The sequence below is a fragment of the Nicotiana sylvestris genome, chromosome 8 (assembly GCF_000393655.2).
Source record: "Nicotiana sylvestris chromosome 8, ASM39365v2, whole genome shotgun sequence".
NCBI classification, from domain to species: domain Eukaryota; kingdom Viridiplantae; phylum Streptophyta; class Magnoliopsida; order Solanales; family Solanaceae; genus Nicotiana; species Nicotiana sylvestris.
Genome location: NC_091064.1, coordinates 132,443,960 through 132,516,048, shown reverse-complemented (window position 1 = coordinate 132,516,048; position 72,089 = coordinate 132,443,960). Strand labels below are relative to the sequence as shown.

Genomic DNA, 72,089 nt, shown 5'->3' with positions numbered 1-72,089 from the left:
CTACGAGGCGCCCTAACGATCATAAAATCGAGCCCTCTGATTTTACCGTACACAAGTAGTATTTGCTTTTTAAAAGCACCATCTATATTTAGTTTATAGCAACCAGATTGAGGTTTAATCCAACTGATTGTTAGGTTGATTTTCCTATCCCAATTGGATTCTTTATCCTTTAGTAAAATATATTGGATAGATTGGTTAAGGATCTTATTAAGGGATAGTGGAATGGTAGTATTATTTATATTGTTATTGTTCCTTGTAAGCCAGATGTTCCAAATTACAAAAGGGAATAAAGTACCCCAAGCCAGATTTTTGCTTGGAATTTGAGGATTTTCCAATGTAAGAGATAGGAGCCAATTTTGGCATTTTGGTTGGAAGTTACTAGTATTAATGCCTAGTTTTTGCCATAGAGTATGGACTTGAGGGCAGGCGAGGAAGATGTGCATAAGAGATTCTGGTTCCTTACGACAAATTGTGCATTGCTCATCTATCTTCAAGCCTATTTATGATAAATAGTTTCTACATGGAAATCTATTGAAGTTACAAAGCCACATAAAATATTTAGGTTTATTTTAGGAGGATTTTTACCTTCAACTAGTATATAGCAAGAATTAGTCGTGAAGATCCCATTCGCATTGCTATCCCAGGATATGGAATCCTTATTCTTGTCACTAGGGAAGAAGGTTGAGAGAATTTTGCTAGTTATCTCATCCGGGATAACAAAGATAATTTTTTCAAGTTCCACCTTTTTTCGAATCTAACATCATATATCCTAAGAGAGTCTTCCTCTTTGGTTAGGGGACCAATGACATAGATTCTTAGGATGTTTGAGTTGGGGATCCATCTATTTTCCCACATATTAAGAGATGAGGAGTTGTGGATGGACTAGGTCATATCTTTTTGGCATATTTTTCATCCCTTAATGATATTTTTCCAAATGAACGAGCCCTTTTCACTTGGCTTATGAGAGTACTTTTGAAGGAGGGTAATTTCCCATAAATTAGTGGGGTTGTTAGCTAATCTCCAGGCTAGACTGGCTAACAAGGTTAGGTTCTTAGATCGATCTTTTCTTAACCCTAATCCTCCTTCACCTTTGGTTCTAGTAACCAAATCCCAATTGACAAGGTGAAGCTTCCTTTTTTGATCAGTTGTACCCCAAAGAAAATTTCTTTGAATTTGGTAAATTCTCTTAAGATTTTTAGGGGGAAGCAATGTGTATTGCATGTAATATGCTGAAAGACTAGAGATAGTTGATGTTATTAAAGTACTTCTACTAGCCAAGTTTAGTTTTTCATATTTCCACCCGGAAAGTTTACTTCTCATAGTGTCGATGATTGATTGGTAATCTTTGTGATTGGGGTTATTATTTATAATAGGGAAACCCAGGTATTTGCCCAAAGAATTGTATACTTTTATCCCAAGGGAATAGGAAATGTTTGTGCCAGTTATTTTGGTACAATTTTTTGAGAAAATTATTTTGGATTTAGCATAGTTTATAGTTTGCCTGGATAGGTCGCAGAAGTGCTTAAGGGCAGATTGAATGGATGATGTTGTTTTATTGTTGGTTTTGCCAATTAAAAACAAGTCATCTGTGAAGAAAAATGAGATAGAGGAGGACTATCTTTGCCCATCATAACAGGATCTCATGTCCTAATGTATTTGCGTAATTTGATAACATTTTCATGCATAGTATAAATATATAGGGGACATTGGGTCACCCTGCCTGATTCCCCTACATGGTTGGAAAAACTTGATTTTTATTCCATTGACTAGAACAGATGTGGATGTTGTAGTTCTATAGGACATAATTAGTTTGGACATTTTTGGGGAGATTTTGAAGTATAAAAGGGTCATGTATACGAAGGACCATTCTAACTTATCGAATGCCTTTTCGAGGTCAATTTTGACTAGCATTTTGCCAGTATTTCCTTTTGTTTTTTGAGTAAGTTCTTGGATAATAATGGCATTGTCACTGGCACTTCTATTTTTAATGAAGCTAGATTGAGTAGGGCTTGTAAGTATAGCAAGAATAGGCTTTAGCCTGTTTGCAATGATTTTTATGATAATCTTATAGATAGTATTGCAGAGACTAATTGGACGAAAATTATTGAGGTTGTTTGCATTTGGGAATTTTGGAATTAGGCAGAGATGGGTAGTATTGATCTATGGAGGGATGGCATATTCACTAAAGAAATTGTGACAGAAAGCCCTAATAGAGTTTCCTATAATTTTCTAGTATTTTTGATTAAAAAAACGGGTGTAACTCATCAGGACCTGGAGATTTAAAAGTCTTAAAGGAAAAAATAGTTGTATTAATTTCACAATAAAGTAAGGTGTTGTCTAATGCGGTAAGGTCAACATTATGGAAACTAGTTGAACTATGTAACATATGTGTCCAATTTTTTTATGTATGGCTAGTAGTAAATAGAAAGGTAAAGTGTTCAAGGGTATGATTAAGGTTATATTGGTAATTATCTAGCCATGCACCTTCACTGTTCCTAAACAAACTAATGTGGTTTTGTCTCTTCATGTTAGAGGCACTAATTTGGAAAAACCTAGCATTAGCATCTCCCTCGTTTAGCCAACTAAGTCCGGACCTTAATTTCCAATAGTATTCTTCGAGTTTAAGTATGTTATTGTAGTCTCTGAGGAGATTCTCTTCTAACTCTTGAAGAAAGAAACTATAGTTATAATGAGGGGATTTTTGGATACCGTTTAATCTAGCTAGGAGGATTTTTTATCCCTAATTATATTGCCAAAGTGTTCTTTAGCCCAAATTTTAATTTAGTCAGTAAAGGTTTTGGTTTCCTCCATTAAGTCTTTATTACTCCTTTGATTCGCAACAATGTTACAAAAATTTGGATGAGTGAACCAAATATTCTCAAGACAAATTTTTGTTTTCACAGTGATGATTGAGATTACTCAATTTTACTAGAATTGGTTTATGGTCCGAGTGGGTTTTTGGAAGGTGAGTGATAGTTGCATTTTGAAATAATTTTAAACAATCGCCGTTTTCTAAAATGAGATCTAATCTTTCCATAATTAACTCTTTTTTTCCTATGGTTTGACCACGTAAATTTACTACCATTGAAATCAAGTTCTATTAGATTAAAATAGTCTATATTTTCCCACAGTTTTGAAGCTCTAGATGTTTTCAAGGGCCTTCCACCTATTTTTCATTATTACTAATAATGTCATTTAAGTCTCCCCCTAACATCCAAGGTCCATTATAATTATTTGAAAAAGTTTTAAGGTTGTCCCACATAATGTCTCTAAGATGGACTTTTGTACTAGCATATATTGCTGAAAAAGCCATTTAAAATTAAAATGGTGTACCTCTAAAAGATCATGGATTTCCTTACAATTTTTTGTGAAGTGTTCCACTGTCACCACATTGTGATTATAGAGAATGGACATGCCTCCTGATTGGCCATCCGCAGGAACCACTATGAACTCATAAAAGTTGAATTTATTTAGAAGGGGGGGCATGCAACAATATCCTAGTCTCAAGAAGGGCTACCATGCAGGGTTTATGAGTATCAATTAATTCTCTAAAATTACAATGAAAGTCATTATTATTGGCATCTCTAACGTTTCAAAATATTGTAGTAGTGGCTCTATTCATTTATGATGCTTGTTGTTGGTTGGCAGTGGACTCCCTCTCCACTTAGTTGTGGCTCCTCCTTCTTGATGGGATCTTGTGGTGGTCGAACATGCATTGAGAACTTGTACATGGAGCCGGGGAAGCTAAATATGTATCGTTTGCTCCATAATTCTGGGAATAGTAATAATTTTACCTCGTTTAGGCTTGAAAATTCCACACTCGGTTGAGTACCTTATGGAAGGGGTTCTTCTTATTCCTCTACAGGATGTTGTGGTGGATCTTGTCCTGGCACATTAACTTGAATGTTGGGTTCCAGATTTACTAGGGCCATGTTTGGTAGATTGCTCGATTCCTTGACTTCATGGTGGCTCCAAGGCATGAAGATAGGGTTGATTGTCATGCTTTCCTCCGATGGGAAGACTTGTAGATTCATTGGAAGATTGATGAACATGTTGGGGGTGTGTGGTAGATTCCACTTTTCCTGTATGGCCTGGATTAGTGTATGATTCATGTGCGAAGCTAGAGGGTGTAGGATATTATTGATCCATGCTTGATTGGTATAGTTGTTCATTGCTATATGCATTCCTTCCGATATTAGTGGGGCTAGGTAGTGAGTATTCTGGATTATGATTACCATCTCTTGGCTATTGATTTAGATATTGAAGGTTATTGCATGTTCTAGAATACCTGTTTCTAGCCAAGAGGTCGGCTGGTTTAGAGGTTGAGGGGGAGATGTAAAGAATAGTGGTTGATTTTGTAAGTGTAGTGGCATGGGTGGAAGGTTGGCCATCGGGGGAATTCTATATTGGTTTGGGATGTGGACTAGCCGAAACCTTCTCCTGGTTATGAGTGGAAGCCTTGGCATCCTCTTCTTGTGGGTTATTTATTTAGTTAGTGTTGGTAATAGGATTGGTAGCTTTCCTAGGAATCTTGGTATCTGTGGATTTCTCTATCTCCATGGGAGATAATTGACTTGGCATATGGGAATATATAAAAATTTTGGTGTATTTTGTTGTTGTCGGGTGCTCAGAATAATCCGTCATTTGGCTACCTCCTTTGCATACATGTCCATGTGTAATATCGACGAGGTAGGGTTAATGGCTTGGGTAGTGGTAGTATCCATTTTATGATTAGTTATTTCCTTTAATTTAGTGGTAGCCAAGTAATTACCTATTCTATTTTTAGTGGAAGGTTCATCTAATGATTGGGGTGTTGGTTCCAAGATATCATTTGCCTTGACACATGTGGGAGTTTGTCTTTTCTGTTTTGCATGCATTGGGTGTTAGGGATTATGGCCAGATTTCTTGCTAAACCATTTTTGAAAACTATGGGCTTTTCATCCTTACTTTGTAGAACCTCAAAAGCATTACTGTATTTTTGGCCAACATGTGAGGAGTGAATATTAGTATTAGAGTTTTTGTCTGCATATTGTCTGACCTTTGAGTCAGTAGCTGGTGCATTGGAGAGATTGTTTCCCATATGTTTGAATTTAGGAAAATTAAACTTTTGGGAATTGGAAGACATACATGTGTCGGTATCATTGTGTTTTGGACGTGTACATGGATTGGTTACATTAGCATATAGGATTGACTTAACTCCAGTATTCTTCTTTTTCTTGTTGAAGACGACAGTCACCCAATCACTTTGAGTGTCTTGTTTTGGGATATCTACTGGACTTCTTTACTGCTCACTCGAATTGTGAGGCAGTAAAGAGACTAAACATTTCGATTGCCTATGGCCTAATTTACCAGAATTGGTGCATAGAAAGTTTTCAACCTCATAATGTATATGTTGTTTATAGCTTCCAATATAAACAAAAGGCTTGACCGACTTTTCCATTGATACTTCACAACATAGTCTAGAATATCTAACTCTTAGGGTAGAGGAAGTGCAAGCATTAATCCTAAATAATCTGCCAATTGTATTTCCTTTTTTTTGTAAAATGGTAGAGTCATAAAATTCAATAGGGAGTTGGGGAAGACAAACCCAAACTGCTGACTTTAGTTGTTTTGCCTCAGTGGCTACAAATTGTGGCTCCCATTTTTGTACTAATAGGTAGTAACCATTAATAAACCAAGGGCCATTACTTAATGCTCTGGACATATTTTCCTCCTTGTTGAACTTTACTATGAAATAATCAGCCCCTAGATCCATAAGGGTGAAGTTTTCAGTTGGTTTCCACAATTGATATAGTTTTCTCTTTAGGTATTGGTGTATGATACATTTTTCCATTAGTTTAATAATAAGAGAATACCTCCATGATTGATAAATTCTATGGAGGTCGTCTACTATTAGTGGGACTTGTAGGTTATCATTAAGATATTGGATTTCTTGGGAGCAAATATTTTTGCTAGGCAAATCTTGAAGTAGGCAGTCTAGTTGCATAGGGGTGTCTTGAGTAGGACTGGGGTCTAGAGGCAGTTGACAAACGTGGATATTGATAGAGTTCAAAAGGAGAATCTCTTTATATGATGAGTTGGGGTGTGGTGGGGTATTTTGGCTAGTGTAGTCGTGGAAGAACTATTTTCTTCATCAGCATGTTGATATTCCTTACATGGTGTTGATGTAGGAGGATTAATACCTTCATTTTCATGAAGGATATCCGGAGGCTTAGGAGGGATTTGGGAGGATTGATGGGTGGAGGGTGGGAAATTGTCCATTGTTACTATAGGAATGTCGAAGAAGAGAGTAGTGAGAAGGTAGCATACAGATTCCTTCAAAGATTTTTTTTCTTGACTATCATAACCAATGAATATGTCATCCCTGACCTCCAAAAAAAAAAACCAAAATTCATTTTTCGTTTCTTATTTGCTTTTAAATTAATTGCTGCCTATGATGCATGTAAATATCTATATTATATTAAAAGCACGAAGCCCCTTAGCGAAATGTCATTCGCCTTTATTATCCTTTAGAAATAGATTTCACATTAGAAAAAATCGTAATTAAAGTATTTCCTAATATTTAGGAATAATTATTTAATTATTTTCCTAATATGTAGGAGTGCTCATTTAATTATTTCCTTATTTGAGCTAAGTATAAAATATGATATTTAGGACTTTATGCATAATTCTTTTCCTTTTTAACGATGCAAGATAATTATAATTCCTTATATATTGAATTTTCATAATGTTAGGACTTTAAAGCAGCTTCTGCAATTTTATTTATGAAATTCTTTTGCAAATTGATTATGCACTTCACAATTGTTTATTTAAACTTCACGATTGGCTACTTGCATAAATCACGTTTGTTCTGCGGCAAATTTTAGGACTTTAAGTCTTCCTTATTTGCTTCTTTATATTTTTATTTAAATAAAATACGACTTTTTTATTAGCTATTTGCATGGTTTAGTTGCAAATTGATTGTTTATATTATTTATGCATTCTTGAGTAGAACGGAAGAGTTTACCCTAATATGTATTTAGTATTTTAAATCAATTAAAATTTGTGCATTAAATTCTTTCTTATTTGAAATATAAAAATTTCTAATACCTCATATAAATTTTTTTCATTATTTGTATTATGTAGATAATAATTTTGCAAAAAATAAGAAAACCCAAAAAAGCAAAGTCCACAAAACTAAATGTTACTTAAGTCAATAGTTATATGTCGATGCTCCTTTGATATTAAAAAATATTTAGGTTCTCAAATTATATGTTTTTTCCTTTGTAAATATATATTATGTTTAAACCTTTTTAAAATATTACTATTATTAATGCTAACATTTGAAAATTTGTTGCAATATACTTAACCAAAAATACAAAAGTGAATCTGCATATTTTGAAAGGAAAAAAAAAACACTTTTTGGAACTTTGATAGGTGAAGGAAAAATTTAATAGTAAGAAAAAAAGATAGTATAAAAAGATAATTTTGGATAAAGGCCAAAATTTAGTTGAGAGATAGGCAACATATTCAAATACTACAAATTAAAGTTAGAGTCCTTTTATGAATGCCTATAATAGTTCTTTGTAGATCCAGCTAAACATGATAAACATTAATTATTTTTAAGAACTTACATTTTTTTAGTTTTTATCTTATAACTCAATTATATTATTTATTAATATTTATCTAATTTTTTAAACTTTATTCTCATTAATATAGACATACGCGCAAAGCGCGTACCCTAAAGCTAGTTACTTTTATAATCACATTCTTGCCAAATTGTTCAGTTTGTTGAATATATTTTTAACACTAATAGCGTAAAATATTAATGTTGTTACATAAAAGATAAATATAAGCTTTGTCCTTAATAAGTGAGTTTACTAACCTTAAAAATAAGTTAAGCAAATTACTAGTTTACAAAAGTTAAAATAAATTAATAGTATACAAAATCCTTTAACTGTCATTTATACAGGAATATGTTGGGGTTTATTTGTGTCACCACAATTTGTGCCCCTAGGGTTGGAATTATTACTATAATATACTAATAAATATTATATATCTAGAACCCAGCCTAGAAGTGCTGGAACAGTAGAATGTTGGTGTAGGAAAAGATGGTATAATTAAAGCTGATTCCTGGGTAACCCTCTCTATTATGTTGACACTTTGGATGAGCTCTTCAATTATTGAAGTCTATTGTTCTCTTTGCAAAAATGACAGGTACATCGAAAAAAAGATTCTCATGCCTTCTTGAGTAAATTACATTTTCTATTATGCTTATATCATTCTAAGCTATTTTACTTGATTCCCCTGTAGCGATAACATTCCTTCTAAATGTTATTCCTTCTCGTCTCTTATTTATCTTTTCCCCTTTAGAGATAATACACCAGAGTTTTTCTAGGGCTGGATTCTTGAAGGGACATATTTAATATATCAAATCAAAGATAAAACATAATTCGACAAGTTACAGATTGCGATTAATCAAATGTCTTATTATCGAGAAGAAAGTTTTTCCTTACATTTGGAATTATATCAAGATAGTGCTTCATTAGCATTGTATACAGTTAAAATCGGGCTTTCACTGGAACGTGGCAAGCAAGGTTCGACCCTATGTTTTGTCGGACCACAGTGTAAAGATAGATTGCCGAGCTCGTGACCCAAGGATCGATCAAGATCAAGGTCGGCCAAGATCGAAACTAGGCAGGATAGAGATCGAGCAAGATCGGGGGAAACTCACCGAGCCAAATAACGGAAAGCCGAAATATCCACAATCGAACGAGAATCACGGCGAAATCTCGGCACGTATCAGGGAGAGGCCGATTAATTAGCTAATCATGGGTTCTTACTATATTTAGAATTGTATCAAGGATATGACTCTCCTACTATATAAAGGGAGCTGATCATTTGTAAAGGGCATCATATTCACGCTACATAAAGCAATATACTATCTTTCTCTTAAACCTTCATTATCTTGTTAGTCTGTTCTTGTATCAACTAGATCTTCACTTGATTCAAGGGTGATCGAATTCGAGGGTCAAAGCTATTTGATTCGTTTTGTTTGCATTTACTCTTATACAGTCAATTTCAATATCAATTTATGTTTTTCTCGGTTTGTGCCAAGTAAAATCATGTGTCCTTAAAATCACATATAAATTCAATTGTTATCCGTTTTAGGGTAAACAGTTTGGCGCCCACTATGGAGCTAAGCATAATAGTGATTACCTGATACAAACTTTCGTAACACACACTATTTTACACTTTCTCGTTGAAGTATTGTTTATTACAAGATTAAAAAATATCGAACTCTCAGTCATCACCTCAACACGTTGACAATAGTCTCGGCCACCACGGTGAAAATCGCACCAGGAAACATTGTACCCCCTGTTGGCGTCGATGGAATTCCTGCTGTAGATCCAATGGACGTCAGCTCACATGTAGCCATCAATGGAAATTTGGTCGTCGATCCCAAAATCAGCGTCCGCGGAGGTGTCCGATTAGCTACTCAATGCGCACATGGCGGTGAGGATGGCGGGATCAGCCTACGGGTAATCTGCGAAATGTTGCAGGCTCAGCAGATTTCACACCTCCTTTTTACACCCGAGAGATTATGAGGGAGTTTTTTCAATAAAAGTGATTATTCGATATGGGATTATTTTATTTGATTTTTTAGAGTCGCCACTTGGAATAATTTATTTTGGTGTCCCAAGTCACCGGTTTATTTTTAAATCCCAAATCGAAGAAATTTTCGACATTATTTAAAAGTCTGCAAACCAGAAATTCTAGATAAGGAATTCTATTAACCCGGGAGAAGGTGTTAAGCATTCCTGGGTTCCGTGGTTCTAGCACGGTCGCTTAAACTATTAATAATTGGCCTATTATCTTATTTAGTATACGTTTTAAACCTATTGTGCATTTTTTTAAAAACTTTATAACCACTTTTAATTATTTTTATGGAATTATTCTGGAACAAGTTACGATTATTGTACACTTGTTTGTTTGATACACATTGTGAATCATGTCACGGGAACCGTACCCACGATCTACAACATGTTTAATTTATTAAAGTTATTAGAAGTTGTGGTTGGGTCACACAAATGTACCCCCGAATTTGGAAATTAGGTATCACAACTACGTCACGGGAACCGTACCCGTAGCTATGATGATTTTATTATAAACGCGTCTAAAGCAAACTACGAATGTTCAAAATATTTTCTACACTAAGTTATAATATTAATGTGAGGGCCATAGATTAGGTGATTCAATTGTGAATGGCATGTCTCGATTTATTTTAAAAGATTTATACTCAATTAAGGAAAACTAAGGATGTTCATTTTTTACAACTAATTCGAAGTTCCATATCAAGCTACTAATTATAAGTATGTATGGAAATATGAGGCAAGTCTTTAATTATTTGAAAAAAGAGAACTCGGCCAAGAGCAGGCCCAATGCATTATCTAAAACATCTTTTAAGAGAAAATATGGTTGATGGGAATAGGGCTCGAAAATGAGCCCATAAATGAGCATAGAGGTGCAGGCTGCCATACCGGTTTTGCTTGGGCCAAAAATCAAGCCCAGCTTTTCTTGAATAAGTTTCCGGCATTAAAGGTTCATTTCTTATTATATTAGAGCAGAAAAAAAAACTTAATGTGAAAAACTTTGCTGAAGGCAGCTGGACTCAACATTAAGCCCAAAAGTGAAAGGGAAACAGAATAGGTACCCGCTGAACATGATTTTAACAAACTGCCTCATCTGGGCCAGCATCAGGCCCAATTACTTTAACAAGAAAACCTGCAGCGTTTGGGCCTTAATGAGGCCTGATTTTCTTTATACATACAACAAGAAAGAACTACATAATGCTGAGACTACATAAAAGGGCCTTTGACATTAAGGCCCACTTGAGGCTCAATATCCTCTATGTCACATATACACAAAACAATACAGAATTTCTGGACAAAGATCAAAGGCTGATAAAACTAAATCATAAGTTTAACCTATTAGCATGCCATTAACAATGAAAGATTAAACTCTAAACTTATTCATGAAACAACTTAAACATACAATTTCTTTAAACACTGTTGAAATGCTAAAATACTTCAACTAAGCATACCCAATATCAAACATGGCCTACTTTGGCCATACACAGTACTTATCTAGCGTTCCCAAAAAATGACCTTATGAGCTAATGTATCTACTTAGCATTTCAAAGTTATCAAAACATCATAGGGAACAACTGAACTATTTGAGCATCCATACTTACAAATATCTCAACTAAGTTATAGCATAGAGCACTAATTTCAGCATGTTTACACAGAGTTAAAAACAAACTATAAAACTAAATACATAGAATACATCATAAACAAAAAGGAAATATCTTGAAGTTTCATTTCAAAATAAAAGTTTATAACTTCATCTTTTGTCACCCAAAGTTCATGAAGTACCTGGATGCAACAAAGAACAGAATACAGTGAGAACTTCAGCAAGAAATGAGTAATAGCCAACGAAAGCAGTGCACAACCTTAGCTTAAACCAGACTTGAACCAGAAAACCAGAAATTGCAGCAAGAATTTTTAAGTCTTTTCTAAAATCAGAAGAACAATAGAACTAAACACCAATGGAATAGTAGCTGAACCTTTTAATGTTTTTTAGGGTTCTGTAAATCTAATGTGTGTGAATGAGTGCATCTTTTCTTTTCTTTTGTCACGACCCAAACCGATGGGCCGCGACGGGTGCCTGAGTCCTATCTGTCAAACACCCCTAAGAATGCATCTAAGATATGAACCTGTATAACATCTGTTGCATTACGAAAATAACATACGTTAAGGAAACATGCCATCAAGGCATATGTATGTATACGTGCAGAATACAGTGGGCAAGCCGGCAAGGCTGTTATAGATAATTATACATCCAAAACTGAAAGCCGACAATTGCACATACAATCCAACTAGACATACTATCTACAGACCTCTAACAGAAACATAATTGTACAAAGACGGGACTGAGCCACGATATATATATATATATATATTAGATAATTATACATCCAAAATTGAAAGCCGATAAGGCCACATACAACCCAACTATACATACTATCTACAGACCTCTAACAGAAACATAATTGTACCAAGACAAGACTGAGTCACGTCATATATATATATATATATATATATATACAAATGTATCGTACCAACATCAAAAGCAGCTCCGGATCAAATAGAGCACGCCAACTCTCGCTGATCAGGGATCCTAAAAAGGGGGACCATCAGCTTGCCTACTTGCACCTGCAGGCATGAAACACAGGCCCCGTGAAATAGGGCATTAGTACGAAAAATATACTAAGTATGTAAGGTATGAAAATAAGTACGTAAAAGACATAGATGAAACATGGAATATAGAAATACCTTTAAATCTGAATACCTCTGTAAATTTTGAAACGTTTATAATATCATGCGCATGCATATAAATAGCATGCCATGCAAAAATATATGGGTGTGCATAATATCATCAAGCCACTGAGGGCATCCCATCATATCGTCTCGACCACTCATCAACATATACCACCTGATCAGGTGGTGGTGCGTATATAATGTCATAACATCTTCCCATATCCCATATACATATACATACATATATACGCGTATATAACGCCGTTTGAATCATATTTCAGCCACTGTGGACAACATCATCATCATCATATACCAGCTGATCATGTGGTGGTGCGTATATAATGTCGTAACCTTTTCCCATATCCCATATACATATATTTACATATATACGCGTATATAACGTCATCTGGTCATGGGTCAATGCACATGTATAAATGAGTGAAATGCATGAAAAATACATAATAATCTCGATATTTCTTCCAGATAAACTTTTTCAACTGCGTATTATTCTGAGACCCATGAACAGAATATAACAAAAATTCTCATGGAGAATCAAGAATATAAACACCCATACTATTTCTACAAATAGAGTAACTTATAGAAAACTATGTATTTGCTCGTTTTTTCAGTATAATTTGGACCATGCCAAAAGAAAGAAGGGAGGGTCTTAACATACCTGGAGTAGGGAAAACTCCGTATAATATTTCGTTGGAAAACTTTCATTGATTGAACAAAATTTGCCTCTGCTCCTTAGAAATTCATGGATGAAATTGCTTCTGGTTAAAAATTTTGGAATGAATACCGTTTTTGTCTTGAAATTCTGAAAGAGTAACGCTTCTGGTTCTTTGAAATTTTGGAAGGAATATGTTTTTGATTTTGAAAAGAATATGTTTTGGTTGGGAATTTTGGAGAGGAGTACGTTGTTTGTTCCTAGGAATTTTGATTCATATACTGGATTTGTTACAGACAACTAGATAGCTATCATTTCTTACTTAGGCCTAGTTTGCCGCCGAGTGCGGAACCATACTATTGTTAATTTTTACTAAAAGTACTAAAATAAGTGTAAAAAAAAAAGTTACCAAAGTATATATAACGCCACTAATAGTGGCGCTATACAGTAACGTTAACTGTACCGTTACTGTATAGCGCCATTAATAGTGGCGCTATATGTCTTATACCTGAAGACATAGCGCCATTAATAGTGGCGCTATACCCCTTAATACAAATCCCCCATCTTCTTCTTCTTCGTTCTATCTCCGTCTTTCATCTCCCTCTTTTCACTTCTGGTCCCCCCCCCCACACCACCGATCTGCCCCAATTGTTTTAAAAAAAAAAAAAAATTTTGGGTCCCCCGTCACATAAAAGTTTAATATTTGAGGTCCCACTGTCGAGTAGAGCTTCGTGTTTTAGTGGATTCATTCTTCCGGAGTCAAAATTTCGATCTATCTACATTTCAAAAATTCTAAATCGAGGTATTTCGATTTATTTTAAGTTGAAACTTTTATAACAATGCATATTACTTGATTTGTATGTGTTCTATTTCGGTTTGTGTTTATTTTTTCCGAAACTAGCATGTTAAATTTTATCCGGATTTAATTTTAGTGTTGTATAAAAATATGTAAATTAGTCTAAAAATGTGTTTGTTAATATCCTCATGTATATTTATGTGTTTTTATGCCGTTTAGTTTAGATTATTTTTTAGCGTAGTAAAATGTATACTTTATTAGCGTAGTAAAACGTAGACCTTTTTAGCGTAGTAAAACGTAGACCCCTTTAGCGTAGTAAAATGTAGAGCCTTGTAGCGTAGTATTGTGTAGTAATTGTTTAATTATATTATATTCTAGCACGAAACCCATATATATCTAATTATGGTGCCACTGGGCCACAAAAAATCTAGCACGAAACCCATAATTATATATATATATATATATTTTACAATTTAGTTATTAAATAAATATGAATAAAAATTATTAAAAAAACATAAAATTATTAATGATAGTTGGTACCACTAAGTTTTAGAAAATCTAGCACGAAATTCATAATTATAAAAATTATATATATATATATATATATATATATATATATATATATATATATATATATAATTGTTACAATTAAGTTATTAAAAATATGAATTTAAATTATTAAAAAAACATAAGATTATTAATGATAGTTTTGTACCACTGGGCACGAAACCCATAAGTTTATATATAATTTTATACAATTAAGTTGTTAAAAAATATGAATTTAAATTATAAAAAACACACATAAATTTTAATGATAGTTATTAAAAATTATGAATTTTCAGTTGACGACATGGATGCACCTATACATCCCGGCCCTCGAACGTCGGAGCTACTACCCCTACAGCCCCAGCATAGATCCGAGCATATATGGGGGGAGAGTTGCTTACGCAGACTTTTCGGGGGAGGAGAGTGGATTTATTGTGGGAGTTTTTGACTCCTCCCCGCGTTCTACATCCCCGTGTGGTCCATCACCTGGAGGAAATGGGATTATATAGGATCATTAGCATTGGCCAGATACAGCTCGACTATGCTTTGATCACGGCGTTGATTGAGCGGTGGCGACCGGAGACGCACACTTTTCATCTGCCCATCGGCGAAGCCACCATCACACTCCAGGACGTCGAGATTTTATATGGCCTGTCCACCGATGGCTTGCCAGTTTTACTGCCTGGGAACATGAGATTTTTTAACCGGGCTGCATATATGGATATGCTGCACAGGCTCACGGGCTTCAGGTCCGAGGACCCAGATGTAGCAATTGGGAGTAGTCGTATGCAGTTGGTCCCCATTAGAGACCACTTGGTGCAAGATCCACGATACTATCACCGACGACTCAGCGGAGGTGGATGTGGAGCAATATACGAGGCTGTTGTTGCTCCTTCTATTTGGGGGGGTCTTGTTCCCGAACACTTCGGGGAACCTAGTGAGCCTTCGTTTTCTGCATCATATTGCGGACTTTGATGATACAGTCAGCTACAGCTGGGGTGGTGCTGTCCTATCTTTTTTGTTCAGGCAGATGTGTCGGGCATCCATGGGCACACAGAGAGACGTTTGTGGCTTTCTGCCACTTCTACAGTTGACAACTTATTCAAATAATTTGTCGTTTAGTTCCAATTCTACCTAGTTAGAGTTAATCTTTACGTCAACTTTCTGTTTTAGGTTTGGGTGTGGGAGCGATTTCTGCAACTTCGGCCACCTCTACCACAGCTACCGGATAATGTACATATTCCTGATCTCCCTCTAGCTTGTAGGTGGGTATTGCGTCGTAGACTTGCACGAGAGTATCATGGCCATCATAATCTCCCGTTCTGTAGGGATGTGTTGGATTTTCTGGAGGATGCACAGGTGAATATCTAACTAAACTTACCAATTTATTTTTAACTAGGTGTTGCGCAAACTAACAGTTTGTGTTATTATTTGATAGTTCATCTGGACGCTGTACAGCGAAGAGCTGATAGGTACCCTGCCAGCGTATTGCACGCACAGTCGCCATATTTGGAGGGCTTCTGTCCCTCTCACGTGCCTCGATATTGTTGAGCATCATGCCTCAGAGCGAATATTTCGTCAGTTTGGATTTCCGCAGTCTATACCGACTCAGCCTGCATGGGATCCTTTACATTATGAGAGGGATGATAGGATGAGAGTGGACGACACATTTATTGAGTGGCTGACAGCGCAGTTGGGTATTTGGGACAGCCGAGGGGACTTGACCCCAGCTCCGCAACACTTTCCTATCGACGTTTATATGGCATGGTACCGCACTGTTTCCCGACTTTTTATCGGGAACCCAGTTCATCAGGTAGATGGTCGATACGTCTCATACGCCGGGAGACATGAGGCTCTGGTATGTTTTCTGTTATTATCAATTACTTTAATAGTAATTTCTAGTCAAATACGTAGTTTATATTAAAAACTTTTGTGCAGGCGATTGGATTGCATACCGTATATCGTATGGGGCAGCAGATGCAGAGTTATGTCCACGACCCTGTGATCATGCAGGACTATAGTCGTCGCATAATGGATGTGGCTGCCCAGACAATGCAGTGAGGCCGATCGGATCAGTGTTTGGCACACCAGCCAGATTATGTTGACCCAGCCACATACCAGCGAGGTCGTGGTATGCCACGGGGTGGTGGCCGATGAGTTGCTGCTGCTCCACGACGACCTGCTGGTGTTGGACGACGCGGTCGTGGGCGGAGAGGAGGTCCCCAGCAAGGGGGCTTTGAGGCTCCTGCTGATGATGTTGCTGCTGATATGGGAGGTGGCATGCATGAGACCGACATGCCGTCTTACAGCCTTGGCATTTATGACACTCCAGGGACGTCGCAGGTGACCCCATCGGGTCAATTCTTGATGATGGGCTCGGATTTTCAAGGAGTGGAGTTGGGTAGATATTTCCCTGGCCCGTCTACCACTAATGAGTCTCGACCGATCCGAGATTTTGATAGTGGGCACCGACTGAGTTATGGCAGCTCATCACATGCGCAGGTATGAGTTTATTAGTATTAATTTTATTACTGTTTTTACTATAACTTATTTATTTTGTTTTAACTTTATTAATTTACTTTTTTAGGCTTCATGCGATGCTGCGACAGATGACTACATTCAGGATCCAGACACGATTATGGTAAGACAATATATATTTTTGTGAATTGTTATGTAGTTTTCTATATTTAGTTTGATATTATTATGTAGCCTTCTACTGGACCTGACAGCACCACTGATCCATGTCATCCTGTGCCGCATCCAGCCATAAGGAGACGACTTGATGATGATGATCCTGATAGTGTACCCGGGCGGCAGGGGATGCGCCTCAGGCCAACGGCTACTTTGAGACACACCGGATGCGGGACACATTGATTCGATCTTCCATATTTTTGTTTTTTTGGTGTAAATAATATTTTTTTGTACATTAACAACAATATTTAGTCGAATATGACAGTTGCTTTTTTTAGTTCAAATTTCGTTTTATAGTTTTTGGTATAGTAACACAACAACTTAAACTTAACTTCCACTTAAATTAAAATAAAATTAAGTACAACAAACAAGGAAAACATTAGTACAATACAAACACAAACATAACAGGCCAACATAATAAAAAGATATGACATATGAAAATGACACTAAACACATACACGTAAATGTTCAGATACTCAGTTGTCATTTATTCTTCGCTCCAACCACTTTAATCGTTCTTCCATTTGTTCTTTTTCTTCTTCTAACTCTTTCACTCCCGCATTCACCTCCGCAAGTACCCGTTTATATTTTTTGTTGCGTTCCTTGTGTGCTTCACAATTCCATTCAGCTCTCCATTTTTTATCTTCCACCTCCTTTAGTTTCTCCCTCATATCTGTAATAATTCTATCTGCCTCCTTTTGTATTCTATGCTGGTATAACAACATATTATGAAATTCATGTAATCTATCCCTGTAGCTTTCCTGATAACATGGTTCCTCAGCCCATTCATCAAATTCACAAGTAGGTTTGTCGGGTTGCTTGTACAACTTGTTCATACAACACCAATAGCGGCGTCCAACGTTAGCACCTTCCCACCCACAATCCATCATGCATGGTTTTCCACAAGAGCAAATTGGTGGACGACCATGTTGAGCCATTTGTGAACTATTTGCTTATAATAAAAACCTTACTTACTTTTAATGAAATATTTCTTGGGGGAAATTTTTAGCACACAAAATAAATACAATGACCCCATTATTTATAGGCTAAACAATACACATATAACGCCATATCTAATGGCGCTATATTAGGTAGCGCCATATCTAATGGCGCTATATTAGATAGCGCCATATCTAATGGCGCCATATCATGATGTTGACGAGACGACTTTATGTCAGCCGGTCACACATATCTAATGGAGCCATATCATGATATTTTCAGCTTTTTCAGTTCGACAAGACAAGACACACATAGCGCCATATATATAATTTTTGTATTAAATATCGTGATAGCGACATGACAACACACATAATAAATATACCGATAATTAAGTATAAATTATTATATAAATAGGTAAAAAGGGAAAGTACAAATCATAATTAACAAACAAAAAATATTATTTCATAAATACTTAAATCGTATACATAACAACTAATTATTACAACATGAACTCATGGGTAGTTAGGTACAATAGAAGAACACCCGCCCTGAGCTTGATTATTGTTGCCACCCAAAGGACATTTTCTACGGTCGTGGCCTGTTTGCGAGCATATACCACATTTGCGTGCATATACGATATCACTAACATCCATTTGGTTCCGTATACGCGTTCTCTTCTGCACCTGTCTTTTACGCAAATAGGACTTGTTACACACCATTTTAAATGGTTCTGGGGGCCAGTAATGCTCAGAACCCACTGGTTGCAGCTGACCACTATATGTGTTTACGTATTTGGAAACACTATATTGTTGATCAATATAGTTGGTCTCCGCATAACCAACACGTTGAAAACACTTGATGGCATGTGAACAAGGCATGTGGTATATTGACCATTTCCCACATGAGCATAACCTTATGGATTCATTTACAGTATGTACATTATTACCCCGATTATTATGGATAGCGGTGTGAACTTCAAAAATACCTCGTTCATTATCATATTGCAAAAAGGAATGTCAATGTGCTCGCCGTCTGTATTTCTCTAATCTCTTCATAGGCACTGGCATAAATTCAACACCCCTCTCCATCAATTCCGTTGCAGCTGCAGACCGTTGTACAAACCTCTCCGCCATCTGCTTGAACGACATACGCACCATGGCTGTGACGGGCAATCCTCTTGCCGACTTTAATAACCCGTTGAAGGATTCTGACACGTTTGTAGTAAGAATTCCCCAGCGTCTGCCACCATCTGCATGCAACGTCCACTTTTCAGGATCATGTCGCATTAACCAACGATATGCTGCATCGTCTTCTTGCCTGATAGAATCCATATGCCTCCGGAATTTATGTTGTTGGTGGTCTGTTGCTGCCATCCACATCAAATCATGTAGATCTTTTTTGGGATGTGCCTTCTTGAAATTGGCCTTAAAGTGCCTCACACAGTAACGGTGGTATGCATAAGGTTCTTGCCAGGCAGGAAGGTTCTCCACAGAACTTAATATACCCCCGTGCCGATCAGATATTAGACAAATACCTGAACGATGTTTGACAACGTGCTCTTTCAAGTGGTTCAAAAACATTGTCCACGTCTCTGTGCTTTCATTTGCACAAATAGCAAAGGCTAGAGGAAATATCTGTCCATTTGCATCCACAGCCACGGCTATCAATAGCTTGATATCGTACTTTCCATAGACATGAGTTCCGTCTATGGATATTACGGGCCGGCAATACGGAAAACCATCAATTGCTGGCTTAAACGCCCAAAACACGTAATTGAATATATATTCTGGTTTACCCGGACTCCGCTCAAGCTTCCATTCAATAACTGTTCCGGGGTTAAAGTGCTGCAGTGCAGCCATGTAGCTAGGCAGATCTGCAAATGACTTATCCCAGTTACCATAGACTATTTCAAACGCTCTTTTGCGCCCAAGATATGCCTTTCTTTTAGTAATTGTGTGGCCATATTCCTGGTAGACTGCTGTAATGCACTCTTTGATTTTATACCTGATGGACGCTTCGATGTGCGGAATAAGTACAAGAGATATCAAGTCAATATCCAAGTTGAAGTGATTCCCGTTGAAAGTGTCCATTTCGCATGTGTGGGTGGGAATGTATTTACCCACTTTCCACATACCTGTTTTCTTCTTCGACGCACGCAACATCCAATTACATGGCCAAAACCACCTGCGGCAAATAGCCTTGTATACCGTCGGACTTGACTCCGATACTTGCATTTCACGACACTGTTTAACATTGTGCATTTTACAAGCCCTGCTTACGCGTGCTTTATCAGGAAAAAGCATCCCCTTTGCAAGCACCGTTGGTCTAGACTCATCCCACATTGCTGTCCGGATTTCATCAAAATCCCGTGTGAGAGCTTCCACATCCGGCACGGCTGGCAAGTTATCAATATAAGGAATCTCCCTTGAATGAAACGGCACTTCGGACTCGTTCACTTTTCGTCTATGAGGGGCTCTCTTCAAATCCGGTTCTTCATCACCATCCTCACGAGCAAATGGTGTCTCATCTCCCGATTCATCGGCATTGTTATCGTAATCGCTGTTCTCTTCCTCACTCTGTTCATCTGCCAGATCCTGATGTAATACGTCGTTTTCGGGCAATTGAGTGAGTACGGGTAGTTCAACTTGCTCGTTTTCACTGCACATTTCAACAAAAATATAAGCTGCTAAATTAATAAATGCTTTATATATGGTTGTAGTTTTTCACTTACAAGTTGTAATGTGATGACATTCCATGATGGACATTTTCAGTTAGGTGATGACTACCGGATGGGTCACTTGTAAAATTCATATCCGGCCGGTACCCCCTATTAAATAAATGAGCGTTAAAATTTATTCAATACGCAAAAATATACATATTAACACAAATTAAAATTGTAGTTTACCTCTCTTCTTGTGAATTATGGAAAGCAGGGTATAAATTATTTTCTCGCTGCTCATTCGCCGACGGTGATAAATTTAAATCAAGAAAAATTCTTTCATATGGAACATGTCCAGCAAAAACTGATCCAGAATAACCACCCGATGACTGGGGGTTATCTCTACTACGCACAACCTCATTTTTTGGAACGTCTTCGACCTTCACGTACATCTCCAACATTGTGATTACAAGAAATTCCCGGCATTCGTCCGGAGTCCTCAAGAAATCACTCAAAGTGTCATCATCGTCGATGTTAAACTCTGAGTAAAAAGCAACCCCTTGCGGCGTAACGGAATACGGATATCTTCCGGTTACTTTGAGTATCACTGAACGTTTTCTCACACTCATTTTTTTGCATAACAACGATATCAATGTTTCGTACTCAATTGAAAGTGGCAATTTAACATTACACTTAGCAGGTAAACTGTAGCCCACAGAGTTATTCTCCATCACAACCTCACCCCCCAATATAATGATACTCTTATTCTACGTTCTTCAGACATAATGAAAAAATGCTGGAGAATTTAACAACAATAGAAAGCAGGAAGAGTTAAAAAAAATTGAATGAAGTTGGAGCGATTATAAGATGTTTATATAGAAAATGGCTAGCCGGGTTGTTTTTTTTTTTTTTGTATATAGCGCCACAAAAAGTGGCTTTATACACATTTAAATTATTGAACCCAGACATTATTGGTGGGGTCAGGGTATAAGACATATAGCGCCACTATTAATGGCGCTATGTAAGTTTGTCAGTATAGCGCCACTATTAGTGGCGCTATACAGTAACGGTACAGTTAACGTTACTGTATAGCTCCACTATTAGTGGCGTTATATATACTTTGGTAACTTTTTTTTTTACACTTATTTTAGTAATTTTAGTAAAAATTAACAATAGTATGGTTCCGCACTCGTTTGCCACCTAGGCATAGTGACTCCTTAGTCACTCTTTGACATTGGTGGCTTCTTGCCACGTTTGGGGGGTTATTTTATTAATTTTTATCTACTTATTAGTTAATCGGGTAATGTCCCGTTATCTGATAATTAATTAATTACCCGCATAATTTAAAACTTACCACAAATTACTTAAAATTCTATTTATTTTTAAAATACTACATACATACTTTATATATTATACTACCATGGTCATATCGTACCTTGCATGGTACTAGTTCATAATTATCGGTTATTATCGCTCGGCCCGTATTTTATTCTAAATTGGACACTTTCAATGAAACCCGTTATTTAATCCGCGTACCCCGTTATCCTTTATAATACTTATTTTATCGCTTGTTATAAATAGCATAAATACGTTAACGTCAAGATGATCTCATCCCCGAGTCTACGTCGGTTAACTGAAAATGAAATTTTAACGTATGAAAACGTGAGATGTAACATCCTTCCCCCCTTAGAAACATTCTTCCTCGAATGTTTAACCTTCCGGGATTTATATAACCTTGGTAGAGTTGCCCTTGTAACAATGCTACTACCAACTCTTCTAGTAGAAACCCAGTAATTTAACGCCATATAGGACCACAATCATTAATAACGACGATGGCCTCACACAACCAATAACAATAGCTAGCACAAGAATTTGTACACGCACCTTGAGGTTATGACGTCTCAGTCGGACCCTTATCTGGATGAGGAAATAAGTAGGGATATCTAGACTTCATGTCTTCCTCAGCCTCCCAAGTCATTTCTTCCATATTGTTGTTCCTCTAAAGTACTTTCACGGAGGTTACCTCCTTATTCCGTAGCTTGCGGATTTGTCGGTCTAGAATGGCAACCGGAATTTCCTTATATGATATGTCTTCTGGAATCTGTACATCATCTATTGGCACTACTCGGGTAGGATCGCCAATGCATTTTCGTAATATATATACGTAAAAAACCGGATGGATAGACTCAAATTCCAAGGGCAATTATAATTCCTAAGCTACTCGACCCACTCTTTGAATGATCCTATAAGGCCCAATATACTGTGGGCTAAGTTTCCCTTTATTACCAAACCTCATCACACCCTTCATAGGCGACACCTTTAAGAATACCCAGTCATCAACCCTGAACTCTAAATCTCGTCGCCGCACGTCAGATATGATTTTTGACGACTCTAAGCTATCAATAGTCGATCCCGAGTCAACTTTACTTTTTCTATGGCTTGCTAAACCAAGTCTGGCCTATGTAATCCAGGTTCTCCAACGTCAAACCACCCTATAGGTGACCTACACTTTTGTCCGTAAAGAGCTTCGTATGGAGCCATTTGAATGCTAGAATGGTAGCTATTATTATACGCGAACTCAATAAGCGGCAGATGATCATCCCAGCTACCTTTGAAGTCTATTACACAAGCTCACAACATATCCTCCAGTGTTTGAATAGTACGCTCAGCCTGTCCATCTGTCTGGGGATGAAATGCTATACTAAGACTTACTTGAGTCCCTAATCCTTTTTGGAATGACTTCCAGAAGTTAGCTGTAAATTGAGCTCCTCTATATGAGATAATAGATACAGGGACATCATCCAGTCCTACTATCTCCTTGATATAAAGACTCGCATAATCTTCTGAGGAATATGTAGTTCTAACGAGCAGAAAATGGTTTGACTTTGTGTGTCTATCAACAATCACCCATATCGAATCGAACTTACGCTGGGTACGAGGTAAGCCTACGATGAACTCCATATTGATTATTTCCCATTTCCAAGTCGGAATCTCCATAGCCTGCAATAATCCATCGGGTTTTTGATGCTCAATCTTAACCTGCTGACAGTTAGGGCACTGAGCAACAAATTCTGCTATATCCATTTTCATTCCGTCTCACCAATATATTTCCTTAATGTCATGATACATCTTTGTCGCTCCTGGATGGATAGAATAACGGGAATAGTGAGTTTCTCCCATAACTTGCCGACGCAGCCCTGCAACATTAGGCACACATAATCGCCCTTGATATCTAAGAACCCCATCTTCTATAATTTCAAACGATGTCTTCTCCTTTTGAAGAGTGGTATCTCTATAATGAACTAGCACATGATCCTCATACTGGCGTTCCTTTACTTCAGTTATTAAAGAGGATGTTGTCGTATCCTAAAGAGTAATTCCAGTGTCACCTGAGTCTAGTAACCAAACTCTAAGACTAGGTAGTGATGAACATCATAGGCTATTCCCCACTTTTCTGGCTGCAAATACGATAGGCTACCTGTAGATCTACGGCTGAGAGCATCGGCAACTACGTTCGCCTTCCCCGGATGGTATAAAATATCAACGTCATAGTCTTTAAGTAGCTCAAACCGGTTACATCCCACATTTTCGTACGTGAGAGTACGTCGTAAGCCAATTGATGTAACCACGAAAATGAGATCATTTTTGAAAGTACATAACATAAGTTAATCATGTTATCTTGGATGTTACAAATCTTTAAGATCATGAATAACAAGTACCAAAAGGGTTGGAAAGCTTAGACGCTAAACGAATTGAAGAAAATAAGTTTCGTCGAAAGTCGACAAGTTTGGAATGTTATAACATATACTTTTGGGGTAAGACTAGGCTGATTAACATGATGAGGAAGTTAAGTTATGATTTATTTTAGTCGCATGATAGTCTTGTGTTATGTTTTTAAGTCAAGCGAGTTGTGGAACAAAAAGTTGGCAAAGGTCATCACAAGTTACATTCATAATGGGCTAAATTTTAGGTCAAATCTAGCTGCACTTTTCTCCCAATATAATTGGAATCAAGGGATGATCTACATATCAAATTGAAGATCTATGAGTCTAGTTTCCAATACATTAAGCTGTTTGTCAATACGATCTCCAATTATAGACATATTTGCATTTTCGAAAGACTGCGCTGATTGGTAGGTGACAAGTAGGTGCATCACCTATTTGCCAAAATGAGGGGAATCAATTCAAAGACCCAAAGTTGGCCAAGAGGGGAATTTTAAGGTATTATCAATTCATTTATTTCACCCATATCTTAGACCTTGAAAACCATATTTAACTCCTGCAACTCCTCCCCGAAAATCCCACACAAACCCTAGGGTATTTCGGGTGTTACGACGTGATTCTAGTGCTGAAAAGTCCAGACAGCTTGCTAGTTTCTCTTTCTCCTTCTTGTAGCCACGTTAAGGAACTGATTTTTGATGAAGAAGGACCAAGTTTCGTGGGTTATACTCAGTACAAGCTAAGGTTATGCTTCTCCTTCTATTATCTATGCATTTGCGAGTTGTAACTCGATCGTAAAGAATAGACCTAGCGAGTTTCGAAATAGTGGTATGTTGTTTGTTCTTGTGTCATGGTTGGCTGGTTGTGAACTTATTTTTAAGTTGAATTCATGGCTGGTTTATTGGATAAGAGGTATAATTATGTACTTTTTGTTGTGTTTCTCAATTTGAAAGAAAAGATAAGTTAAAACGTGTTTAAGTAAACTGAAAAATTCATTTTGAGTTGCTGAACTTGTGGGACTATTTTGTGGTCTGTTTCGTATTGCTATTGGGTTGTCTATTTTGCTACTATTTTATGGAGTTGAGAGGAGGAATGGTGTGGAGAAACACCACATAATGGCAGGGTTTTTTGCAAGTCATTCGTCGTAACATTTTCGAATTGTTTGACACTATTATGGTTGTCATGTTGTGTATGAAGTGATGGCGGTATGTTGGCATGTCTGGTGATTGTTTTGACTTGTTTGAAGTCATATATATAGGGGAGGTTCTGTCCGTTTCATCGTAAAATAGGTTGGGGTCGATACATAATAGTTACGACGCTTAAACGATAATGATAGTGTCATTTCCCTTTTTGTAGACTAAGAAGTCGTGATATTTGCATAGCTTGAGGTTGGGCAGTACATATACAAGGTATGTGAGGCTATACCTTTCCTTCTTTTTGCATGAATTCGATTGTACATAATGCAATGAACGAGCTTCAAAAGGTACTCTACTCTTAGAAGCTAGCAGTACTTACATTGTTTCCCTTCTTATGGAACAATTGATGTTGAGGTTGCTTCTCTTATTCTTATGTTATCAATGTTGTTGGTACTTCCTGATTCTTATAAGATTCTTGATGAAGAGTTATTTCTAATAACGTGTACGGAGAATATCGACCTTACGTCACTCCAAAAGATTCAGAATATGATTCCAATGAGTCCTACTTGCATTATATATATGTATCTATTTTACTCTACCGATCCGCGCTATAGTCGGCCGGGTACGACACCTATTGTGCAACCACTGATCAGTTGGGTTTACCGAGCTCCACATAGCCGGGTACAATTCTACCGAGCCTTATGATGTCCGGGTACGTTTTTACCGAGTCCTGTTTGAGGCCAGGTACGATATGATGATGATGATGCCCACAGAGGCGTATGCTTTTTAAAAGTTTTTGTATATATATATATATATATTATGTATTTCATGTCAGTAGCCCCCAAAGACACTCAGATGTTACAGGTTGTATCTCCTCTATCTCTCTTTACATTACTGTTCTTATTTATGTTTTCCTGCCTTACATACTCGGTACTTTATTCATACTGACGTCCCTTTTTCCTGGGGACGCTTCGTTTCATGCTCGTAGGTTCTGATTGATAGGTTGACAGTCCTCCAAGTAGACTATCAGCTCCGCCGAAGGTGTTGGTGCACTCCACTTGCTCCGGAGTTGCCTATTTGGTCAGTCTGCTTTGGATATGCATTGATTGGTATGGCGGGGCCCTGTCCCGACCTTTATGATTTTATGTACTCTTAGAGGCTTGTAGACAGATGTCAGGTGTATGGATAATCATATGGCCTTGTCGGCCTATGTTTCGAGTTTACTAATGGTCATGTTGGCCTTATAGGCCCGTATGTCACATATATTAGTTTGTATATCATGTTGGGTCTTCATATGTTGAGTCTTCCCTTATGTTTTATTCTTGTTATCTCATGACGGGTTTTCTGGCTCATTTACTCATGATAACATGTTAAGAAAGATATGTTGCGTTGGTACTCGGTTGAGTAAGGCACCGGGTGCTCGTCGTGGCCCCTTCGGTTTGGGTCGTGACACAACCATCTCCTTTGACGAAGATTCAATTCCTTTTGCTTGAAGATGTACTGGAGGCTCTTATGATCCATATAGCTATCAACATGAATGCCATACAAGTAGTGCCTCTACATCTTTAGTGCATGAATCACCGCATCTAACACTAAATCGTGGGTCGAGTAATTCTTCTCATGCTTTCTTAGTTGTCTAGAAGCATAAGCCACAACCTAATCCAACGCCTGAAGCGTCGCAACAGATAACATAACCATCGGTCTATTTTGGGAGCGTTAGAACTGGTGCTGAAGTTAACCTGTCCTTTAATGCCTGGAAACTCCGTTCACAAGCATCAGTCCATTGAAACTTTGCTCCCTTCTGAGTCAACTTTGTTAAAGGTGCTGAAAGGGAAGAAAATCCTTCCACAAATCTCCTGTAATATCCTACCAAACCAAGAAAGCTACGAACCTCCCTCGGTGTTGTGGGCCTAGGCCAAGTCTTTACTACCTCAATCTTTTGTGTATCCACCCGGATGCCTTCCCCCGAAATGATATGCCCAAGGAAAGTTACAGAGGTCAACCAGAATTCACACTTAGAAAATTTTGCATACAACTTCCTTTCTTGTAGAACTCTAAGCGCAGTACGCAGATGACCAACATGATCATCCTCTGAACGAGAATATACCAATATATCGTCAATAATTACAATTGCAAACAGATCTAAGAAAGGCCTAAACACACGGTTCATCAAATCTATGAATATTGTTGGGGCATTGGTCAGACCGAACGACATAACCCGAAACTCAAAGTACCCATATCTAGTCCTGAATGTTGTCTTCGGAATATCTTCATCCTTAACCCTTACCTGATGGTACCCGGACCTAAAGTCTATCTTTGAAAAGCACTTGGCACCTTGTAATTGATTAAATAGATCATCAATTCTTCGGAGGGGTACTTATTCTTGATCGGCACCTTATTTAGTTGCCTATAATCAATACACATTCGTAAGGAACCATCTTTCTTCCTTACAAACAACACAGGTGCTCCCCACGGTGACATACTAGGTTTGCTAAAACCTTTTTCAAGCAAGTCCTTTAGTTTTTCTTTCAACTCTGTGGGGGCCATTCTATAGGGAGGAATAGATATTGCGTGAGTATCTTGTATTAGGTTAATAGAAAACTCAATTTCTCGCTCTGGCGGGTGACCCGGAAGTTTATCAGGGAAGATATCTAGAAACTCATTTACCACAAGGATGGACTAAATGGTTGGTGACTCTACTTCCACATCCTGAACCCGAACTAAGTGATAAATACAACCCTTTCTAATCATCTTCCTTGCCTTGAGATTGGAAATAAATCTACCTCTCGGTGAAGCCGTGTTACCTTTCCACTCCAAAACAGGCTCCCCTAGAAATTGAAATCGGACTATCTTTGATCTACAATCAAAGTTGGCATGACCAGAAGCCAACCAATCCATACCCATTATAACATCAAATTCTACCATATCTAACTCGATTAAGTCTGCTACGGTAGGTCGACCATGAACTATTATTATACAACCCCTATATACCTGCTTAGCTATCACCGAGTCCCCAATAGGTGTAGACACCTCAAAAGGTTTAACCAATTCAGGTTTTATTTCAAACTTACTAGCAAGCAATGGAGTAAAGTATTATAAGGTGGAACTTGGATCATTCAGTGCATATACATCGTATGAGGAGACTGATAATATACCTGTAACAACATCAGGCGATTACTCTTGGCCATGTCGTCCTGCCAACGCATAAATACGGTTCTGAGGGGTGCTCGAGCTAGATGCTCCGCCTCTGCCTCTACCGCGACTCATTGGTTCTTAGGGACCTTGCCTAGGGGGGTGTACTGATAATGACGATCCAGCTACAGATCCTGCTAGCTGAGCTATGCTTGCATTACCTCTCATCGGACAATCCATCATAACGTGGCCCGGATAACCACAAGTATAACAAACACCTAATCCCATACGACACTACTTAGTATGTTGCTTACCACATTGAGTACATCGTGGCAAGGGTGGCCTCAGCTGATTTGACTCACCCCTATACTGAGAACCTGAGGCCCTAAAATTTTGACCAGGCCCTGAATATGTAGAACGATCAAATATCTTACTGCCAAACTGAGGGAGCGCACTAGCCGAGGGTTGGGATTGATATCTCGATTATTGTTGCCTCTGGCCACTTCGAAACTCACCAGAAGGATCTGAAGACTTCTCTCTCTTATTCTGGGCCATATCATGCTCATGATCGGCCCTTTGATTCTGTTTATGCTCCTCTACACCCGAGCGTATGCCTGAATACGAGAAATACCCATGTCTGGCTGAAGTGAAACCGACATACAATCGTTAAGCAAGTGAGGCTCTAATCCCATCACGAACCGGTGAACCCGATACTCCATCTTAGATACAATAGTAGAAGCATACCTAGCCAACGAATCAAACTGAAGACTGTACTCCTGAACACTCATGTTTCCCTACCGAAGGGTCAAGAACCTATCAACTCTGGCTCGCCTAATCTCGGGTGGAAAATAATGATGAAGAAAAGCTTCCGTAAACTCCTGCCATACCGCTGGAGGGGCATTCTCACCTCTGGACAATTCCCAAGACTCGTACCAATTAACTGCAACATCTCGGAGTCTATAGAAAGCTATCTCAACTGACTCTGTCGTATTGGCCTTCATTACCCATAACATCCTCTACACTCTATTAATAAATACCTGAGGGTCCTCATTCGGGTCTGCTCCAGTGAATACCGGAGGGTCTAAATTAATAAAGTCACGAACCCTCGCACTCACGGACCTATCTACGTGACCAATACCTGCTTCCTAATGTCGAGCCTATGCGACTACTAATTGGGTCAGTAACTGAACAATATCTCTCATCTCCTGACCCAGCGCATCCGGCTAAGGTGCCAAATGTACAAAGGCGGGTGCTAGAGCTGGTGCCCTTCGGAGCTCTTCTAGAAAAGGTGGGGTATGTCATGTCTGAGATGGAATCTCACCATGAGATTCTCCCTAAGCCCTGGTAACTCATGGCGCTCGACTAGTAGTCTCACCAGCCACGAACTTTCCCTTCTGGGTGGCTGTACTTTATGGAGGCATTGCTAAAAATATAACGTATCGTTAGGAACATGAATTCTTGTATTGCACGATCTGATATAAAAAGAGAAGATAACATTCTATATGTCTTGTAGCCTCTTGTTTATAAGTGTCTTGCACGACATACCCATAAACAAGACTCTACTAGGCACGGTCTGTAGACAACCCTAGGATAGAACCACTCTGATACCACTTTTGTAACGACCCAAACCGATGGGCCGCGACGGGTGCCTGAGTCCTATCTATCAAACACCCTTAAGCATGTGTCTAAGATATGAACCTGTATAACATCTGCTGCATTACGAAAATAACATACGTGAAGGAAATCTTCCATCAAGGCATATGTACGTATACGTGCAGAATACAGTGGGCAAGCCGGCAAGGCTATTATAGATAATTATACATCCAAAACTGAAAGCCGACAAGGCCACATACAACCCAACTAGACATGCTATCTACAGACCTCTAACAGAAACGTATCGTACCAACATCAAAAGCAGCTCCGGATCAAATAGAGCACGCCAACTCTCGCTGATCAGGGATCCTAAGAAGGGGGACCGTCAGCTTGCCTACCTGCACCTGCGGGTATGAAACGCAGGCCCTGAGAAATAGGGCATCAGTACGAAAAATGTACTGAGTATGTAAGCCACGAAAATAAGTACGTAAAAGACATAGATGAAACATGGAATACAGAAATACTTTTAAATCTTAATAACTCTGTAAATTTTGAAACGTTTATAATATCATGCACATGCGTATAAATGTTGTGTCATGCATAGGTATGGGTGTACATAATATCATCAAGACATTGAGGGCCTATATCGTCTTGGCCACTGTGAGCAACATCATCAACATATACCAGCTGATTAGGTGGTGGTGCGTATATAACGCCATAACCTCTTCCCATATCCCATATACATATACATACATATATACGTGTATACGGCAAATTCGGGGCCATATTTCCTCACCATAGGGTTGTCTCGCGATCATGACCCTCAAAGCTCGGAGCCAAGGTCGAGAATCACCCTCGGGGGTCATCAGGTATCGGTCCGGAGGACATCGCATTCTGACAGCTATAGCGGGCTACAGTAGGCAAGAGGGGAGTTCCCAAGGTATATAGCTTAATCTGACAAAGTTGACCTTCCGGGGGCCTATTTCAAGATGTCACGTCCAGCCATCCTATCTACACACCTTCACGGTTAACACGTTTTGTACTGTACCAAATTTCCCTCCTATATAAAGGGGATCCCCATCACTTTGTAATCCCCCGTCTAATGTTGCTCCAGCTATTTCTCCACAAGATCAATAATATCTCTCTCTCTCTTTTCTCTCTAACTTTCTCGTTCTTATTGGCTCGAGACCACTCTTAGCGTCTATAGTTTTCATACTTGTTCTTCATTTATTGTTTGGTATTGGCCACAAAGAGCCTTGCTTGATCATATACTACTAATTATCCCACTCCCGACTACCCCCCATAGCTCGAGTTCGATCCAAGATACCGACCTCGAGGCCATCCATCGACCAATCCGAAACCAGGACAATAAGCCCCTCGGTTTGGTTACTGCCCCGTTTTAGCTTGTAATTTGTCATTAAACTTCATATTCTTAGAACCATCTGCTCTAACAACTAGCATAAAAATAGATCACGTATTTTTAGAATCCCGTTTACAAATTTAATTGTCGTTACCATTTTCACGGTAAATAGTTTGCCGCCCACTGTGGGGCTAAAAACAAAAGTGATTATTTTCTTGTCGATTCAATAGAAAAAACGCAAGTTATCTTTCACAATTTTTCTTGTCCATGAACTCTTGATTTCATGTCGAAATGTCTGGCTCGGTAAATAGGGTCGAGAATGACAACCTCGAAAACAACAAAGAAAAGGACACAACCGTCCTAGAGGACAATACACCACCGGATTCAACCCGGACGAAAGGGAAGGTCTCCCAACATAACATCCATATGATCATTGGGGGAACCACCGCTCCTCAAGGACCCATGTTCAAATGAACGAGAACGTCTGCTACGGAAGAAGGATCGACCCGAAAATGCGTACCCGAAGATACCTTCATATTCAGCGAGGAGGACCTCGAGGCTATGACGGGACCACACAATAACGCGCTAGTTGTCTCATATCTCTTAAACAACACCAGAATAAAGCGCGTGCTCGTGGATCCAGGTAGCTCAGCCAATATAATCAGGTAAGAAGTAGTAGAACAGTTGGGGCTGCTCAATCAAGTCGTTCACGCCCCTCGAATCCTCCACGGCTTCAACATGATCGGCAAAGTAAAAAAAGGAGAGATCACCCTCCCGATCAACACGTCTGGCACAATTCAGAACACTGAGTTCCAGGTCATCAACGGCGACATGAGATACAACACCTTACTCAGCAGGCCTTGGATAGACAACATGAGGGCAGTGCCCTCAACCTGTCACCAAGTGAAAAGGTTTCCCACGAGGGATGGCATCATGACCATACATGGAGAACAGCGGGCAGCGCAAGAAATGTTCGTAGTCCACCATGAGATGCCAACCCCCACACGCCCGGTCTCGGACGAGGAGGGAAGCGTACAGACCCCCAAAGACGACGAGGAAGACTTCCTCGCCCCCCAAACCTTCATCGCCCCTGAAGAATCGGATGCGACCAAATCAACTGTCGAAGAACTGGAGCAGACCGTTTTGATTGAGTACCTTTCGGATTACAAGGTATACCTGGGGACAAGGCTGACCCCCGAACTTAGGATAGGGTTTATTCAATATCATTGCGTTGCGTTCCTTGTGTGCTTCACAATTCCATTCTGCTCTCCATTTTTTATCTTCCACCTCATTCAGTTTCTCCCTCATTTCTGTAATAATTCTATCTCCCTCCTTTTGTATTCTATGCTGGTATAACAACATATAGCGCCATATCTAATGGCGCTATATTAGATAGCGCCATATCTAATGGCGCTATATTAGATAGCGCCATATCTAATGGCGCCATATCATGATGTTGACGAGACGACTTTATGTCAGCCGGTCACACATATCTAATGGAGCCATATCATGATGTTTTCAGCCTTTTCAGTTCGACAAGACAAGACACACATAGTGCCATATGTATATTTTGTGTATTAAATATCGTCATAGCGACAAGACAACACACATAATAAATATACCGATAATTATATTAAATTATTATTTAAATAGGTAAAAAGGGAAAGTACAAATCATAATTAACAAACAAGAAAATATTATTTCATAAATACTTAAATCGTATACATAACAACTAATTATTACAACATGAACTCATGGGTAGTTAGGTACAATAGAAGAACACCCGCCCTGAGCTTGATTATTGTTGCCACCCAAAGGACATTTTCTACGGTCGTGGCCTGTTTGCGAGCATATACCACATTTGCGTGCATATACGATATCACTAACATCCATTTGGTTCCGTATACGCGTTCTCTTCTGCACCTGTCTTTTACGCAAATAGGACTTGTTACACACCATTTTAAATGGTTCTGGGGGCCAGTAATGCTCAGAACCCACTGGTTGCAACTGACCACTATATGTGTTTAGGTATTTGGAAACACTATATTGTTGATCAATATAGTTGGTCTCCGCATAACCAACACGTTGAAAACACTTGATGGCATGTGAACAAGGCATGTGGTAGATTGACCATTTCCCACATGAGCATAACCTTGTGGATTCATTTACAGTATGTACATTATTACCCCGATTATTATGGATAGCGGTGCGAACTTCAAAAATACCTCGTTCGTTATCATATTGCAAAAAGGAATGCCAATGTGCTCGCCGTCTGTATTTCTCTAATCTCTTCATAGGCACTGGCATAAATTCAACACCTTTTTCCATCAATTCCGTTGCAGCTGCAGACCGTTGTACAAACCTCTCCGCTATCTGCTTGAACGACATACGCACCATGGCTGTGACGGGCAATCCTCTTGCCGACTTTAATAACCCGTTGAAGGATTCTGACACATTTGTAGTAAGAATTCCCCAGCGTCTGCCACCATCTGCATGCAACGTCCACTTTTCAGGATCATGTCGCATTAACCAACGATATGCTGCATCGTCTTCTTTCCTGATAGAATCCATATGCCTCCGGAATTTATGTTGTTGGTGGTCTGTTGCTGCCATCCACATCAAATCATGTAGATCTTTTTTGGGATGTGCCTTCTTGAAATTGTCCTTAAAGTGCCTCACACAGTAACGGTGGTATGCATAAGGTTCTTGCCAGGCAGGAAGGTTCTCCACAGAACTTAATATACCCCTGTGCCGATCAGATATTAGACAAATACCTGAACGATGTTTGACAACGTGCTCTTTCAAGTGGTTCAAAAACACTGTCCACGTCTCTGTGCTTTCATTTGCACAAATAGCAAAGGCTAGAGGAAATATCTGTCCATTAGCATCCACAGCCACGTCTATCAATAGCTTGATATCATACTTTCCATAGACATGAGTTCCGTCTATGGATATTACGGGCCGGCAATACAGAAAACCATCAATTGCTGGCTTAAACGCCCGGAACACGTAATTGAATATATATTCTGGTTTACCCGAACTCCGCTCAAGCTTCCATTCAATAACTGTTCCGGGGTTAAAGTGCTGCAGTGCAGCCATGTAGCTAGGCAGATCTGCAAATGACTTATCCCAGTTACCATAGACTATTTCAAACGCTCTTTTGCGCCCAAGATATGCCTTTCTTTTAGTAATTGTGTGGCCATATTCCTGGTAGACTGCTGTAATGCACTCTTTGATTTTATACCTTATGGACGCTTCGATGTGCGGAATAAGTACAAGAGATATCAAGTCAATATCCAAGTTGAAGTGATTCCCGTTGAAAGTGTCCATTTCGCATGTGTGGGTGGGAATGTATTTACCCACTTTCCACATACCTGTTTTCTTCTTCGACGCACGCAACATCCAATTACATGGCCAAAACCACCTGCGGCAAATAGCCTTGTATACCGTCGGACTTGACTCCGATACCTGCATCTCACGACACTCTTTAACATTGTGCATTTTACAAGCCCTGCTTACGCGTGCTTTATCAGGAAAAAGCATCCCCTTTGCAAGCACCGTTGGTCTAGACTCATCCCACATTGCTGTCCGGATTTCATCAAAATCCCTTGTGAGAGCTTCCACATCCGGCACGGCTGGCAAGTTATCAATATAAGGAATCTCCCTTGAATGAAACGGCACTTCAGACTCGTACACTTTTCGTCTATGGGGGGCTCTCTTCAAATCGGGTCCTTCCTCCTCGTCCTCTTCATCACCATCCTCACGAGCAAATGGTGTCTCGTCTCCCGATTCATCGGCATTGTTATCGTAATCGCTGTTCTTTTCCTCACTCTGTTCATCTGCCAGATCCTGATGTAATACGTCGTTTTTGGGCAATTGAGTGAGTACGGGTAGTTCAACTTGCTCGTTTTCACTGCACATTTCAACAAAAATATAAGCTACAAAATTAATAAATTCTTTATATATGGATGTAGCTTTTCACTTATAAGTTGTAATGTGATGACATTCCATGATGGACGTTTTCAGTTAGGTGATGACTACCGGATGGGCCACTTGTAAAATTCATATCCGGCCGGTACCCCCTATTAAATATATGAGCGTTAAAATTAATTCAATACGCAAAAATATACATAATTAACACAAATGAAAATTGAAGTTTACCACTCTTCTTGTGAATTATGGAAAGTAGGGTATAAATTATTTTCTCGCTGCTCATTCGCCGACGGTGATAAATTTAAATCAAGAAAAATTCTTTCATCTGGAACATGTCCGGCAAAAACTGATCCAGAATAACCACCCGATGACTGGGGGTTATCTCTACTACGCACAACCTCATTTTTTGGAACGTCTTCGACCTTCACGTACATCTCCAACATTGTGATTACAAGAAATTCCCGGCATTCGTCCGGAGTCCTCAAGAAATCACTCAAAGTGTCATCATCGTCGATGTTAAACTCTGAGTAAAAAGCAACCCCTTGCGGCGTAACGGAATACGGATATCTTCCGGTTACTTTGAGTATCACTGAACGTTTTCTCACACTCATTTTTTTGCATAACAACGATATCAATGTTTCGTACTCCATTGAAAGTGGCAATTTAACATTACACTTAGCAGGTAAACTGTAGCCCACAGACTTATTCTCCATCACAACCTCACCCCCAATATAATGATACTCTTATTCTACGTTCTTCAGCCATAATGAAAAAATGCTGGAGAATTTAACAACAATAGAAACCAACAAGAGTTAAAAAAAATTTTTGAATGAAGTTGTGGCGATTTTACGATGTTTATATAGAAAATGGCTAGCCGGGTTATTTTTTTTTTGTATATAGCGCCACAAAAAGTGGCTTTATACGCATTTAAATTATTGAACACGGACATTATTGGTGGGGGTCAGGTAATTACTGTATAGCGCCATTAATAGTGGCGCTATGTAAGGTTTGTCAATATAGCGCCACTATTAGTGGCGTTATATATAGTTTGGTAACTTTTTTTTTACACTTATTTGAGTATTTTGAGTAAAAATAAACCACATTTTGGTTCCGCACTCCCTTAGTCACTCTTTGACATTGGTGGCTTCTTGCCACATTGGGAAAGTTAATTTTATTAATTTTTATCCACTTATTAGTTAATCGGGTAATGTCACATTACCCGATAATTAATTAATTACCCGTATAATTTAAAACATACAACAAATTACTTAAAATTCTATTTATTTTTAAAATACTTTATATATACTTTATATATTATACTACTATGGTCATATGGTACCTTGCATGGTACTAGTTCATAATTATCGGGGACCCGTATTTTATTCCAAATTAGCCACTTTCAACGAAACTCGTTTTCTTTAATCCGCGTACCCCTTTATCCTTCATAACACTTATTTTATCGTTTGTTATAAATAGCGTATATACATTAACGTCAAGATGATCTCATCCCCGAGTCTACGTCGGTTAACTGAAAACAAAATTTTAACGTACGAAAACGCGCGATGTAACATCTTTTTATAGAGTAGGTCCAAAAATAGCATCTAAGGAATATACAACCCTAATTTTGTGCATGGTACAGCTACTGTGATAGAGAATAATGTCCAGCTGTCCATTTCAGCATCTTTTAAAATCATTTTTTGGAGAACTGGTACTTTTAGAACTTTCCTCTTCCTAGATATTTATTTTTTAAAGTTCTGAAATTCCCTTAAGTTTTGTTTAGTTCAATTAGGACCCTAGAAGTTTGTACTGATTTGCAGATTAGGGTAAACACAAATAGGCAGACCTGTGTAAATCAAACAACAAAACTTGACAATGTTTGAATTTTAAACATCTTAAAAAACATAAACCTAAACCCTGAGGTGAACCTAGTTCATGATGAACTTTACAAGGCTCTTCAAATTAACAGGTTTGAATGACTAACCTAGGCAAACGAGTTAAACAAATTATAACAACACAAAACAACTTGAATAAAAACTAACCCTAAGCTAATTATGCATTAATTAAAACAACTATTTAAGAGTTTATACTAATCAGGCAATTTAAGTATACTAATAGATGGTTCAGAACAACAAAAAAGGAACTACAACTGTGACAATAAATGAAGCTATTTGAAGAGTTAAACTAAATGAATCATGAATTAAACTAAGTTAATAAACCTCTAAGAAATTGATTTTAACACGACCAAAAGATTGAAACAGGGACGACTCTCAAATGAAAAAACAAACATATTCACAAACTAAAAAACAAACTAAAGAGATCACTGACTCAAACCTGAAGAAAAGAAAATGAAGAGGTAAATGGTGAGACCTTATCATTTGTGGAATAAAAGGCAGCCAAGACACGCTGTGATGTCCTTCTCCACATTGATTGACCAACAAAGGTCTTTTCCTTCCAAGGATCCGGCTTGCATGGATTTTGACCGAATCTCCTTAAAAGAAAAGACTCCTGAAAGCCTAATCCACGAAGAAAACACCGGAGAACAAGCTTGGACTCGAATACTATTGGAACAACAAACTCGAGAGCTTTTCTTTGAACCAACTGAACTCCTTTTGGATTTGGAATTGTGGAATTTTGTGGGGTTGTTTGGGGAAATCAATAAGGGATTCGAGTTTAGGGGGGTTTGGAGGTCATGGGGTGTGAGTTTGGGTGGTTTTGGAGACTTAGGGTTTTTAGGCTTTGATCTCAGATCTGAAATTGGTGGATTTAGGTGGGGATTTTGGGAAAGCTGATAGTGGGATGATGTTGGAAAAGGACTCAGGATCACATGGTGTTAATTTGGAGCGATTTGGAGCACCGGCACCGCCGTGAGGTGATTTCCGGCGGGTGGTCATCGGCGGAGGCGGCGTGGGATATGAAGGCGGCTAGGGTTTCATTTGTATAGAGGAGGGATATGGAAATGAAGGGGTTCGATATGTGGGGTGTCTGTGTTAAGACAGTATCATACAAAAGGGGTGCCTAGTTCCGAGCCGTTGGATCATAGGGATCCAACGATTGTGATTGGGATATGGTGAAACGGGGTCGTTTTAGGAGGGTGGGAACTGGACCGGGTAGGCTTGGGAGTGGGCTAGATTTTGGACGGGTTTGGGATTAAAATTGGCCCAATTTCGAGTTAGGCCCTTTTCCTTTTACAATTTCTTTTCTTATTTCTTTTTCTTTGTTTTTTTTTTTGTTTTATTTAATAAAAATCCTAATTTAAATCCTAAATAAATCTAATTTGTAAAATTAAGCTAATTATCTAATTATAATATTTATAACAATTAGTTAATCCTAAATTAAAAGAGAAAAATTACTAATCTAAAATTAAAAGCTAAAATGTAAAAATGAGCCAATTTTTGTTATTTTCATTTTAATAAAACAATTAATTAACTAATTAATCCTAAAAATATGAAAACAAAATCCAAATGCAATGCATGGTGTTTTTGACATTTTTGGGGCATTTTCATGATTTTTTATAAAAATTAAACATGCACAAAAATGCAAACAATTAATAAAAATCCTACAAAAAATCCTAAAATTGGCAAATAATTGGAAAAAATTCTATTTCTTTGATTTTATAGGAGTATTTTGAATATGGAAAAAATCACATGCTCACAGCAGACAACAATAGCCCAGCTCCAAAATCGAAAACATACACCGAGCAGGGTAGAATTTGTGCCATCCCAGGAAATTGTACACAGGGTCAAATAGGTTTCGAGGAAATTGAACGAGAAGGAATCAGAGACCAATCCTGCTATCATAAAGATGCTCGAAGAACTGACAAAGCGAATCGAGGCAGGGGTAAAGAAGATCGAGGAAAACGATAAGAAGGTGAATCTTATAAAACAAGAAGGAGAAGGAATCGGAGACCAATCCTGCTATCATAAAGATGCTTAAAGAACTGATAAAGAGAATCGAGACAGGGGAAAAGAAGATCAAGGAATACGATAAGAAGGGGGAAACCTATAACTCCAGGGTCAACCAAATCCCGGGGGCACCAACTATATTGAAAGGACTAGATTCCAAAATATTTGTACAAAAACCTTTCCTCCCGAGTGCGGCTCCGAAACCAAACAGCAAGAACTTTCGTATGCCCGATATCCCTAAGTATAATGGGACGACTGATCCAAATGAACACGTCACCTCCTACACGTGTGCTATCAAAGGAAATGACTTGGAAGATGACGAGATTGAATCCATCTTGCTGAAGAAATTCAGGGAAACTCTATCAAAGGGTTCTATGATCTGGTATCATAATTTACCGCCTAATTCTATTGACTGCTATGCTTGCAATTCTTTTGTAAAGGCACACGTCGGGGCCATCTAGGTCGCAATCAGGAAGTCAGACCTTTTCAATGTAAGACAGAAAGATAACGAGATGCTCAAAGAATTCGTGTCTCAATTCCAAATGGAATGGATGGATTTGCCACCGGTCACTGACGATTGGGCTATTCAAGATTTCACTCTAGGTCTCAACGTTCAAAGTTCAGTGTCTTCACAGCGGTTGAAGCAAAATTTGATTGAATACCCAGCTGTCACTTTGGCCGATGTACACAATCGGTATCAGCCAAAGATTAGGGTCGAGGATGATCAACTGGGGCTCCTTTTAGGTCCGTTTATCGTACCAGGCCCGTAGCTAGAATCAACAGGGATATCGACTGAGAACCTAGGTCAAACAGAGATCATATCAACCGTATAATGGAGACCGTAGAGGCAATGGATCTGGGCGAAATTCTACACGGAGTGAAATGAGAAATGATCGAGGTCAAAGTTCACGAGGACTCACGAGTAAGTGTCAGAGTAAAACTATAATGTGGATGAAGCTGCCATCGTATCGGCCATTGGATGCATCGAAGATACCAAATGGCCTCCACCTTTGCAAAATCAATCCAGCACAAAGGGATCCCAACCAAATATGCAAATATCATGGCACACATTGACACAAGACGGATGATTGTCGACAACTAATGGAGGAAGTAGCCCGTTTGTTCAATGACGATCATCTTCGAGAACTTTTGAGTGATAGCCCTAAGAATCACTTCAAAAATAGGGATTCCAAAAAACAAAGCGGACAAGACGAACCCCAGCATGCCATACATATGATCATCGGAAGGGCCGTTATTCCTCAAGGTCCAATGATGAAATGTACCAAAGTATCAATCATAAGAGAAAAATAAACTCGGGATTACATACCAGAAGGGACTCTATCTATCAACGACGAGGACACAGAAGGAATCATGTACCCTCATAATAATGCACTGGTAATTTCTATACTTATGAATAAAAGTAGTGTTAAACATGTGCTAATTGATCCAGGTATCTCAACCAAAATCATTCGTTCGAGGATCATAGGACAACTCGGCCTTCAAGACTAGATCGTACCTGTAGCCCAAGTACTGAATGGATTCAACATGGCTTGTGAAACTATTATGGGAGAAATAACGTTGCCAGTGAACATTGCTGGAACCATCCAAAAAACCAAGTTCTATGTAATCGAGGGCGATATGAGATACAACGCCCTATTCGAGAGACCATGGTTCCACAACATGAGGGTCGTACCTTCGACCCTTCACCAGGTATTAAAATTGCCAACACCAGACGGGATAAAGAGGTGTACGAGAAGCAACCCTCCATGAAGAAGATGTTTGTCGTTGATGAAATAATTCCCATATCAACACTCACATCGACAAAGGACCCAGGTTTGAAAGCAAAACAAGAAGCCAAATAGCAATCATCGATGCCTGCTTCGACCCAATCGGACAAACAAGAGATTAATGAAGACGATGACTTCGGGATTCCTTGATCTTTTATCGCCCTCGATGATTCCAATGCTACCAAGTCAATGGTCGAAGAATTGGAGCTGGTCGTTCTAATCAAACATCTTCCCGATCGTAAGGTATACATGGCCACAAGATTAACTCCCGAGCTTAAGAAAAAACTCATTTAATTTCTTATAGCTAATATGGATTGTTTTGCTTGGTCCCATCTCGATATGACAGGGATCCCATCGAAGATCACTACTCACAAATTGAGCTTGGGCTCGAAGTTCTTCCCGGTAAAAATAAAAAGGAGACCCAGTCCGAGATCAAACATGCCTTCATCAAGGACAAGGTAACTAAGCTCCTTAAAATAGTATCCATCCGGGAGGTCAAATACCCGGAATGGTTAGCAAACGTACTCGTGGCTCCTAAGAAAGGAAACAAACTTAGAATGTGTAGATTATAAAGATCTAAATAAATCATGCCCCAATGATTCTTTCCCTTTGCGAAACATCGATCTCATGATCGACTCCACGGCCGACCATGAGACTCTCATTTTTTCTCGATGCCTATTACGGGTACAACCAAATATGGATGAACCCGACCGACCAAGAAAAAACCTCTTTCATCACTAAATATTGCACGTACTACTATAACATAATGCCATTCGGATAAAAAAATGTTGGTGCCATGTACCAACGACTAGTAAACCAAATGTTCAAAGAACAAATATGAAAAATAATAGATGTCTATATTGACGATATGCTAGTTAAGTCCCTACGAGCAGAGGACCATTTAAAACATTTGCAAGAAACCTTCGGTATATTGAAGAAGTACAACATAAAACTGAATCCAGAAAAATGTGCATTCAGGTTTGGGTCCGACAAGTTTCTCGGATTCATGGTATCCAACTGGTGGATCACGATCAACCCCGATAAGATCAAATCTATCAAGGATATCACGGTAGTGGATAATGTGAAGGTTGTACAAAGGCTGACTGAGTGAACTGTAGCCTTGGGATGATTCATCTCGAGGTCGTTCGATAAAAGTCATCAATTTTTCTCGTTGATGAAAAAGAAGAACAACTTCACGCGGACCCCAGAATGTCAACGAGATTTAGAGGAACTTAAGAGGTACTTATCGAGCCTACCATTGCTTCATACGTCGAGGGCGGACGAACGACTATACTTGTACCTAGCGGTATCGAAAATAGTGGTAAGTGGTGTCCTAGTCCGAGAAGAACAAGGTACGTAGTTTCCAATTTATTATGTCAGTAGGAACTTAGGTGAGGCTGAAACTAGATATCCTCACCTAGAAAAATTGGCACTCACTTTGCTAAGTTCCTCTAGGAAACTGAAGCCATATTTTCGGTGTCATCCTATATGTGTTGTAACAACCTACCCTTTATGAAATATAATTCATAAACCCAAACTCTCAGGACGATTGGCAAAGTGGGCCGTAGAAATCAGCGGGTACGATATCAAATATCAACCCCGAACAACCATCCAATCTCAAATTTTGGCAGACTTCATGGCCGATTTTACACCGACCCTAGTACCCGAAGTCGAAAAGGAATTGTTGGTAAACTCGGAAACATCTTTAGGAATCTACACCCTCTTTATAGACGGTGCCTCAAACGTAAAAGGGTTCGGACTTGGCGTTGTACTAAAGCCGCCCACGGGCAAAGTAGTTAGACAATATATTAGAAATGTAAAATTGACTAACACTGAAGCCAAATATGATGCCATGATTGTAGGTCTCACACTGGCCAAAGGCTTGGGAGTAGAGGTGATCGAGGCTAAATGTGATTCCCTCCTTGTGGTAAACCAAGTAAACAGAACATTTGAGGTCAGGGAAGAACGAATGCAAAGGTACTTGGACAAGCTACAAGTAACATTGCAGCGTTTCAAAGAATGGACTTTGCAGCACGTGCCCCGAGATCAAAATAACGAAGCAGATGCCCTTGCAAACTTAGGGTCGTCGGTTGAAGATAACAAGCTCAACTCGGGGGAAGTCGTACAGTTTATGAGGTCGGTAGTGGAAGAAGGTCATGTCAAAATAAACTCCACAAGCTTGACTTGGGATTGGAGAAATAAATACATAGAGTATCTGAAGTCCGGAAAGCTTCCCTCATATCAAAAGGAATCAAGGGCCCTGCGCATAAAGGCAGCCGGATTTAGCTTGTCCGAAGACGAGACCTTACTCAGAAGAACATTCGACAGTCCATTAGCAATATATCTAGGATCGGGTGATACCAAGTATGTTTTGAGGGAGGTCAATGAAGGCACTAATAAGTAGGGATTTTGACTACTTATTAGCACTTTTTACTTTCGTTTTAGCTCAAAATTGCTTAAAGGTATTCCTAAAAGCTAATGAAATGTCCTTTCTTGTAGGAATGTTCGAATATGAGCTAAAGATATGAAATCAACTCAAGAAGGAGTAATTTTGTACAAGGACCAAAACAAGGCTAAAGGGCAAAATGCGGACCGCACAATATTGTGTGCGGCCATAGAACATAAAGAAAGCCTCTGACAGAATTCCTTTGCAAAGTGTGGATTGCACAATTATTGTGCGGCCGTAGAAGATGAGGTACAGAGAGATGGGATTTTAAGGTCATGAAGAAGTGCGGACCGAACTATTATTATGCGGCCGCAGAATTAAGAACGCGGCCGTACTCAAAAATGTGCGGTCTGCAGAAGTCCCCCATGACAAAGCCCAAGGTCAAGAAGTGTGGACCATACCATTATTGTGTGGCTGCAGAATCAGGAATGTGGATGCTCTCAGAAATGTGCGGTCCGCAGAAGTTGAAGAAGTACGGCCGCAACCCAGAATTGTGCGGCCGCAAAACCTCAGCAGGGGAAAGTTTGTCCGATAATTTTAGCTGGGTATAAATAGATCCTTTTTTATTTTTAGGTAAAGTTTGTTGCATCTGAGAGTAGATATTCGTTTTTCTTTATTGTATTGGGTAACTTTGTACTATTTCAACATTTTATCATTAGATTTTCTTTCCTTATGGCACGACCCAAACCAATGGGCCACGACGGGCACCCGGTACCTTACTTAACCGAGTACCAACGTAACGTATCTTTCATATCATTCTATCATAGGTAAATGAACTGAAGTAAAGCATAAGGGAATAGAAGCGTATACATATGAAGTACGAGCCTATAAGACCAAAATAACTACTCGTGTACTGAACATGGGCCGATAAGGCCATACAATCTTTTATGTACATGACATCTGTCTACAAGCCTCCAAGAATACATAATTTTCAAAAGGGTCGGGACAGAGTCCCACCATACCAAATAATACACGTCTAAATCATACTAACACAACAAGCAACTCCGAAGCAAATGGAGCACACCAACATCTTCCGCTGAGCTGATACTCTACTTGGAGGGCTCTCGACCTGTCTATCGGGACCTGCGGGCATGAAACGCACGATCCCCAGGAAAAAGGGACGTCAGTACGAATAATGTACCGAGTATGTAAGGCACATAAATAAGTACATAAAAGACATGGAAGAAATATAGATTAAATGACTCAACATGTATGTCTGGATAACTCTGTAAATCACGAAATACTTATGGTGTTATACATATGTGTATGAATGTCATGTCGTGCATAGGTACATGTGTTCATAACATCATCAAGCCTCTGAGGTCATCCCATCATATCATCTCGGCCACTGTGGGCAAATCATCAATGTATACTAGTTGATCAGGTGGTGGTGCGTATATAACGCCGTAACCCTTTCCCATATCCCATATACATATATATACATATATACACGTATATAACGTCGTCTGTGTCATGGGTCAATGTACATGTATAAGTGCATGAAATGCAACAAAAAATACGTTAATAAGATTTTCTCGGAATGCCATAAAACTAAATATGCCTTTCGGATAAACTTTATCAACTACCTATTTTCTGAGACCCATGAACAGACGATGGAATAATATGTCACATGGAGAATCAAGAACATAGAGACCCCTAGTACTTCTATGAATAGAGTCGTTTATGAAAACCGTGCGTTTGCTCATTTCTTTTGTATAACTTGGACCATGCCATAAAGAAAGAAGGGATAGCCTTAACATACCAGGAGTAGGAAAAATCCATGTGATGTTCTTGAAAAAGGTTACACCATACTCCTTTAGAACTGCAAAATTTTTATGTTGCTAAAAAATACGTTGGATTTTTAGTTGCAAGAATTCACATTTTGTTAGGCTTGATAAACGTTCTTGTTATATGTCTTGCTAATTTCTAATTGAAGGCTTGCTAAACGTTCTAGTTTTGTAGGAGTCACGATTTTTAGTTGATGGCTAGACATATTTGTATTGTAAGAATGCTAATTATATTCAAGACATGAAAAATGAATATTTGGATTTTGTAGAGTTTCTTAATGTTCTGATTGCTTACAAGGTATAAAGAAAGTGAGATGCCTTTGTGTTCAAGATATGAGAAATGAATATTTGGTGAAAGCTTTTGGTGAAATGGCTAACGTTAGTGTTGCCACCTAAAGTCTTGGGAATGACTATGTAATGTTCTTACATTAGTTTGCCACCTAAGATCATATAACTACTTAGTCATATGTATTTGTGGTGGCTTACTGCCACGTGGAGGTTAATCTTATCCAATATATACATATATATATATCCTCAATTAATTAGGTAATGTCCTGTTACCAGGTAATTAATCAATTACCCGCATAATTGAGAATTTTTCTCACTTACTTAAAATACTACCCACTTTTCACATACCTTATACACCTTACTATCTATGCCATGTAGTACATTGTATGGTACTAGTCCATAAATCCCGGGTCACCATATTTTATCCCAAATTACCAAGCTTTGACAAAAATTCCTTTTCTTCGATTTGCTTACCCTCTCACCTTCATGAATTTATTCATCACTTATTTAAAATAGCATAATAAATATAATCTCCAAATAATCCTATCGTTGAACTGAGGCCAATTATCTTACGAAAAATTCCATGTATAATACTACATGGTGTATTATCGTCGTAATATAATATTGCAAGGCATAATATCGACGTAATATTGCGGGGGCTAACATCATTCACCCCTTTGGAATATTCATCCTCGAATGTTGACTGATGCAGTTATCATTCTCATAACCCATAGCTCTTGCGAATTCCTTAATACTCTTTTTGCCATTTAGGAAACTATGCTTTGAATAAATCCAAAGGCCAAGGCATTCCTCCCTTTAGGCCTCTTTCTCGCACCACGAGTTGTGGTCGAAATCTGTTGTTATCTTCCGTCATGTAGCCTATGCGACGTTTTCCTTGTATGTGTGCCTATGTGACTCTTCTCTTTAGCTTTTAGCCAATCCCTAGGCTTTACTTTTGGGAACATATACAGAACTTGACAGGATGTCCCTCCAGCATATATATGTGTACTGAAGTTCTTTGCTCGGTAATTTGTTGAATTTATGAATTTCTTTTTCCTTACCGTTCATCTAAGAATGTTTGCCTAATCTTATCTCATACCTTATAACTTTTGTCCATCCATTGTTTATTCACCTCAATATTGATCTGCAATCTACAGATAACTTGAAACCTCTTACGTAATACATTGTCACTAAGGCTTACGTCTCGTCGGGGAATATCTGAAGTGATTAGACTGATCCACCTAGGGACGATACTATACTTCCATAATTGTATTCCATAGTATCCCAAATGTGATTCATCCTTTGGGGGTATCTTAGTCCCTTACAATTCATGAAATCCTCTTCCCCCTTCTTTTATTCCCAAATCAGTACTCAAGCGAAAGACCAAACGTCATCCTTTATTTATCATAATTACACCCTCATTCTGCTACCAGCATTCCATCTTTACTAAATGTCATTAGTCTTAGACTCCTTTGAGTTCATTCAGGCTATACTGAGCCTTTCATAACTTAGAGAAATCATCATCTCTTCTTATTTTCATGGGCTTAATCCCGAGTACTTATCCATCCGCGCCACCGTCTCAATCACCCTTTCTTATCCTTATTCCTGTTTTCCTAAAACCTCATCGCTCTATAATACTTTAGCTTGCAACCTTCCTTTAACTTGCTTGTACCATAGATTTCCTTGTTATTTGAGAATATCGAGCGAGACATCACATCGTCTCTAACTCCTCTTTACTTTCTTAGCAAGATCTCTCGATATTAAAAAAAACATAGGTTTGAAGATATTCCATTGACGACGCTGCTATCATTCCTAAACATTGAATCCCAGCGTTTCTAGATTTTTGTCTGAAGTATGGACAATTCACAACCTTCCGTATTTGAGTATCGCATACGTTGTTCACCTTTACCTTACTTACCTTAAAATCTTGCATCACATCTTGTATCCCTTTCATGACGTTCCTTCTATGTAGGTATAATTCACATCCATAACTTGAAGCTTTATTGTAATACTTGCACCTATGGTGTATACATAATCAGGTGAGAGCTTCATACTGACTTTCTTATGAGGCTTGTATTTTTCTGATGCCCCTATAGAATGTGGCTACTGCACCATCTCTCTTGTACCTCTAATATTTAAGAGTGATCCTGCAATGTTCTCAATCATGAAGTCTAGAATTTTCTCGGTCCAATAAGCAGACTCTTGATTTACTTAGTTGATGTAACTATTTAGTTTCCTCTTTCCTTTAATCAACCTTGGTGTAGGCTTAAGCTATCTTCCGATCCGCTACTCATGGTATTAGTTATTACTTTAGTCTTTCATGGACGCTATAGAATATCTAGGATATAATATTCTAGCAATTCAATTCTTCATCTATAAACTGGACTCAATTCTTCCTTTTAACTTATATTAGAGTCTTCTACAGCTGTAGGATTGTCAACATATGTATAAACTCGCAAGTGCCTTCGTAACGTAACCAACTCTGGATCATTGATCAAATTACTTCTTTCGTTCCATCTTAGCTTTCTTTCAACTTAAGCTGTTACTTTTCCTGGTCTTTCTGTCCCCCTTGTTGCGTCGATACTTAGCTTATCTTGGCATCCATATTTGCCAGAGTTTTCATACAACTCATATGATCTCGAATATTACTTTTAGTTATACTTCCCGTTCATTAGCTACTGTAGGTGCCACTTTTCTTTGGAGTGCTTACAATGTTGTTGTGAGACTGTTGTTATATGACCATTTCCTTGTTAGGTCATTGTGCTTAGGTTGAAGCCTTCTTCCTTATCTCCTCATCTAGTCTTTCGTTGTAGTACTTAGGGAGAACTCTTGAATCTGGTAAAGCTATGAGCTTATTATGGACCTTTTTGATGTCCTTTCTTGCCTATAATCATCCATAGTTGTTTACCTCCACGCCCTTGTGCTTGTACGGTTGCTTTTGAACTTATATTTTGATTGTCTTCCAAGTGGCACTTTATTTTATCCCCATAATACTCATACGGTACATTTAACTACCCCGACTCTTATTTGAATATATCTCAAGTATTATAATGACATTACTACGAAGTTGAATTCTCCATGTTGGGTTTTACTATGTTTATCTTGCACAATCTACTGATTTGTCAGTGTCCTCTTGTCTAGACATAACTAGGTTTTTCCTGAATCAACTACTAACTACTCCTTGGCCCATTCTCTTATCAATATTCTACGTAATCTTTCTTGGGTTATTTCCTTTGTCTTAACTTATGTCTCGTATTGGCTCCTTATCTCTCAATAACAACTTGGGCAGGAACTCTAACCTCCTCTCCTTGACGTTGTACTTGCATAATATTCTGGGATTGTAGCCTATCTATAGGTTTTGAATAAGTGCAACCTCATCCCTTTCTTATTTTTATTGCATTCTTCCTTTACTATTTCATAGCTACTAAAACCACTTAATTCTGACTTAACGCCACATCACTCCATATTCCCCCCTTTAGAGGAGTACTAAGAGTTGAAGCCACGAGGATCTATCTATAGATGCGTTACCTCTTTATCTTTGGCGACTTTACACATCATCGATGATCCTTACTTGCCTTTCGGCTATCCTTCTATACCAAGGATAACAAAATTCCTTACTCATGATGGTGATACCTAGCGTAATTGGCACACACAATTCCTTAAGTTTAACTTTACTCACATTGCCTGTTTTAGGGAAGCATCTGCCTGAATGACCATTCTCTGAATTTCTCATGAATCTTCTTCTATGGCCCATTCTATTATTGCCGGAACGCAATCTGAAATTCTCATGATGTTGACTATTATCAAATCACTTGGCCCCTAATTCATGTTTAGTTTGTCTTGTTCACCAGTCCATATTGATTTCTATTACTCTGGGAAGTAACTCTCCCTTCTAGTAGTCGCGTTAGAGTCACGAACTTATTTTATTGAAATGAGGATATAACTTTTTGGTCTATACTCTTTTGTTGTCTCAAGGCCTGGATCCTCTCGTCTTTTCCTTCACTTGAGTATATATCCTATAATAACATCATTTTTTTCTACTGTTGTCATCCATGCATCACATCTTACTCATAACACTTCATTAACTCTCTTCTCATTTCCTTCTAACATTGCTATCTAACACTTTATTTTGAGAATTTTAACAGGACGTTCCTTTGCTTTTAGCTCCCCTTGCTCCATCTACTAGCTCTTCAGGTTGCCTAACATTCTTTCTTTACTAGGGATGGGAGCCATATTAATGTAACATTTATCCTTTCAAGGCTTCCAGTGCCTATCTTTATAGTACTCATATTTAACTGTATTATTTTAGAGTGTACCATCTGGGTATCGCACAAGGAGATTTTGTCAGCACATTTACAATATCCTTTGGAAATGTCAACTAACTCAAGCAATCCAACCATCATTTTGGGTTACTCCAACCCCAGTTGGTTCCTGATATTCGTCCTTCTCTTAACTATTTCTGTTAGCTCCCATGGTGCATAATTGAGATGGGTGTGACTAATTGTGCATACCTCTGCTACAATTGAAGGTCTCGAAATGCTTCTATTTCTCTGCTTGAATTGTAAATATTGTTAATCTTCATTAACTAGGTACCTCGTACCATTCTTTACCTTGTTTCTTTTACTTGCTGAAATTTGTGTCTACTTTCCGATTCTCTTATTCCTTTTTACCGTAAGAGTGGATAAACATTCTTGCCTTAGGGATCCTTATTAATAAACTTACACGTCTTAGTACAAACATGATCTATTGAATACCTCAAATTTATCCATCATAAGCATGATGCAAAAATCGGGTTCCTCTGACTCAACTCTTCCACAGCTATATCTCTTGCCAACCGTCTTTTTGGATGGGCATCGTTGTATCCTGAATAAGATAGAGTTAGGAAATTGAGTTCTTACAATTGATCTCTATGACACGATCTAGAGTAAGAAGAAAGAGTGACAATCCTAAATGCCCGGTAGCCTCATGTTTATAAGTGTGGTGCACGACACACCCATAAACAAGACTCTACTAGATACGGCTTGTAGACTCCCTAGGAAAGAACTGCTCTGATACCACTTTTGTAACGACCCAAACTAATGGGTCGCGACGGGCACCCGGTACCTTACTCAACAAAGTACCAACGTAACGTATCTTTCATATCATTCTATCATAGGTAAATGAACAGGAGTAAAGCATGAGGGAATGCAAGCTTATACATATGAAGTACGGGCCTATAAGACCAAAATAACTACTCGTGTACTGAACATGGGCCAATAAGTCCATACAATCTTTTACGTACATGACATCTGTCTACAAGCCTCTTAGAATACATAATTTTCAAAAGGGTCGGGATAGAGTTCCGCCATACCAAACAATACACATCTAAATCATACTAACACAACAAGCAACTCCGAAGCTAAAGGAGAGCACCAACATCTTCCGCGGAGCTGATAGCCTACTTGGAGGGCTCTCGACCTGTCTATCGGGACCTGCGGGCATGAAATGCACTGTCCTCCGGAAAAAGGGAAGTCAGTACAAATAATGTACAGAGTATGTAAGGCACATAAATAAGTACATAACAGACATGGATGAAATATAGATTAAACGACTCAACCTGTGAGTCTGGATAACTGTGTAAATCATGAAATACTTATGGTGTTATACATATGTGTATGAATGTCATGTCATGCATAGGTACATGTGTTCATAACATCATCAAGCCTCTGAGAGCATCCCATCATATCATCTCAACCATTATGGGCAAATCATATACGAGCTGATCAGGTGGTGGTGCATATAACACCGTAACCTTTTCCCATATCCCATATATATATATATATATATATATATACATATATATATATATACATATACATACGTGTATATAACGCCGTATGAGTCATGGGTGAATGTACATGTATAAGTGCATGAAATGCAAAAAAAAATATGTTAATAAGATTTTTCGGAATGCCATAAAACTCAATATGCCTTTCGAATAAACTTTATCAAATGCGTATTTTTCTGAGACCCATGAACAAACGATGGAATAATATGTCACATAGGGAATCAAGAACATAGAGACCCCTAGTACTTCTATGAATAGAGTCGTTTATGAAAACCGTGCATTTGCTCGTTTCTTCTGTAAACTTGGACCATGCCAAAAAAAAGAAGGGATAGCCTTAACATACCCGGAGTAGGAAAAATCCGTATGATGTTCATGAAAAATGTTACACCGTACTCCTTTAGAACCGTAAAATTTTTACGTTGCTAAAAAATCACGTTGAATTTTTAGTTGCAAGAATTCACATTTTGTTGGGCTTGCTAAACGTTCTGGTTAAAAGTCTTGCTTATTGCTAATTGAAGGCTTGCTAAACGTTCTGGTTTTGTAAGAGTCACGATTTTTAGTTGATGGCTTGACATATTTGTATTGTAAGAATGCTAATTGTATTCAAGACATGGAAAATTAATATTTGGATTTTGTAGAGATTCTTAATGTTCTGATTGCTTACAAGGTATAAAGAAAGTGAGATGCCTTTGTATTAAAGATATGGGAAATGAATATTTGGTGAAAGCTTTTGGTAAAATGGCTAATGTTAGTGTTTCCACCTAAAATCTTGGGAATGACTATGTAATGTTCTTACATTAGTTTTCCACCTAAGATCATCTGACTACTTATTCATATGTATTAGTGGTGGCTTACTGCCACGTGGGGGTTAATCTTATCCAATATATATATATATATATATATATATATATATATATATATATCCCCAATTAATTAGGTAATGTCCCGTTACCCGGTAATTAATCAATTACCCGTATAATTGAGAATTATTCTCACTTACTTAAAATACTACTTACTTTTCACACACCGTATACACCTTACTATCATGGCCATGTGGTACGTTGTATGGTACTAGTCCATAAATATCGGGTCACCATATTTTATCCCAAATTACCAAGCTTTGACGAAAATTCATTTTCTTCGATTTGCTTACCCTCTCACCATCACATATTTATTCATCACTTGTTTGAAATAGCATAATACTTATAATCTACAAATAATCTTAACCTTGAACTGAGGCCAATTATCTTATGAAAAGTTTCACGTATAATACTACAGGGTGTATCATCGTCGTAATATAATACTGCAAGGCGTAATATCGACATAATATTATAGGGCGTAACACTTAATCCTCTATTTTATTTTATCTTAGTTTCTTCTTTAATTTCTTCATTTTTCGTAAGTAGCTAAATTTCTATCTAGGGTTATAACCCAACCCTAGTATGGATACTTAATGGGTGATTGATTTAGGGCTTATTTATGATTGGGTATATGATATTTAGCCTAGTTCTTGCTTGAATTTTAGAATTGATGGTTGCAAACATTGATTCATGCCCAATTGACTTAGTCTCTACTTGATAAAGAGAGACTAGGAAAACTTTGCTAACAAGAAATTAGAGTGAACTCAAAAAATTAATAGCCTCAATTAAAGGGTTGAATCTAGAGATAGTAAGACCCAATTCGAGCATTTATCACTTGTTTGGTGAAATACCCATTTGGACTTGAGAAATCCAAATGGGGAAAAACTACTCAAAATGTTAAGAGGTATAGCGTGACTAATCGCATGTGATTGCTATATTATATCCCGATCAACCAAACATGCCCTAAAGCTCTAAATCTGTTAGTTAACCATCTAGGCAGAAGTTATGTATGCGGCAAAATTATAGGGCATAATTTCTTGCTATCAAGTCACTTCAGAAGAATGTCTCGAGACCCCGAGGACATGGAGTTGCGGCCGAGTTCCCTCACTCCGGGATCGTTGAGGCCCGACTCAAAGAAGACGAAGTTCGAGGCTGGAGCAAAACGGGGAATTTCCAAGGCACACGGCTAAGTCTGATAGAGACGGCCTACCAAGAACCTGTATCGAGGCGTCGCTTCTAGCTATCCCATCTCCATGATATTATAATTAATATATGTTGTACTATAAACAGGATTCCCCTCCTATGTAAAGTGAATCCTCACCACTTTGTAAGGGGTTGATGTTGCTCCAACCACTCTACATAAGATCAATAATAACTCTCTCTCTCTTTTCTCTCTAACTTACTCGCTCGAGGCTACTCTTTCCAATTATTGCTTTCATACTTGTTCTTCTTTTATTGCATGGTATTGGCCATAAAGAGCCTTCTTTAATTATATCCTAACTGTTATCCCCTTCCTAGTTACCCCTGATAGCTCGAGCTCGAGCCAGCTATCGACCTCGAGACCTTTCATCGATCAGTCCGAAGCTCGGGTAACAAGCCCCTCAGTTTGATTACTGCCCCGTTTTAACTTGTATTTCATCATTAAACTTCATACGCCTAGCATCAACTGCTATAACAACTAGGATAAAAAAAGATCATGTATTTTTAGAGTCCCATTTAAAAATTTAATTGTCATTACAAATTTAATTTGTCATTACAAATTTAGAGTCCCATTACCATTTTCACCGTGGGGCTAAAAATAATAGTGATTAATTTCTTGCTGGTTTCATTACACAAATGCAAGTTATCTTTCACGCTTTTTCTTGTCCAAGATCTTTTGATTTCAGGTCAAAATGTCTGGCTCAGTAAATAGAGTTGAGAACGACTACCTTGAAAATCATGGAGAAAATGGTGTGGCTGCTCCAGTCATTGGCGTGCCACCGTAGAACCCTGATAGTGCACCTGGACCGATTCCAACATATGCAGGTTCACAAGACGCGCAGCAGGTTGACGAAACCTCACACACCGACAGAAGCATACAACATGGCAACCAACAGGAAGCCCAAAAGACCCCGGCTCAGGAAGTACAGGTAGTTAGTCTTCATGATATTTTTGAAATCTTGCAAGCACAACAGTTGGCTATCGCTTAATTGTAAAGCCACTCGAAGTCTCCCAGCACAGTAGCACCAGAAACAGCTCCCCCAGCCGAACACGTACCCGGGAGATCGAGCAATAACGGATCGGTAACCGACCTTGCCATAGTAAAAATGCTTGAGGATTTCACCAAAAGGATCAAATCGGGCGAGAAAATGATAGCAGCCAATGACAAGAAGGTCGAGACCTATAACTTTAGGGTCGACCCAATCCTGGGTGCAACCCGGTCCTCAAGGGCGTGGAGTCGAAGAAGTTCATACAAAGGTCGTTCCCCGAAGAAGCGACCCCGAAACCCATTTCAAAGAAGTCCGGAATGACAGAACTCCCAAAGTACAACGGGACCTCAGATCCCAATGAACACATCACTTCCTATACGTGCGCGGTGAAAAGCAATGACACAAAAGACGATGAGATCGAGTCCGTCTTATTGAAGAGGTTCGGAGAAGCGCTCTCGAAAGGGGCCATGATGTGGCATCATAGCCTAGCTCCCGACCCCATAAACTCACTTACCATACTGGCAGATTCCTTCATAAAGGCACACGCCGGTGCCATCGAAGCAACGGCAAGAAAGCCCGACGCATCCGAGATTGAGCAAAGGGAGAACAAAATGTTGCGTGAATTCACATATCGTTCTAATATGGAACGAACGAAACTACTCCCGATATCAGACGACTGGGTGGTGCAGGCAAGACCTGGTCGAACGCCCACATCCAGCACTAGTCGCAAATGAGGATCGTGGATGACCAGCTAGGAGCCCCCTCCAGCTCAATATACCAATGCAAGCTCCTGGCAAAGAAATCGATGCCAAACAAGGAGAGATACTAATTATACGCCGCAGATAGGAGGAATGTACCGAGACGCAACCTACCTCTCTACGATCGGAGAATGGATCGAGGACTATATCCTTGAGGAATTATCAACAGAGATTCGACGGGGACACAAAGCCAGTGAGGGCGCCTCGCCCAGCGAGATACAATTTCAACATCGCTATATCAGACATCGTGTTCACCGTCAACAAAACCTGGGATGCCAAAGGTCCCAAGCCTATTCAGTCGAATCCCTCTCAGAGTAATCATAGCTTGGTCTGTGAAGTATATAATACGCACGGCCACGGGGCCAAAGATGGCCACCAGCTCCGAAGGGAAAAAACCAAGCCACTCAAACAAAAATCACGTCGAGAACTATCGAGCGATCGGATTCAAGTTCAGTTCCGAGTAAGGAAAGCGGCCAAGAAGAACGAAGCAAATGGGCCGTGATATATTACCATGATAGTGGGGGAGCGATGACCCTCTCCAAGAACTTATATAGAAGAGGGAAAAAATGCTCGTCAGCAAAGAAAAGCGGATCCGGGGATATATTCGCGAGGACGCCCTCATATTTAGTGAAGAGGACACCGAGACCTTGTCTTAGTCTCATACTGACGCACTGGTAACCTTTTTCCTCATTCGATCCATTTCAAATAAAACATGTGCTCATGAATTCAGGTGGCTCGATCAACATTGTCGGGCCGAGGATGATAGGGCGGCTCGAACCGCCAGGTCAAATCACGCCCGCCTGTTGAATCTTTGGCGAATTCCACACGACGATCGTGACGACGAGAAGAAAGACCATTCATTCAGTCAACATGGCTGGCACAGACCGGAACGCCAAGTCCCATATTATCAAAGGAGGCGCAAGGCATGAACGCCTTATTCAGACAGTCGCGGACGCACTACATGAAGGCAGTGACGTCCCCTCTTCGCCAAAGGATGAAATCCCCCGCAAGGAACAGAAGTAAAACCATCGGCAGGGAGTAACACGTGGCAAGGGGAATGTTCTCTTCATGAAACGTATCGCCGACACAAATATATCCACTCTCGAAAGAGTCGAAGGGTAATCAAACCATGTTTTCGGCCAAGCCTGATTAAAGCACAGCGGAGGGCTGTACAGAGTCCTCGCTCCAAAATAGCAGGGACATATCAGATCTCGGAACATGCACACCTCGCGGTAAGGTAAAACTACCTCCCTCCTTCGTTATTTTACACTAACCTATATGCAGACACCCGGCCAGGGCATTAGGAAGTGTTAACCCTACCCAAAGATCCTAAGGCCTTAACAGCATTCGTCGCACTCTTTCCCCTCGGCTGAACTTCTGCCCACAGAGGGTCTCGCCAGAAAGGTTCTTAGCGGAGCGATGTGCCTCCTAAAGAGGATCCGACAAGCTTGCAAGGCTTATTTTGCAATCAACCCCGAATGCTGGAAGGCACCACCCTTGAAGATGTCGTCCGCTCAGAAGGGCCGGGGAACGACAGACTAAGTTCCAATAAGAAATCATGTACCGGGCCAAGCGGTCGAAAGAGTCGTGCCCGTGCAGGCCGAGCTCATGGCAACGAAACAACATGTATTTACGCCAAGAAATCAAACAATATCTTTCGCCAAAAGCATCTCATACTCCAAAAAAGAAAAATTCGGCATGCTCACGGCAAGGATCCCTCCATCGAGTACGTCCCGAAATACTCGGAGACTTAGCGTCAACAATTTGACACCCACATTACCTCAGGGTCGGAACTCCATGCTCATAAGGCCCCAATGAGGCAATTCCGAGCTCACGAGTAACGGCCTTCGAGCCTAAGCAAACTCGATGATTTGGAGACTATCGCCAATCGCCATTCATTGAAAAACACGAGGCCATAAGACCCCGAGCGGGTAGACTCGGTCTAGCCAGATCTATTTTACATAACAACAAAAAACTGTAAGACCTCAATAGGCATGAAAAAACTGTAAGACCTCAACAAACATGAAAAAATTGTAAGACCTCAACAGGCATGAAAATTTTGTAAGACATTACTACAGGCATAAAACTCAATCCTGAAGTTTAGGCCATATGTCGCATTTGTAAGACTCCCAAAAGGGCATACCCTCAATGTAGATGCCTAAACTACCACACTCGGGATCAAAAACGGCTCCGGCCGAACATATATGACTACGGTCAAAACGGCTGCACCAGCCAAATTAACGCGACTCGATGACGCCTGATCGTTGCTAACAAAATCACAGCCCATTACTTCGAATCTACTTCGAAAAGAACTAGTTAAAACAGGCTACCCTCAACAGGCAAACGAGCTTCGACCATGTCAACTCCAAATCACAAGGCTTCGAGCTTCTTAGCCTTCGAGCTAAACCTTCTGAGGTGCTCGAACATCGCCGCTAATGACTTGAAATCGAGGTTCTTCCCAAACCAACGATGGGTTAGGCAACATCATTTCAAAAAGTCCTTAATGAGAGGAAAACAAAGCCTACATATGCCCACGGGCAAAAGCATAAGAGCGATTGTCGCTAGCCAAACGAGCCTCAAGGCCACACACTAAAAGGTCGCATTGACCAAAAGCGTAAGAGCCACTTCCGCCATCTTAAAAATTGAAAACTTGAGAATTAAAATGAGCTTGAGTCGTAACCCGATTCGGAGACCAGATCCAAAATAGTTAAATATACATGCCAAGGGCACAACTTAAGAGCCACCGTCACCAGCTTCACGAGTCTCAGGGCCACATACCTAAAAAGTCACTTCGACCCAAAGCGTAAGAGCCATAGTATCCAACACAAAAAAAAAGTTGAGGGTCAATTAAGCCCGAGTCGCAACTTGACTCGGAGACTGAACCCAAAATAGTTAAAATACAAATTCCCAAGGGCAAGGCATAAGAGCCATTGTCGCCCTCCCATGCAAACGCAAAAGCTTGAGGGTCGAATAGGCTCAAGTCAAAACCCGACTCGGAGACTAAACAAAAAATTGTTGAACAAAGCATAAGACCTCTAACGCCAGCTTGCACTAAAGGTCGCATCAACCAAGCATGAAGGAGCCTCCAGGCCTGCCTGATGAGCTCCAAAACCGTACTACGAATCTAAGGGCTCTCGCCAAACTCCATAACTAGCCCGCGTGGTCAAAAGCAAAGCAGAAAGGGATACATAAGAGATAAAGCTCCAGGTTTTCTTTTATTTACATACGCAAAAGATGTGTTCTCCATCTACAAATGTGCTCTACGAATATCAAGTACAAAATGGAAAAATCTACCACCTGCTCCAGAAGGCTACAGCTTACCAGCCTTATCTTCACTCTCCACGACATCGGCCAAAAATGACCGGGCATCACGCTCGTCCGCCCTCGCTCGAGCCAGCTCTTCCGAGAGAACAAAACCCCTGGAGCCGATATCTTTAAGTACCTCTATTTGGGATCTACAACGAACATATTCATCGATCCTCTCTTCACGATCGAGGGACCTCTTCAACTCGGCTTGGGCATCTGTAGCATTCTCCAAATGAATCGCCATCTCCTGATCAGCCTTAGTTCGGCTCAATGTTGCTTCAACCCGAGCATCGACGATCTCAGCTCTGACCTTCGAAAGTTCAGACTCGAGCTTTGTGATCATATCCGCTAGAACTGAAGCATTGTCATGAGCCAAGCGGAGTTGGACTTAGAAGGCAGGCACTTTAGCCAAGGCACCCTTCTCCTCTGAAGCTTGAGCCTGAACCTTAGCTCTTAACTCGCCACAGTCATTCCTAACTCAGTTGGCTTCATCCTTGAGGTGCTATAGAGCCTCTGCCTTTTTTTGCAACTGAGATAGGCAAGAAGTTAACCTAAAAGGTTAAAAGGAAAAACGCATACCACGAGAAGTTACCTGCTCCATCAAATAGCGCTCGTAACTCGAGCTCCGATACACCTCATATCGCCAGTGCATCAACTCAACTTCCTTCTCCTCGTAGAGGAGCCTGAGGGACCTACCCTCGACCAGAGCTTTTCAAAGCCTAGCCCCATGACGGAGCAGCTTAGACCTAAGCCTATCAAAGGCCTGCAGAAGAAAAACTCGATAAGGAAGGGAAGACGCGAGACGCGGAAGGCCTATGCCAAAACTCACCATAAAGTGAAGCCGGCGGACTTCCTCGAAGGCCGAGCACACTTTTGTTGGTCCAGTCCCCTCGGTCCTGGAAGAACCAACCTCGGTCGAAGCATGATCACTCGGGGGAACCACCGCTCCGGAACTAGAGACTTCAGGAACAGTAGGCTCGGGCGATGTTCTCTCCTCGAAGGCACTGACCTATTTAGCCCTGCTAAAAGCTCCATCGCATTGCGAGTGCATATCCTGTTTATCACCTTCGTCCTTTTCTCAGAAGACGGCAACTGCTTCCCCTCTCTAGAGGAGCACAACCTCGTCACTAGGGACCTTCCGATACCTACAACGGCAAGGTTAGTACATAAAAAGAGGAAAATGTCATCTCAAATATATGAAGGCCAAGGTAAAAGTAACTTATGCACATACCTTGGTATTTCGCTTCCCATCTGCCCTGGGACACAGCTCGCCACCTATGCTCATTGCAAGTCGAATGGGTCACCAACCTTCGAAGCCAGCCAGGCAAATTGGGAACTTTGCCCGGCGCCCACGAAGTTGCTGCAGAAAAGGAGGAAACACAATTACTAAACTGGTTTTCGCTATAAGAGAATCTAAGAAAGTATGAGACACTCCACTCACGCTCATAATTCCATCCCTTGGGAAATGGCATGAGTTCCTGGAGGATAATGTTAGTCGTTTGGACCCGGACGAATCGACTAACCCACTATCGATCCCCATCTTCCTCATCATCAACAACAAAAGGTATGGACGAATGGCATTGCAAGGTTAGCAGGCCTCGATGATAAAAGGGCTGGTACAGCCTGACGAGGTGACTAAGCGTGAATTCAAGCCCAGCCTTCTCCACAAAGAGTCTCATCATCAACACTACTCACCAAAATGACGGATGTATCTACGCCAAAGTAACCCGATACTTCAGGCAGAAATCAAGCACGACCTTATCAAGGGGGCCTAGTGCGAAAGGGTACAAATATACGTTCAGGAATCCATCAGCGGGGTTCGTAGTCTCTCCTCACCATCTCTAAATGTTCCTCTCTTATCGAAGATATAGTCTTCAGAGTAAACTCTTGCGGATCCTGAGCACTGGGAGTGGAACTCTCCCCTCCCTGCCAGGCAGGCCCTGAAGTAGCAGTCATAACTATGGAAGAATTGTCAAACTGAAGCAGGGACCTACACCAACACTTTTGCGCTTAAGGTAACAAAGGGCTCGATGCCAAGGCGGAAGGATAACTATCTAAATAATGGGATCTTCCAAAGAAGCAAGAGCCGCCCCATCTATATGTGGGAAACAGTAATGATTCGCCTACCCAGGATAAGCCCCGGGAGGCCAACGGCCTCGGTACATATCCCGAGGTGGTACTCGGTCGCAGAGATATCTATCAAGAAGAAGTTAGGCCCCAAAGGATCAGCGACATCGTCTCTATTTCTGAGGTGGTATCCGACCTCGAAGTTTTCCCTCGAGAGGAAAAATAAGCACTTTGAGCTCCGTCAACGAGGGCTCGACCTCAGGAAGTCGCCTAAGTATGAATAGCCCCTTCCTCAGAAACCTTCCTACAAACACCTTAAAAGGTTATCTACGTCAAAGCTCAAAGTAAAAGCTCCAAGCACCCGAAGTCAACTTTCACTTCAGTGTTCTATCTCCGCGAGGCTCGAGGACCCCAATAATCAGAGTTTACCAGACCGCTTCAGGCTTGATTCCAGGAACAACGATGAGCTCAGAAAGGAGCCACTTCTATCGACCAAAGGCCAGAAAAAATATTGACGATCGTCAACAGAGGCATACATTCAAAATCTCCGCAAACGCACAAGAATATATAAGAACATGGCAAAAATCAAAAGTAGAAGTAAAGAGGATATCTTCATATTTCTTAAATATTGGCTTACAACGGCCCTCGAGGGGTCCTTACATACAATTACAAAAGCCCGCAAGGGTTCCTTACGCAGAAGCAAAGAAACAAAGGGGTATACACCCATAGTGGTAAAAGCCTAGAGCCTAGTCCAGCCTCGAGGGTCTATCTCCAGTATCAGCATCCTCGAGCGTCATCCCCTCGAGCTTGTATCCTCGAAGGCAACTCTTTCGACCGCCATCTCCTCTAGGATCCCAGCTTAATCCCGCAGGAAACCCTCACCGAGGGAAAAGATGAAGAAAAGGAAAAGGAGGGGACGTAGAGGAGGCAGAGAAAAGAGACATAGCTTGCCGAAGCCAAAGGTTGAAGATTCGGCGGTCCCCAGCCTCAACGATCGATGGGGCCTTTTTATCCCTCGGAAAAGAAAAAACCCAAGGGATGAAGTGCTATACCAGGCCAGGGTAGGAGAGTGAGCAGCGGTGCATAGTCTGAATGACTTTCTAAAAAATGGGATAATCGATTCCCCGTCTGTCGTCATCTCGAGCCAATAGGGACAACAGCAGCAAATGTAACAACAACCACAGCAGCGATAGGATGGCATAGTCGTGCTCAGCAAAGAGGAGCTCAGGCAAAGAGCTACGACACGGCCTGCCGGAATGATGCTAAAAGACCTTGAGGCCGTAGACTCCAAGCATGGTGATCAGCAATAGAGGAAGATGATAAGGAGAGAAGGGTGAGTGAGCAGATGAAGGCACTTGGATAGAAAACAACACTAGAACGCCCCCATTTATAAGAGATAATGATGCGTTCATCGAGGCCTTTGGAAGACTGACTGACGGACGCAATTACTATTTTCTTGAAGAACCGAATTGACGGTAGTACTTTCACCTTGGAGAACGAGAATCGATAGAGCATTGAATGGTGTCGAAAACACAAGTCCATGGGATGTCCTGGTTTTCGCAAAAACTCGCGCCATAGGTTGAGTCATCAGTATGGCATCGTCAAGAGATGCCCGAGGAGTCAGGTGTTAGAATCATTTCCCATCGCTCCGTTCTGAGAAACGCAGAGACTATCTGTATGCAGCGAAATTAGAGGGCCTAATTTCTTGCTATCAAGTCACTTCAGAAGAATGTCTCGAGACCCCGAGGACGTGGAATTGCAGCCGAGTTCCCTTACTCGGGGCTCATCGAGGCCCGACTCAAAGAAGAGAAAGATTGAGGCTGAAGAAAAACGGGGAATTCCCAAGGCACACATCTAAGTCTGACAGAGCCGGCCTACCCAGAGCCTGTATCGAGGCGTCACGTCTGGCTGTCCCATCTCCATGCTTTTATAATTAATATACGTTGTACTATAAATAGGATTCTCCTCCTATATAAAGGGAATCCTCACCACTTTATAAGGGTCTGTTGTTGCTCCAACCACTCTACACAAGATCAATAATAACTCTCTCTCTCTCTCTTTTCTCTCTAACTTACTCGCTCGAGGCTACTCTTTCCATTTATTGCATTCATACTTGTTCTTCTTTTATTGCTTGATATTGGCCATAAAGATCCTTCTTTAATTATATCCTAACTGTTATCCCCTTCCCGGTTACCCCCGATAGCTCGAGCTCTAGCCGGGTATCGACCTCGAGGCCTTTCATCGATCAGTCCGAAGCCCGGGTAGCAAGCCCCTCGGTTTGATTACTGCCCCATTTTAACTTGTATTTTGTCATTAACCTTCATACGCCTAGCATCAACTGCTCTAACAACTAGCATAAAACTAGATCACGTATTTTTAGAGTGCCATTTACAAATTTAATTGTTATTACCATTTTTACGGTAAACAAGTTACAACCCTAGATCTTTTTTAACTTGAAAAACAACAATACCAAAAACATTATGTCTTAGCTTTTCAATTACAAGCATTAGCACACAAACTAGAAGTAGAAAAGAAACAACTGAATATGTAGAAGTGCAATCTTGGGCACGGCATATGCTAGACTCCGTATATACCTAATCCCACATAAAGCTCTCTATTGAATCGACCCCGACTCGCGTTAGGTATATATAATTGCATCGACCTCTTCACAATAACAATTAGTGGTGTGAGTTTGGGCGACATCAAACTCTTTGCATCGTTGTCAGGGAGCTAAAAATGGTTTTAGTTATATATTTAGTTTTGTAGGTATCACACCTCCTTTTTACATCCGAGGGAGTATAAGAAAGTTTTTCCAATTAAAGTGACATTATTCGATATGGGTTTATTTTATTTGATTTTTTAGAGTCGACATTTGGAATAAATTATTTTTGTGTCCCAAGTCACCGGTTTATTTTTAAATCCCAAATCGAGGATATTTTTGAATTTATTTAAAAGTCTGCGAACCAGAAATTCTAGATAAGGAATTCTGTTAACCTGGGAGAAGGTGTTAGGAATTTTCGGGTTCCGTGGTTCTAGCACGGTCAATTAAACTATTAATAATTGGCATATTATCTGATTTACTACACGTTTTAAACCTATTGTGCATTTTTTAAACTTTATAACCGCTTTTAATTATTTTTATGGAATTATTCTGGCACAAGATACGATTGTCGTACGCTTGTTTGTTTGATATACATTGTGAATCATGTCACGGGAATCGTACCCATGATCTACAACATGTTTAATTTATTAAATTTATTATTTGTTGTGGCTGGGTCACATAAATATACCCCCGAATTTGGAAATTAGGTATCACAACTACGTCACGGGAACGTACCCGTAGCTATGATGATGATTTTATTATAAACGCGCCTAAAGCAAACTACGAATGTTCCAAATATTTTCTACACTAAGTTATAATATTAATGTGAGAGCCATAGATTAGGTGATTCAATTATGAATGACACACCTCGATTTATTTTAAAAGATTTGAACTCAATTAAGGCAAATTAAGGATGTTCATTTTTTACAACTAATTCGAAGTTCCATATCAAGCTACTAATTGTTGTAAGTATGTATGGAAATATAAGGCAAGCCTTTAATTATTTGAAAAAGAGAACTGGGCCAAGAGCAGGCCCAATGCATTATCTAAAAAATTCTTTTAAGAGTTATGGTGTAGGCTGCCATAGCGGTTTTGTTTGGGCCAAAAATCAAGCCCAGCTTTTCATGAATAAGTTTCCGGCATTAAAGGTTCATTTCTTATTATAGTAGAGCATGAAAAAAAACTTAATGGGCAAAACTTTGTTGAATGCAGCTGGGCACTTTGCTGAATGCAGATGGGCTCAACATTAAGCCCAAAAGTGAACGGGAAACAGAATAGGTACCCGCTGAACCTGATTTTAACAAACTGCCTCATCTGGGCCAGCATCAGGCCCAACTTCTTTAACAAGAAAACATGCAGCATTTGGGCCTTAATGAGGCCTGATTTCCTTTATACAAACAACAAAAAAGAACTACATAATGCTGAGACTACATAAAAGGGCCTTTGACATTAAGGCCCACTTGAGGCTCAATATCCTCTAAGTCACATATACACAAAACAATATAGAATTTATGGATAAAGATCAAAGGCTGATAAAACCAAATCATGAAATAACTTAAACATACAATTCCGTTAAACACTGTTGAAATGCTAAAATACTTCAACTAAGTATACCCAAAATCAAACATGGCTTACTTTGGCTATAGACTCTGTAATACTGTCATTTTTTTTTATCTACCGTTGTCATCATGTATCACATCTTGCTCATAATGCTTTGTTAACTCTCTTCTTATTTCCCTGCTAACATTTCTGTTTATCGCCTTATTTTGAAAACTTCAACAAGACATTCTTTTGCTTTTAGCTCCCCTTGCTCCATCCACTAGCTCTTCGGGTTGCATAACGTTCTCTCTCTACTAGGGACGGGAGCTACACTAAAGTAATATTTATCTCTTCTAGTATTCCAGTGCCTGTCTTTGTAATTAATTTTTTTTTGAACATTCTAGTATTCATATCTACCTGTACTATTCTAGAGTGCACCGTCTGGGTGTCTCACAAGGAGATCTATTAGCACATTTGCAATATCCTTCAGAAATGTCAACTAACGCAAACAATCCATCCACTATTTTGGGTTACTCTAAGCCCAGCCAGATCCTGACAACTCGTTCTTCTCTTAAACTATATTTATTAGCTCTCATAGGGCATAACTAAGATGGGTGTGGCCAATTGTACATACCTCTGTTACTGTTGACGGTAACTCAAAATGCTTATATATCTCTTCCTGAATGGTAAATAATGCTAATCTTCACTAGTTGGATACCTCATACCTTTCATCACCTTGCTTCTTTTACTTATTGAAACTTGTATCTACCTTCTGATGCTCTCATTGCTTTTTTCCATAAGGGTGGATAGATATTCATGCCTTAAGGATCCTTATCAAGAAGGTTACACGTCTTAGTACATAAATGATCTGCTGAAGACCTTACATTTACTCATCATAAGCATCATGAAAAATTGGGTTCCTCTAACTCAACTCTTCCACAGCCACATGTAATCTCTTACCATGGATGTAGGTATCATTCTATTACGAATAAAATAGTGTTTAGGAGTTTGAATTCTTACAACTAAGCTCTTACAATTGTGTGGTGCACAATACACCCATAAACAAGACTCTACTAGACACGGCTTGTAGACTCTCTAGGACAGACTAATCTGATACCACTTTTGTCACGACCTAAACCGATGGGCCGCGACGGGCACCCGGTGCCTTACTCAACTGAGTACCAACATAACATATCTTTTATGTCATACTATCATAGGTAAATGAGCCATAATCATGAGATAACTAGAATAAAACATGAGGGAATACTCGACATAGGACGACCCAACATGATATACCGACTTATACATATGGCGTACGAACCTATAAGGTCGACATGATCATTTGTATACTCAAACCATAGGCCGACAAGGACATACAAGTATCCATATACATGATATCTGTCAACAAGCCTCTAAGAGTACCTAAATATCATAAAGGTCGGGACAGGACCCCGCCATACCAATCAATACATGTCCAAAACATACTGACCAAATAGGCAACTCCGGAGCTAATGGGGTGAACCAACACCTTCTGCTGAGCTAATAGCCTACTTGGAGGACTCTCAACCTATCTATCGGGACCTGCGGGCATAAAACATAGCATCCCCAGACAAAACGGACATCAGTACAAATAAAGTACTGAGTATGTAAGGCATAAAGGGAGTATATAGTAAACATGAAAGAAACATGGAGGAAAGACTCAACCTGTAAGTCTGAATAGATCTGTGAATCATGAAACATTTATAATGTCATGCATATGCGTATAAATGCCATATTATGCATAGGTATATGCGTACATAACATCATCATGCCTCAGAGGGAATCCCATCATATCATCTCGGCCATTGTGGGAAAAATCATCAACGTATACCAGCTGATCAGGTGGTGGTACATATATAATGCCATAACCTTTCTCGATACCCCCATATACATATAATATATGCGTATATAACAGCATCTGGTCACGGGTCAATGTACATGTATAAGTGAATGCAATGCATACTGAAGTAAGTCAATAAGATCTCTTGGAATGTCATAAGATCATTATGCCTTCGATTAATATCATGAAATAAACTTTATCACCTTACATATTTTTTGAGACCCATGAACAAATGATATAATAATAGGACACATGGGTAATCAAGAACATAGGCACCCCTAGTACTTCTATGAATAGTATCATTTATGAAAGTTGCACATTTGCTCGTTTCGTTTATATCAAATGGATCATGCCAAAAGGAAAGAAGGGATAACTTTAACATACCTTTGTCGTTTACCTAACCACACGACGACGGTTCAGACCGTTAGTATGTCAATCTACAACAAACAACAAGGGACCATTGTTAAGCTTATAGAAGCTAGAACTCAACACAAATGTGCGACTAGCTCGTCTATGAAATTTTGGACAACACCTCCCCTTTTTCTTTTCATTTTCCTCAAATCAAACAACAATACCAGCATGTCCAAAATATCAACAAACATATATATATATATATATATATATATATATATATATATATATATATATATATTTAACCTCATATTCATTACAATACATCACCAAAACAGTCCACACCATCTCACCCAACAACCAAGTTCTAACTTGCACTTTTTAAGCCTTCTCTCCGTCTAAACACATCAACCACAATAGCAATAGTATTCTTAAGTTATTTCTACTGATTTCCAGCCATAAAGTGTCAAGAATTCAACTCCAAAATAGTCCAACAACTACAACACTTCAACATGAAGTTCAACCTACTTCACAAGTTTCCTTTAACAAATCAACTAGATATACATAGATGATCTTAAATACATATAGGAGAGTTAAACCTTACCTTGGCAACAATATTACTTGTCCAACTAAGCTTTACTTCAAGATCAAGCAAGCTCTTTACCCCAAACAACAAAGTAGAGAGAGATAACTAGGTGATCTTGACCTTCCAAGAGAGAAATTACTTTACCAACTTGCGGATTTGGTCTTGAATATAGGATAACTTTGAGAGATATTGGGATGATGTTTTGGAGCTCCTTCACGTTTTAATAGAGATAGAGAGATTCAAAATTATTTTCTTAGTGAAATATCTATGTATATATGGCCCTACTTTAGGGCTTGGGAAGATGGGTTGGGCTACCCATCTCTATCCTTTTCCTTTCCCTTTTAATTTTGTCCACAAACTCTTAATTAGGCGATGCACCTACTTGTCACCTACTTAACCAAGTAGGTGATTGTGTTGATTCTTTTTCTATTTTGAAACATGTGTCTCATCCGCATTAAATAATTTAGACATGTATTGAGTAGCTCGGGCAAGTAGGATGGAAAGTATGTTGGTGAAGCAGTCACGCCAGGTGGCAAGCAGCTCGTTTTTATTTGTCCAAAATCTCATTTCTCGCGTTTAAGTGCATTTGTCCTCAACCTAGTTGTTTGTATGTTGAACGGAAATACGGATGTAATATTATTAGATCACTTTATATACTTTCAAAGAGAATCTTATTTCTGAGCTTACATGAATTGACGCACGGCATACTTTCACGTACGAAAACATGAGGTGTAACAATGGATTAGGTGGCGCACCATAATGTCGACGCCGGCCAATTCGGCAAATTCCATCAACATCATGGCCACCTTAGAGATATATGGGGCGAGCTATTCCGGGCACACGTTGTAGTACCGGCATAAGTCTTCTATCAGCATCGATAAAGTAAACGAGTACCCAATCAAGAATGGGTATGCATAAAAGGCGCAGAAGTTGGGACGGTGAACCCGAGTCTAACCTTGAGCTTGGCGAATCATTCCGCCATCATCGCAGATTTGAACCGATCTGTCACCACTTCCAGCTCCTTATGGAAGTCCGATTTGGGATCTAGATATCGGGATAAAATCTCCTCTATAGTGGGTAAACTTTCCTCCTCAGCGGCAGTTCCACCATCTTCCCCCTGATCGGGTAAAACAGTGTCTAAAGGACCAAAGTGATCTTCCACATGAATATCTGATGATTGTAAGGACATTGTTGGCAAAAAAAAGATGGTAAAGCAAAAGAGAACGACTTTCGAAAACAACAGAGAGTTTCAAGGATTCTGCAAAGAAGATGAAGGAGAAGCTCTTGCTTAGGAAGAAGAAGGAGAAGTTTGGAAAAAGTTTCAAGATCAACAAACCATCACATATTTATAAGATTTGGAAGACACTTGATTTGAAATGGCAGACCATGATTAGCATGAAGATCAAAACTGCAAAGCCAATCAAGGCCACACTTGAATCGATACAACATGTCAACAAACAACGTCATGATGGCGCATTATGTCATGATGTCACCTTTTCTCTTGGACCAGATGGCTCCAACAAACTTCCTAGGAAATTCAAAGAATTCAAAATGTGTGGGCTTCGGAATGCCACGTTGCCCTGTATCCATGACCACGACCTATATAGCCAGCTCGATAAAATTGTATCACAAATGACATTGTCCACTCATCGACCTCATCCGCGGGGACGACCTCGATGACTAGAGGGACTAACTATATGAGTCAAAATCTGTCTCTAGAATACTTGAGTTAGGATGGCATTAGCGAAACACTCCTATGCTGCCATGTGTCGAAGTGGCTTAAGGAACAATGAAGGTCGTGGTCGAAGAGTCATCAAGGAATGAGGTTGATGAGTTGTAATGGATTGAGGCCGAGGTCGAATACCATTGATAGAGTTATAACGGTTAGTTTCAAGATAAGACATTAAAGAAAATATTCTAGTGGATAATTTCTGCACTTGTACAGTTAGGGTTTCTAGAAACATGTTCCCTATAAATAGAAAAAGACACAATAATAGGGGACATAAAATACTCAGTGTAAAATACACTTTGACTTGACTGAGAGAATCTGGCCTTATTACATGTATACAAAAATAATCTTTTTACTAAGATTCTGATCCACACTTCTCCACTAGATCCGAGAATAACTCAAATATTCAAAGGTTGATCTATTATTCATCATTGTCAGAAAGAACATCTACTGATTTCATCCTTTCTCGGGTTACCCATACGTTTTATTTACATAAATGTTATTCATTGATATTCATCACTATTTAATGCTACATTTATTCTTTTTGGATTTTTGAATATTGTCATTATTGTGCACCATCATAATCTTTGGAATAGATAAATGTGTTATTTATCACCGTATCAAGAATTTCATTTTTTGGATATTAGTATTAACTCAGATTAACCCCTATTTATTTAAATTTATTTAGTTGGCCAAGATTTATATTTTTGGTCTAATAATTTTGCCGTCCTCCTTTTGTCTCACACTACAGGTTAACAAGGATATCAAATTCTAATTTTGCATTAATTGATTTGTCATTTGAAATAACTATTTACTCCAGGATTTTCTTAAATTTTGAAAACATTCCTCTTCTTTTTTATTTTCAATAGGAGGAAAAAGCAAGAAAATGAGGTAAAAATAAATGAAAGAAAATGATATTCCCAAGTGGGAGGATGGTGATTATTAAATTTAAAAAGGATATTTGTTCCTTACACAAACCCCACTTAGAACAACTAACTAAATGGCCAATAATGGACCAAAGATACAAAATTTGTTAAAAGAGAATAATGTGCCAACTCACTATTGAAAATACCCACCTTCCCCTCCCAATTAATAATGATAAAACAAAAATAAAAAGATATAAAAGTAAAGAAACTAATCGACATGATTATTTAGTGAACATCAGTATCAATAATCAATGATCTGTTATAAAATAAAGACTATAAAGTAAAGACAAGTATAGAGAGAAACTGATATATTATTTGAATTCAAACTGATGTACATAATGAACTGAAATCTCTTCTATTTATAGAAGAAAGGAAGTTGTTGTGTAAGCTGCTACTATACCAGATATGGATAATCTTCTACTGAGAGCAATGTTTATCCATAACGGAGTAATGAAAGGATAAGCTTATTATACCCGGTATGGATAATCTTCTACCGGGGGTAATGTTTATCCATAACTGGGTACTGAAAGGATAAGCTTATTATACCCGGTATGGATAATCTTCTATCGGGGGTAATGTTTATCCATAACCGGGTATCGAAGTGATAAGCTTCTTCAGGAAGCTTATTTCCAATAGAGTACTTAAATAGATAAACATATTTACGGTGGAGTCCTATATGGATAAGCTTCTTCAGGAAGCTTATTTACAACGGAGTACTAAATGAACATCCATAATATAATATATTTATAACACTCCTCCTTGGATGTTCATTAAAAGATAATGTGCCTCATTAAAACCTTACTAGGAAAAACCACGTGGGAAAATTTCCTAGTGAAGGAAAAAGAGTACACATATTTAGTAATACGCATTGCTGGCTGCCTCATTAAAAACCTTATAAGGAAAACCCTGTGGGAAAAACCTTAGTAAGGGAAAAAGAGTACAATGCGCATTTTACTCCCCCTGAAGAAAACCTTATTTCAAATATTTGAGTCTCCGCATTCCAATCTTGTATACCATATTCTCAAAAATTGATGTTGGTAAAGACAATCTGTTGGATTGTCACTTGAACTAATTTGATGCACACCAATGTCACAATTTTCCTGAAGATCATGTATGTAGAATAATTGTGGTGAAATGTTCTTCGTTCTATTCCTTTTATAAATCCTCCCTTTAATAGTGCTATGCATGAAACATTGTCTCCATATAATATTGTGGGTCTTTTATCACATTCCAACCCACATGTTTCTCGAATAAATCACTGATCTCAATCATATGCACTCCCTGCTTGCCGGTTTGAAATCGAGCTTTATGGGTATCGGATAAATAACCTGCATCTGCATTACCAATACGATCTGCACCACTTTTGTTAGCATTAGCAAGATAAATAAGTGCACCATCTACACCGAGATAGAGTATTTCAGGACCAAGGAGCTCCTCATCCTCTTCTAGAGGTTGGAACGGATCCTTATTCACTTCAAGTGATTGAATATTCATTGGTGTACTTAATGGGTACACTTTGTCCATGTAAAAGTATTTTTAAGACCCTCTTGGAGCTCTTCCGGAGTTCCAATAAGATTTATGTCACCAACATAAACAGCAAGTGTAACAAATTTTGATGACATTTTCTTTATAAAAATACATGGACAAATAACATAATTTATGTAACTTTCTTTCAGCAAATATTTACTGAGGCGATTATACCACACGCACACAGATTGCTTTAAACC

At 39.3% G+C, this 72,089-nt stretch overlaps 1 protein-coding gene across 1 annotated transcript; it reads left to right on the top strand.

Moving 5' to 3' along the window:
• Window positions 1-16,570: 16,570 nt before the first annotated feature.
• Window positions 16,571-54,415, top strand: LOC138875687 (uncharacterized). Its single transcript, XM_070154546.1, has 4 exons — window positions 16,571-16,873; window positions 16,959-17,012; window positions 17,081-17,173; window positions 54,317-54,415. Exons 1-4 carry the CDS (start codon window positions 16,640-16,642, stop codon window positions 54,413-54,415), a joined length of 480 nt encoding a protein of 159 aa, XP_070010647.1. The 5' UTR covers window positions 16,571-16,639.
• Window positions 54,416-72,089: the final 17,674 nt, after the last annotated feature.

Excerpts from the sequence above, each read along its gene's own strand:
- LOC138875687 (XM_070154546.1), top strand. The coding sequence starts at position 16,640 with ATGGGAGGTGGCATGCATGAGACCGACATGCCGTCTTACAGCCTTGGC. Across the intron at positions 17,013-17,080 it reads AGGATCCAGACACGATTATG|CCTTCTACTGGACCTGACAG; the intron begins GTAAGACAATAT and ends ATTATTATGTAG. Across the intron at positions 17,174-54,316 it reads ATGATGATGATCCTGATAGT|GTCAAAATGTCTGGCTCAGT; the intron begins GTACCCGGGCGG and ends TTTTGATTTCAG.